We start from the raw sequence: 72089 nt of genomic DNA, 5'->3' as shown, positions 1-72089 counted from the left end.
AAGGGAGATCCGATCCGGGTCATCATATACAAGACCCAGAGCAGCAAAAAAAGTATCCACTGACTGGAGAGCCGGGGAGCCCGGGGGAAGAGAGAACGCCCAAGATTGTGGGTCCCCTTGTAGGAGCGAGATGACAATTCCCACCCTTTGTTCTTCACTCCCCGATGACCGAGGCCGCAGCCGAAAGTACAACTTGCATGCCTCTCGGAAAACAAAAAACTTGTCCCGCCCCCCAGTGAACCTGTCAGGGAGAGCTACCTTAGGTTCTGGTCCGGCTTGCTCCTGGGGACACAAAACCTTGGACCTAACGTCCGCCAGCTCCATGGACAAACTCTGCAACTGCCGAGCTAGACCGACTACTGGATCCATGGTAGCAGGAGAAAATCTAAGGGGTCGGTGAAAATGTCACGCTGTCTCTGTGTACTGGAGGTAGGGGGCCTAAGCTGACCCTGAGCTGGGGCCCTGACTAATCCCTCTACCTGGAGGTACTGTTAAAGGTACAGAGGTCCAGGCCGCCAGCGTAACCCCTACCTCCTGAGGATCCCTGCACCTAAGTAATCTAGTCCTGAGAAGGACCCCGATCACAACAAAAGGGGACAGGTAATAATATGCCAACACTCAGTACTTAGACGAACGAGACAGTACAAGGGTAAAACCAAAACCACCTTGCATACAAAAACTACGCAACTACAACAGAGGGAACACCAACGGGAAAGGAGATAAATGATAAAGCGAGGAAGGGAAAAATCACTCCAAATACACTTATCTCTGAAACTCCAAATACCACGATCCGCTCTGTTAGTCTGCATGAAATGCTTTCACCGACACTTCCCTAACAGAGCAGCAGACATATGAAGGAATCTCACTACTGCAGAATTGATTGCAGCTGGGCGAGGCTGGACCTTGTCTAGCACAGAGAGAGAGAGAGTTAACTCCCTCACTACCGAAAAGCACAAAGCACCAAAAACTCAGCTGCGAGAAGTCAGGCTGTGCAATCGTGACGATCTTCGTGGCGACACAACCATGACACTAGGGGTCTCCCCTCCCCCTTTCCCTAGTGTTTAGGCTTCCTCTCCCTCTTCCCTTGGTGCTGCACTTAGCTTTTCCCACACCCTGCGTGACACTGCAGAGGAAATGTAGTATAATGTGAAAGCCACTTAGAGGATATGGCCATTCATGTCAGCTCTGGGTCATAGAAGAGGGTGCTGAGTGGGATGAACTCCCTATTAGGGATGAGTGGACCCATGGAAGTTTAGGTTCTGGTACCCGACCCGAACTTTAGTCCAAAGTTAAGTTCGGATACCAGAACTGTACCCAAACTTGATCCTGAACCCGAATCCCATTGAAAAGAATAGAGACCCGAACTTTGGATCTGGAAAAAATGTTTTCTCTCTGCAACTGACTTCTCCAGTAACTCCGAACATTGCAACGGACTTACAAGAGAAGTCCGTGTTTGGCGTTTAGCACCGAACGCTAACTGTCTGGTACGAACCCCAAACTTTTAAGTTTAGGTTCGCTCATCTCTACTCCCCGTGTGACGTCCGTAGACACTAATAAGGCGTATGTAAATGTGTCATTGATGGATGAAACAGTAAACTGAATATTTCAGAGTCAACTATTGTCTTATGATGGACAAGTGAAGAGAGCTGCTGTTAAGGAAATCTTATGAGAAAAAAATACCCTGTGATTCAGCTGTAAATGAACTTTATTGGATGCTTTTATTCCACTTCACCTTTATTTCCATACCAACTCCCCTTAATGTGCTATGTTTCAAGTCCACAATGCTTTACACCTTACATTAACAATCATGGGAGGAAAAGCAGAGGTGTGAGACTAATAGGATCAATTTGGAAATATTTCACAATTACTTTTTATTTACAGCCAAGGTGTTAATCACCAAATAATCACCACTAATTTGTATAGTTAAAGGAAAATGTGTTATTTTCTCAACATTCTCATTATATGAAGCTTTTCAATTTCTCCTGTTTTCCCTTTCATTTTATTACTGACAAACCAAACTTCATAGTATGTGTACTTTTAGAGGCATGGTATGCCACAATCACGGAGCCTGGGAACTGTGGAGGAGGGTAGAAGAGAGAATCTGTAGTTACCACCCCTGCTTACTTTTCTACTGACACTGCAAGGAGCGTAAGCACAAGAGAAGATTATTGTCGATTATTATTTTGTCATGGGGTCTTTTATTTTCTTCATATAGCCAGACAGACAAAGGTTAGGCGGCTTATAACAGTTAACAACTTTCAGGCACTTGCAATCTAAATATATTTTTCAGTTAATTCCAAGCGTTAAAAAAAATAAATATTAAAAAAATAATTGTATAAGCTAATATCTAAATGGTTATTCTCATCTTGTACACAAATATCCAGAGGATGAAAGGGGCACTATCGCATGATGGTTACCCATGTCCATCTCTCTTAAAGAAGCCCTCCTCCTCCCATCAAAATTTTTATCTTCTCACTATATTGCAATCATCATATTATATAGCACTGTGTACTTACAATTGCTCATTTTTTCTTTCTACTCAATTAATTCTTCTGTTTTCTATTAGATCTATAACATGATGTGACTAAAAACTGATTAGCTGAATCCTTCTGAGCTCTATGTAGAAAAATGAAGTGTCTTTTCCCTACACAAGTCACCCCCCTCTTCAACTCCTGATCCAGCCACTCCCTCCCCCTTGCCAGGAACTGTTGCAGTGAATTATGACTCATGCAGGGAAAATTGACCTCCTGTTCTACATAGAGCTTAGGAGGATTCAGCTAGTCAGTTTTTAACCATGTGATGTCATAATTCTTCTGTTTTCCATTAGATCTAACTGGGCAGAAAGGCAAAATGTGCAATTGTAAGTACACAGTGCTCTATAATATGATGATTTCAATATATTAAGAGAATAAAAGTTTTGATGGGAGGATGAGGAGGAGGAGTGCTTCTTTAATGGATTTGTATGGCACTATCTTAAACATTTTAAATAATGCAAGGCAAATGTGATCTAGGGAATGGATGGATGATTACAAGGGGTCAAACCTGATTGTCTAAATAAGGGATCAAATATGCATCAAAAACTGGAGCTGAGGTCAATTACAAGGAGCACAACAGCAAGGTGTAATGTGCAAGTCTGAAACGGCAAGAGTGTAATCAGAACTACAAGTGTCAGGGTATAATAACGCAGATTAATGTTCAAGAACGTAAACTCTACCCTAATATACTGCTGATTCCACTGTGATCGTATAGCACTAGAATGGAGAACAGGATGCTGCAATGCGTATGGAGCAAGTTGTCTGTATTTGCATGTTCATCTTTAGGTCCATCGTGGTCTTCACTTGGCATTAGAGTTGAGCGTTGTTCTACTCGAACTGTTCGCCAATCTCAAATTCGAGCTGTTTTGGGCGGTGTTCGAGCCGTTCGGCGAACACGAACGATTTGAGAAAAATTCGGCTGTTCGAGGTTATGTTCGATAACTGTTCGTGCACCAAAATCATAACTGGATTTTTTCTCAGTAATGATGAAAATTAATGTTAATACGCAGTTTGAGTGTACAGCGGGGTGGGGGGAGGGGCAGGGGATGGATCTCTGCAGGAACAATGAAGATCTCCATTTTTTTTTCTCTTTCCCGCATTTACAGTGGGGAGGTGCAATCTGTCAGCCTATCAGCAGCGCACACACGGAGCGAAGTGCTTTTTTTCACACAAGCAAGGGCATGTGTCATTGGCAGTGTATGTCACATGTCCTTGCCCTATAAGACCCAGCCATTTTCCCCGTCGCCACCATTTTCTCACTGCTGCAGCTGCGTGTTAGACGGCACCGCTGTTGCTGTGTGCGCTATACCTTGTTAATTTCAAGCCAATTTTCGCACAAATCTACAGATAGCTTGGGAGTAGGGAATAGTTGTGATTGCAGTCCTTTTAAGGACTAGGTTACAGCATTTCCTATGACTTTTATCAGGCAGGTCTGTGCTCTTAAATAGATAGATTGTGGGAGTAAAGACTAATTGTAATTGGAGTCCTTTTCAGGACTAGGTTACATCAGTTCCTATCAGTTTTTGCCAGGCAGGTCTGTGCCAGTGCTGTGCAAGTTTTTTTCACAGCATTTGGCTGAATCTAGCAAAGCTAATCCTTTTTGGCCTATTGCAGAGTGTGTTAGTCAGTGGAGTAGCCTATCTGTGTTGCAAGATATACCACCTGTGTATAGAATACCAATTTTTTTACTGCACCTAGTGAAGTAAAATCTTTTGGGCATAGCATCATTCTATTAGTCCACCTATACTGACCTCCATCAGGTTGCAAATTGAATATAATTTTTTTCTGCATCTAGCTCTGAAAAAATATTTGGGCTTCTAGCAGTGTGTGGGACTTGTTCTATTAGTCCATGTATACTGACCTCCATCAGGTTGCAAATTAAAAATAATTTTTTGTCTGTATCTAGCTCTGAAAAAATATTTGGCCTTCTAGCAGTGTGTGGGACTTTCTCTATTAGTCCATCTATACTGACCTCCATCAGGCTGCAAATTAAAAATATTTTTTTGTCTGTATCTAGCTCTGAAAAAATATTTGGCCTTCTAGCAGTGTGTGGGACTTTCTCTATTAGTCCATCTATACTGACCTCCATCAGGCTGCAAATTAAAAATAATTTTTATCTGCATCTACCTCTGAAAAAATATTTGGCCTTCTAGCAGTGTGTGGGACTTTCTCTATTAGTCCATCTATACTGACCTCCATCAGGTTGCAAACTGAATATATTTTTTTTCTGCATCTACCTCTGAAAAAATATTGGGCTTCTAGCTGTGTGTGGGACTTGTTCTATTAATCCATCTATACAGACCTCCATCAGGTTGCAAACCGAATATAATTTTTTTCTGCATCTACCTCTGAAAAAATATTTGGGCTTCTAGCTGTGTGTGGGACTTGTTCTATTAGTCCATCTATACTGACCTCCATCAGGTTGCAAACTGAATATAATTTTTTTCTGCATCTAGCTCTGAAAAAATATTTGGCCTTCTAGCAGTGTGTGGGACTTGTTCTATTAGTCCATCTATACTGACCTCCATCAGGTTGCAAATTGAATATAATTTTTTTCTGCATCTAACCCAGCCAATAGTTTTGGCCTAATACCACAGTTTGGCCACTCAGCTCTGCTCGGTTCCCATCCATTGTTTTTTTGTGCAAACAACTCCAGAGTTGTGAATTAGTTAACCACCAAAATGAGTGGAAAAAGGCCTGCTGCTGGTGGAAAGGGGAATAGGCGTGTTGGGAAGGGGAAAAAAGGTTGTGTCCGTGGGGTAAGTGTTAAAGCAACAGTAACATCTGCAGAAGAAAGACCATCTTCCAGCCAAACTAAAATGTCTACTTCTTTTAGCGGACAATGTGATAAGATCCCTTTCTTACGGCCACGCCAATCGCTACAAATTCCAGATGAGGCACAAAAACAGCAGGTGCTTCAACGGATATCAAGTGCTCCTTTAAGTGGGCTCTCCTCCACATCAACTTCAACATCACAAATACTCCAGTCCTCAAAGGTGTCACCCCAATCGCACTTGCTTCCTCACAGCTCCCAAATCTCCAGCTGCCCGTCTGAGTATGAGGTAGAACAGATGGTTGAGTTTGCAGAGCTGTTTACTCATACTATAGCCTGGGAATCAGAGGTCGACTCCAGCGCTTCTGTGAATCCAGACGAGGAAATGATCTGCACTGATGCCCAGAATCTTTATGAGTCGGATCATGGACCAGACGCAGAAGGTTCTGACCATAATGTAGACCCTCATTCCCAAACTGTAACTCCTGTTGGTGGAGACAATGAGGAAGACGATGATGAGACTCAAATACCTGATTGGAGCGACAACTTTAGTTTTTTGTCAGGGCAGGAACAGGTTGGCTCTGAGGACGACGGGTGTGATAACGCACAGGGTGATGATGATGAGGTTGGAGATCCCACTTACTGTCAACCCACAGTCAGCCAAGAGATGAGGTCAGCAGAGGAGGTGGAGGAAGATGCTAGTGACGACGAGGTCAGGTTGCGCCTTCCTGGACAGAGACGTAGTACTGGAAGCACGTCAACAACTGCATCCTCAAACACAACTCTGCCTCTCACCACAAGTCGTGGTGGCTCTTCAAGTTGCATGGGTGCTAAGCCTTGCATAGCCTGGGCATTTTTTCAGATCAATAAAGATGACCCAACTCGTGTTATCTGTAACATTTGTCAGCAAAAGCTAAGTAGAGGCCAAAAAATACATAGTTTGAGTACTTCATGCATGAACAGGCACATGGACATGATGTCACGGGTGTGTCGCCACGAAGATCGTCACGATTACATAGCCTGACTTCTCGCAGCTGAGTTTTTGGTGCTTTGTGTTTTTCGGCAGTGAGGGAGTTAACTCTCTCTCTCTCTGTGCTAGACGAGGTCCTGCCTCGCCCAGCTGCAATCAATGCTGCTGTAGTGGGACTCCTTCAAATGCCTGCCGGTCTGTTAGGGAAGTGTCGGTGAAAGCATTTCATGCAGACTAACAGAGCGGATCGTGGTATTTGGAGTTTCAGAGCTAAGTGCATTTGGAGTGTTTTTTCCCTTCCTCGCTTTATCATTTATCTCCTTTCCCGTTGGTGTTCCCTCTGTTGTAGTTGTGTAGTTTTTGTATGCAAGGTGGTTTTGGTTTTACCCTTGTACTGTCTCGTTCGTCTAAGTACTGAGTGTGGGCATATTATTACCTGTCCCCTTTTGTTGTGATCAGGGGTCCTTCTCAGGACTAGATTACTTAGGTGCAGGGATCCTCAGGAGGTAGGGGTTACGCTGGCGGCCTGGACCTCTGTACCTTTAACAGTACCTCCAGGTAGAGGGATTAGTCAGGGCACCAGCTTAGGGTCAGCTTAGCCCCCTACCTCCAGTACACAGAGACAGCGTGACAAATGAAGCATAAGTTGCAGTGGGAAGCTCAGTGTGCTACAATGCGGCCTAGCCGGCCGGGCCAACCACCGTCTGCCATATCTTGTGCATCCGCGGCCTCTTCATCCTCTGTGACTGGGGGGACAGCGTTCACACCTGTTTTGGGGCGCAGACCTGCCACCTCTTTACCCGCAACAGCCAGCGTGATTGGCAGGTCATCATTTTCTTTGGAGGTGGTAACACCAGCTGGTGTTGAACGCTGTCCGACATCGATAGCACCACCTTTGGATCAAGGCAACCTAACATGTCCGCCTGCATCTTCCTCACAGACCGGCAGTTTGCCGGGGACACCCTTATCAACCCCGTCTAAGCACAATAGCCAGCCCTCGGTCCCTCAGATGTGGACAAGTAAAAGACCATTTCCTCCTAGCCATGAGAAAGCTAAGAGGTTGAATTTCACCATCTGCAAGCTCTTGGCTACAGAAATGCTGCCATTCCGCCTGGTGGACACAGAGGATTTTCGAGACCTTATGTCCGTCGCAGTGCCCCAGTACCAGATGCCCAGTCGGCACTACTTCTCAAAGAAAGGTGTGCCTGCGCTCTACCAGCATGTCGCACACAACATCACCGCTTCTTTGAGAAACTCTGTGTGTGACAGGGTGCATTTCACCACAGACACTTGGACGAGTAGGCATGGACAGGGGCGTTACATGTCGCTGACTGGGCACTGGGTAACTATGGTGACAGCAGGACAAGGGGCTGCTGTCCAAGTCTTGCCGTCCCCACGAGTTGTACGTCAATCCTCTTTATCTCAATGTTCCTCCACTGCTTCTGCCTCCTCAACCTCCTCTCGGTCTTCCACCTGCACCCAAAGCCTGTCTGGTCATGCCACAAGCTTTCTAACTGCGCAGAAGGGATCCTGCACACCTCCTTACTATGCTGGCAGTAGGGCTCAACGTCATCAGGCGGTTTTTACTTTGAAATGTCTGGGAAATGTGAGTCACACAGCTGAGGAGTTGTGGTCAGCTCTGGAGAACCAATTTCATGAATGGTTGTCTCCACTGGACCTGAAACCAGGGAAGGCCATGTGCGACAATGCTGCAAACCTGGGTGCGGCCCTTCGCCGGGGCAATGTCACACACGTGCCTTGTATGGCTCACGTGTTGAACCTGGTTGTCCAGCAATTTTTAGCCCACTATCCCAGACTAGATGGCCTTCTGCAGAGGACACGGTCGCTGTGTGCTCACTTCCGCCGTTCGCATCCCGCAGCTCAGCGACTTACATCTCTACAGAAGTCGTTGGGCCTGCCACTTCACCGGCTAAAATGCGATGTGCCTACCCGGTGGAATTCAACTCTGCACATGTTGCAGCGACTGTGGCAGCACCGACAAGCCCTGGTGCAATACGTTCTGACGTATAGCCTGGGCCAACGAGATCCAGAGGTGGGGCAAATCACGCTGGAGGAGTGGTCTCAGATCAGGGACCTATGGACCCTTCTGCACAGTTTTGAAATGGTGACGAAGATGTTTAGTGCTGACGATGCCATTATCAGCATGACTATTCCGGTGATTTACATGCTGGAGCACATGTTAAACAGAATTCGGAGTCAGGTGGTGGCACAAGAGGAGGTGGAGGACGTAGAGGAGGAGGAGTTGTATGCGGAAGGGCTAACATCTGCAAGGTCCAGACGGTCTGCAGCACCAAGGCGGCAGGCATGTGAGGGTGGGGGAGATGGTTTTACCAGGGCGCATGGTAGCAGCCAAACTAGTGAGGAAGGTGCAGGAGCCCAGGAAGAAGTGGAGGACGAACTGATGGAAGACTCATCAGATGAGGGAGACCTTGATCACATTTCTGTTGTGCGAGGTTGGGGGGAGAGGACAGAGGAAGGAAGCATGATTGTTACCTCGCCACCAACACAACAGGGACTTGGTGCTCCTGCATGCGCAACACACATGAGTGCCTTCTTGCTGCACTACCTGCAACATGACCCTCGAATTGTGAGAATTAGAAATAATCCTGACTACTGGGTTGCCACACTGTTAGATCCCCGGTACAAAAGTAAATTTGCAGAAATTATTCCTGCCATAGAAAGGGATGCACGCATGCAGGAGTATCAGCAGAGACTGTTGCAGAATCTTACATGTGCTTTTCCACAAAACACCAGTGGTGCACGTAGTGAATCTCACAGTTCCAACTTGCCAACCGTGGGACCGTCAAGTGTTCAGCACTCAAACCGTAACAGAACCACAGTATCTGCTGGTAACATCAATTTTGCGGAATCATTTCACCACTTTTTTAGCCCATCCTTTGCAAGGCCACAGGAGACAAGAAGTCTGACACATAGTCAACGCCTAGAGACGATGGTACAGGAGTATCTCCAAGTAAACATTGAAGCCATGACTGTGTCACTGGACCCTTGCTCTTTTTGGGCTTCCAATCTGGATAAATGGCTGGAGCTAGCCACTTACGCCTTGGAGATCTTGTCATGCCCCGCAGCCAGCGTTCTCTCTGAACGTGTGTTCAGCGCTGCTGGTGGTGTGCTGACAGATAAGCGCACGCGGCTCTCCACTGATAATGTAGACAGACTCACGTTCATAAAGATGAACAAATCATGGATCCGAAACGACTTTTCTACCCCTGTGTCATCCTGGGGAGAGTAAAAGCTTGATGATTGGTTAAAATCACCCTACCAACCGTTTTAAGCTTTCAAATTACTAATCATGTTTATCTGTATCTTGGCTGGAAAATAATTTGGGCTTTGTAGCAGTGTGCAGCACTGATTCTATTAGGCCATCTATAATAAGCTCCACCAGATTTAAAATTACTAATCATGTTTATCTGTATCTTGACTGGAAAATAATTTGGGCTTTGTAGCAGTGTGCAGCACTGATCCTATTAGGCCATCTATACTAAGCTCCACCAGATTTAAAATGAATAATAATTTTTAGCTGCATCTAGCCCGGCAAATAATTTTGGGGCTCCGAAATGCGCAAGACACATAAGTGCCATCTTGCTGCACTACCTGCAACATGACCCTCATATTGTCAGAATTCGAAGTAATCATGACTACTGGGTTGCCACACTCTTAGATCCCCCAAACTTTTCGATCAACCTTTTCATTTTAATAAAGACCAAAAAAATGGTCATTTTTGAAATTATAAGCATTAGCAGGTTATTAGAAACTGAAATCAAACAGTTTTCAACTCAAAACTTTATTCTAGGTGATGTTACATTTTCACATAGGACCCCTTGTTCGAAAGGAGCTTCTGAACTCTCTTGTCCATTGAATTTGTCAGGTTTTGGATGTTTTTTGCTTCACTTGTTTTGCATGAGGACAGAATACCCTCCCAGAGCTGTTGCTTAGATGTGAACTGCCTCCCGCCATCATAGACACTCCTTTTGAAGATGCTCCAGAGGTTCTGAATGGGGTAGAGGTCAGGGGAGCATGGGGGTCACACCATAAGTTTGTCCCCTTTTATGCCTATATCAGCCAGAGATGCAGATGTTTTATGTGCAGCATGAGATGGTGCATTATCATGCAAAAAAATGATCTTGCTGTGAAATACACGGTTCTTCTTCTTGAACCATGGCAGGAAGTGCAGTTTGAGAAAATCCACATACATTATGGAGTTCATCTTTAGCGCCTTCAGGGATCCTAAAGGGGCCGACAATCTCTCTCCCCATGATTCCAGCCCAAAACATTACTCCACCTCCTCCTTGTTGGCGCTGTAGCCGTGTTTGCGTGGGGTGTCCATCAACCAGCCATCCTCCACTCCATCCATCTGGACCATCGAGCGCTGCACGGCACTCATCCGTGAACAAAACAGTTTTGAAATCAGTCTTCATGTAATGTTTGGCCCACTGGAGCCGTTTCTGCTTGTGTGAAGTGGATAGAGGAGGTCGACAGGATGGCGTATGCACAGCTGCAAACCTCTGAAGGACCCTGCATCTTGTTGTTCGGGGGACGTTGGAGGCACCAGCAGCTTCAAAAACTTGTCTGCTGCTATGACAAGGCTTTTTTGCCGCTGCTCTTTTAACCTGACATAATTGCCTGTAGGAAAGAGTCCTCAATTTGCCCTTATCAGCACGCACACGTGTGTACTGTGAATCAGCTACATACTTCTTGATTGCCAAGACACTTCATCCTGATCATCGCACAATGTTGATTGTAGTCATGCCTTGACCTAAACACTCCACAATTTGTTGCTTCTCAGCAGCCGACACATCCTTTTTCTTTCCCATTTTGGCAGAAAATGTAGGCTGCTTAATAATGTGAGACAGCCTTCTTAAGTAGTCTTGCCTTTCATTGGACACACCTGCCAAACTAATTAGCACAGGTGTCTGCAATTGCTTACAGTGATATAAAGAGCCCTGACACACATCACCATCAATGAGTTTAACTGACAAACAAACAAATTCTTCCCTTATCACTCCTAAACACTTTTTGCATAATAATTTGGAACACAGTGTACATGTGCTTTTCCACAAAACACCAGTGGTTCACGTAGTGAATCTTACAGTTCTAACCTGCCAACCGTGGTCTGTATGGAGTTGTTCAATAAAGGGCCCAAAATTAAGATAACATAGATGGGAGAGGTCTCTATGAATAGGAATTCCTAAGTATTTGATACCCTGTGAGGGCCAGGCAAAGGGAAAGTTGGACTGGATGGAATCCTATATGGATTTGGGGAGGGAGACATCGAGGGCCTCAGACTTCGCTGCATTGATTTTAAAATTTGACCATGTAACAAAGTGATCTATTTCAGCCATAACAGCATGGATGGATATATGTGATTGAGTGATATATACTAGGACATCATCAGCAAATAGAGAGCACTTGTACTCGGTGCCTCCCACCTCAATCCACCTAATATTGGGGTTATGGCGAATTGATGAGAGCAGGTGCTCCGTCACTAGGATGTATAAGAGAGGGGACAGAGGACATCCCTGCCTTGTCCCATTGGTGATTGTGAAAGGTGATGAAAATGTTCTGATGCACCCCCTGGGCCTTGGGACACCCGGAGCCGGACCCTTTTGGTGGATGCTGGTGGTTGTAGTCTTCGTGGCGGCAACCCGGTTCCGTGGCTCAGGGTGGTCAAACCAGTGGCGGAACTATTTATGTGGTTTTGATATTTAAATGTCCGACTACGCCACCCGTGGATTGCGGTCAGAGTGAACCGCCGCTGCAGGGCAGACCGCTGAGGCTGGTGTTGTGGGTGCAGCAGAGCGTAGCATAACTCCCCACGGGAGGAGTATAGCCTCAGGGCAGTGTATGCGGAGGATGGGGGTGATGGTGCAGGGCAGCAGCAGTAACGACACGGAGTCAGTGATGCAGTCCAGGGCCTTTACTCACAGTTCTTATTATCCAGACCACGTCTGCAGGTAACGGCTGCCCACGTCGTACTGTGCTCACCAGTAGTGTTGAGCCACCCCCGTAGTGTTCGAGTTCGGTTCGGTTCGTCGAACACCCGTGTGTTCGCCGAACTGTTCGTCGAACTATTCGTCGAACACCTTCGAACACCGTTAAAACCAATGGCAGGCAAACAAAAACACATAGAAACACATAGAAAACACCTTCAAAGGTGTCCAAAAGCTGACAAACTGCTCAGAAGATACAACTAACACATGGAAAAGTGACAAGTACATATAGTCATGCGAAAAGAAAAGAGGTGGAGGAGTAAAAGGAGGGGGAGACACAGATATAGGCATGTCATGCCCTTCTAAAATCCAAAAAGTGAGAAGCCGACACGTTCAGTCCGCTCCTGCCCGTGCCACCTCCGTGTCGCCGGGTTTGTGCCAGAGCCGCGGTGAACCCTGACGGCCAGCCCCCCTCTCCCAATACTGGTGCCTGTCCGCTGGTGGGTCGAGCGAGCCCCCCTGTGGTGGAGGCAGCTGTAAGCTTTTTAATTTAAATTGTCTCTCTAATTTGAATGAATACACTTTAAATCCATTTACAAGGATCTATTGGAGGGCAAGTCTCATGCCAGCAGCCACGTAATTCCAGCTCCAGTAGCGTCCACTAAAGCTGCTGCAGTTAAAAAGCTTTTATAAGGATCGAGCTCGGCTGTCCACCGCAAGGCATCCTACTGCCAGTCCCAGCCCCTATGCCTTGGGGTGCCTCCTGATGCTCTTCACTGAGTATCCCGTGGTCCCGAAGCATTTCCTTTGAAAAAATGAAGTGTCCAAACTACAGGTGGTGTAGCTTGCTTAACAGCCGGGATAATCCGCTGACTAGCAGACCCTGCTACTAGGCACAAAGTATTTCCTGGGCTAGATGCAGTTAAAAATTTGTAATTAGATACTCTCGTTGGATGCTGAGAAAGCATTCCATAGAGTTTCCTGGCACGCCATATATGATTCTCTTAAAAAGCTTGGGGTAGGGGTCTAGGGGACCCTTTTATAGCCAAAATCACGGCCCTGTATCGCAATACGTCACCTAGGCTGAAGATAAATGGAACTGTAGCACCCTGAGGGCTCGGTTGCTACAGAGGTATTGCACCTCACCCAGAGGTGTGATATCTCACTCTCAGGTAAGGATGTAGTGTGGATCAGGACCCGACACCTGCATGCATTACACCACATTGCCGTGGGGCAGGGCGACCAATATGCCCCTGAGATGGGCACGACAGTCCCTGTCCCTGGCTGGAGTGGGGGGAGGGAACACTGAGGAAGGGGAACCCTGTAGTGCAGGAGCAGGGAGGAAGCAGTTCCTGGGTGCATTGAGAAGGGAGTATAAAAGGTGGGCACCATCTTAGTTCAGTGCAGAGAAGTCTGAGCAGAAGTGGCAGGGAGCAGGGGCTCTGCATGAGCTCTGCTCCGGAGGCGGGCCTAGTAACAGAGGCCCAGGCCTGGAAGAGGGAGAAGGAAGGAAGAGGAGCGGAGAAGGCTCCAGGAACGAGGAACGAAGGGATCTCAGGAGTGCGGACGGGCGAGTCGCCACCGCACGCCCGAATCCACCTGCGTGGAGGGGTCAGGCCAAAGGGGGAGACCGGTCCCCAAAACTAGTGGAGGCAGGAAACGACCCTCAGCTAGAAACAGGAGGCTGTGACATTTTATGTGGTGCAGCCCCTCGCTACACCCGCTAGGAAGGCACCACATAGGGTCAGGGAAACTGGCGCCAAGTTTACCAAGAGGAGGCCCGAGGCAGCCGGACAGAAGGGTTGGTAAGAAAGGCCAGACAAAGGACACACAAAGGGGGTCCTGTGAAGCACTCCAAAGTTATCTGGGAGTTGTCTGAGCCCCTCACCTGGTGAGCACAGTACGACATGGGCAGCCGTTACCTGCAGACGTGGTCTGGATAATAAGAACTGTGAGTAAAGGCCCTGGACTGCATCACTGACTCCGTGTCATTACTGCTGCTGCCCTGCACCATCACCCCCATCCTCCGCATACACTGCCCTGAGGCTATACTCCTCCCGTGGGGAGTTATGCTACGCTCTGCTGCACCCACAACACCAGCCTCAGCGCTCTGCCCTGGAGCGGCGGTTCACTCTGACCACAATCCACGGGTGGCGTAGTCGGACATTTAAACATCAAAACCACATAAATAGTTCCGCCACTGGTTTGACCGCCCTGAGACACGGAACCGGGTTGCCGCCACGGAGACTACAACCACCAGCATCCACCAAAAAGGGTCCGGCTCCGGGTGTCCCAAGGCCCAGGGAACGCGTCAGAACATTTTCATCACCTTTCACAATCACCAATGGGACAAGGCAGGGATGTTCTCTGTCCCCTCTCTTATACATCCTAGTGACGGAGCACCTGCTCTCATCAATTCGCCATAACCCCAATATTAGGTGGATTGAGGTGGGAGGCACCGAGTACAAGTGCTCTCTATTTGCTGATGATGTCCTAGTATATATCACTCAATCACATATATCCATCCATGCTGTTATGGCTGAAATAGATCACTTTGTTACATGGTCAAATTTTAAAATCAATGCAGAGAAGTCTGAGGCCCTCGATGTCTCCCTCCCCAAATCCATATAGGATTCCATCCAGTCCAACTTTCCCTTTGCCTGGCCCTCACAGGGTATCAAATACTTAGGAATTCCTATTCATAGAGACCTCTCCCATCTATGTTATCTTAATTTTGGGCCCTTTATTGAACAACTCCATACAGACCACGGTTGGCAAGTTAGAACTGTAAGATTCACTACGTGAACCACTGGTGTTTTGTGGAAAAGCACATGTACACTGTGTTCCAAATTATTATGCAAAAAGTGTTTAGGAGTGATAAGGGAAGAATTTGTTTGTTTGTCAGTTAAACTCATTGATGGTGATGTGTGTCAGGGCTCTTTATATCACTGTAAGCAATTGCAGACACCTGTGCTAATTAGTTTGGCAGGTGTGTCCAATGAAAGGCAAGACTACTTAAGAAGGCTGTCTCACATTATTAAGCAGCCTACATTTTCTGCCAAAATGGGAAAGAAAAAGGATGTGTCGGCTGCTGAGAAGCAACAAATTGTGGAGTGTTTAGGTCAAGGCATGACTACAATCAACATTGTGCGATGATCAGGATGAAGTGTCTTGGCAATCAAGAAGTATGTAGCTGATTCACAGTACACACGTGTGCGTGCTGATAAGGGCAAATTGAGGACTCTTTCCTACAGGCAATTACATCAGGTTGAAAGAGCAGCGGCAAAAAAGCCTTGTCATAGCAGCAGACAAGTTTTTGAAGCTGCTTGTGCCTCCAACGTCCCCCGAACAACAAGATGCAGGGTCCTTCAGAGGTTTGCAGCTGTGCATACGCCATCCTGTCGACCTCCTCTATCCACTTCACACAAGCAGAAACGGCTCCAGTGGGCCAAACATTACATGAAGACTGATTTCAAAACTGTTTTGTTCATGGATGAGTGCCGTGCAGCGCTCGATGGTCCAGATGGATGGAGTGGAGGATGGCTGGTTGATGGACACCCCACGCAAACACGGCTACAGCGCCAACAAGGAGGAGGTGGAGTAATGTTTTGGGCTGGAATCATGGGGAGAGAGATTGTCGGCCCCTTTAGGATCCCTGAAGGCGCTAAAGATGAACTCCATAATGTATGTGGATTTTCTCAAACAGCACTTCCTGCCATGGTTCAAGAAGAAGAACCGTGTATTTCACAGCAAGATCATTTTTCTGCATGATAATGCACCATCTCATGCTGCACATAAAACATCTGCATCTCTGGCTGATATGGGCATAAAAGGGGACAAACTTATGGTGTGACCCCCATGCTCCCCTGACCTCTACCCCATTCAGAACCTTTGGAGCATCATTAAAAGGAGTGTCTATGATGGCGGGAGGCAGTTCACATCTAAGCAACAGCTCTGGGAGGGTATTCTGTCCTCATGCAAAACAATTGAAGCAGAAACCATCCAAAACCTGACAAATTCAATGGACGAGAGAGTTCAGAAGCTCCTTTCGAACAAGGGGTCCTATGTGAAAATGTAACATCACCTAGAATAAAGTTTTGAGTTGAAAACTGTTTGATTTCAGTTTCTAACAACCTGCTAATGCTTATAATTTCAAAAATGACCATTTTTTTGGTCTTTATTAAAATGAAAAGGTTGATCGAAAAAGTTTGGGGGATCTAAGAGTGTGGCAACCCAGTAGTCATGATTACTTCGAATTCTGACAATATGAGGGTCATGCTGCAGGTAGTGCAGCAAGAAGGCACTTATGTGTCTTGCGCATCTCGGAGCCCCAAAATTATTTTCCGGGCTAGATGCAGCTAAAAATTATTATTAATTTTAAATCTGGTGAAGCTTTAGTATAGATGGCCTAATAGGATCAGTGCTGCACACTGCTACAAAGCCCAAATTATTTTCCAGTCAAGATACAGATAAACATGATTAGTAATTTTAAATCTGGTGGAGCTTATTATAGATGGCCTAATAGAATCAGTGCTGCACACTGCTACAAAGCCCAAATTATTTTCCAGCCAAGATACAGATAAAAATGATTAGTAATTTGAAAGCTTAAAACGGTTGGTAGGGTGATTTTAACCAATCATCAAGCTTTTACTCTCCCCAGGATGACACAGGGGTAGAAAAGTCGTTTCGGATCCATGATTTGTTCATCTTTATGAACGTGAGTCTGTCTACATTATCAGTGGAGAGCCGCGTGCGCTTATCTGTCAGCACACCACCAGCAGCGCTGAACACACGTTCAGACAGAACGCTGGCTGCGGGGCATGACAAGATCTCCAAGGCGTAAGTGGCTAGCTCCGGCCATTTATCCAGATTGGAAGCCCAAAAAGAGCAAGGGTCCAGTGACACAGTCATGGCTTCAATGTTTACTTGGAGATACTCCTGTACCATCGTCTCTAGGCGTTGACTATGTGTCAGACTTCTTGTCTCCTGTGGCCTTGCAAAGGATGGGCTAAAAAAGTGGTGAAATGATTCCGCAAAATTGATGTTACCAGCAGATACTGTGGTTCTGTTACGGTTTGAGTGCTGAACACTTGACGGTCCCACGGTTGGCAAGTTGGAACTGTGAGATTCACTACGTGCACCACTGGTATTTTGTGGAAAAGCACATGTAAGATTCTGCAACAGTCTCTGCTGATACTCCTGCATGTGTGCATCCCTTTCTATGGCAGGAATAATTTCTGCAAATTTACTTTTGTACCGGGGATCTAACAGTGTGGCAACCCAGTAGTCAGGATTATTTCTAATTCTCACAATTCGAGGGTCATGTTGCAGGTAGTGCAGCAAGAAGGCACTCATGTGTGTTGCGCATCCAGGAGCACCAAGTCCCTGTTGTGTTGGTGGCGAGGTAACAATCATGCTTCCTTCCTCTGTCCTCTCCCCCCAACCTCGCACAACAGAAATGTGATCAAGGTCTCCCTCATCTGATGAGTCTTCCATCAGTTCGTCCTCCACTTCTTCCTGGGCTCCTGCACCTTCCTCACTAGTTTGGCTGCTACCATGCGCCCTGGTAAAACCATCTCCCCCACCCTCACATGCCTGCCGCCTTGGTGCTGCCGACCGTCTGGACCTTGCAGATGTTAGCCCTTCCGCATACAACTCCTCCTCCTCTACTTCCTCCACCTCCTCTTGTGCCACCACCTGACTCCGAATTCTGTTTAACATGTGCTCCAGCATGTAAATCACCGGAATAGTCATGCTGATAATGGCATCGTCAGCACTAAACATCTTCGTCGCCATTTCAAAACTGTGCAGAAGGGTGCATAGGTCCCTGATCTGAGACCACTTCTCCAGCGTGATTTGCCCCACCTCTGGATCTCGTTGGCCCAGGCTATACGTCAGAACGTATTGCACCAGGGCTTGTCGGTGCTGCCACAGTCGCTGCAACATGTGCAGAGTTGAATTCCACCGGGTAGGCACATCGCATTTTAGCCGGTGAAGTGGCAGGCCCAACGACTTCTGTAGAGATGTAAGTCGCTGAGCTGCGGGATGCGAACGGCGGAAGTGAGCACACAGCGACCGTGCCCTCTGCAGAAGGCCATCTAGTCTGGGATAGTGGGCTAAAAATTGCTGGACAACCAGGTTCAACACGTGAGCCATACAAGGCACGTGTGTGATATTGCCCCGGCGAAGGGCCGCACCCAGGTTTGCAGCATTGTCGCACACGGCCTTCCCTGGTTTCAGGTCCAGTGGAGACAACCATTCATGAAATTGGTTCTCCAGAGCTGACCACAACTCCTCAGCTGTGTGACTCACATTTCCCAGACATTTCAATGTAAAAACCGCCTGATGACGTTGAGCCCTACTGCCAGCATAGTAAGGAGGTGTGCAGGATCCCTTCTGCGCAGTTAGAAAGCTTGTGGCATGACCAGACAGGCTTTGGGTGCAGGTGGAAGACCGAGAGGAGGTTGAGGAGGCAGAAGCAGTGGAGGAACTTTGAGATAAAGAGGATTGACGCACAACTCGTGGGGGCGGCAAGACTTGGACAGCAGCCCCTTGTCCTGCTGTCACCATAGTTACCCAGTGCCCAGTCAGCGACATGTAACGCCCCTGTCCATGCCTACTCGTCCAAGTGTCTGTGGTGAAATGCACCCTGTCACACACAGAGTTTCTCAAAGAAGCGGTGATGTTGTGTGCGACATGCTGGTGGAGCGCAGGCACACCATTCTTTGAGAAGTAGTGCCGACTGGGCATCTGGTACTGGGGCACTGCGATGGACATAAGGTCTCGAAAATCCTCTGTGTCCACCAGGCGGAAAGGCAGCATTTCTGTAGCCAAGAGCTTGCAGATGGTGATGTGGCACCCCAGGGGTCTGGTCTCCACAGTAATAGCAATGTTATGTCTGAGAGCAGGTGGGAGGTCTCTTGGTCAGGAATCCTATGCATGCCACACCTCCTGCCCAGTCCTGGGAGGGGAAGAACTTCCCCTATATAAAGCTGGGGCTGAGGCAGGGTTAGGGAGAAGAAGAGTTCAGAAGAAGAGAAGAAGCTATAGGAAAGAGAGATCAGGAGCTCTGTGGGAGCAGTGCAAAAAGCAATCAGGGGCTGGCAGCTGAAGAGCTCGCCCTGATTGAAGAGTTACCACCAGACCCGGAGTCCGAGGCTGTGGGGATTAACCCAGACCCAGCAGCAGAAACCGCCCGGCAGGGGATTTCAGGTCCTCTGGCCAAGAAACCCGAAGGCACGGTCACACGCGTGGGACTAGCACCGCCGTCGTGGAGCGGAAGCCACTAGAAGGCCCCGAGTCACCGGCCATACGGGTGAGCACCACACGGTACACTCAGGGACGTGGGCTACCTTTACCCACCTCTAGCAAGGAAGCCAGAAGAGTACAATTAGTTGGGGAGGCCTACAACTCCGCCTGGCCAAGGGGAATCCCATCTGCTCAAGGACTGACCAGGCCCCGACCGCTAGCCAGTACTCCGGGAGAGTCTATCTTTGTCACCAGTAAAGACCCTGAACTACACCGCATCGTCTCTGAGTGGTTCCTGCTACCCCCATCATCCACGTCGGCTGCCCTGAGGCCATACCCCTCCCGTTGGGGGTTATACCATCTACGCTGCACTATCCTACCACCGGCCTCAGCGGTCTGCCCTGCAGCGGCAGCTCCATAGCTGCATTCAACGGGTGGCATAGTCGTCCTACATCTACTGCTAATATACCACCACTTAGTCTGACTCCCTGGGCACGGACCGGGTCGCCGCCACGAGACTACTACCCCCAACAGGCCCGGCTCCGGGTAGTCCCCGCGTGCGCAACGCTACACCAAGTAGGCCCAGGGGTGCGTCAACTTTTGGCGTAGTCGGCAGGATTACGTGCCCGCAACCACCGGGTACTGCGTGCCTGAAAAAGACTGTTCAAACTTACCAGTGGTGAAGATTCCCGCCATCCGTGGAGGTTTCCCGCCATCCGGCGCCATCTTCTACCTTCTTCCCGCCATCCGCGAAGTTTTCCCGCCATCTGGCGCCATCTTCTGCCTTCTTCCCGCCTTCCGTGGAGTTTTCCCGCCGTTGGACGCCATCTTGAAGACGCCGCGCGGGAAGAAGAGGGGCGTGGACTCCGAAAGCGCGCGAGAACTGAAGCCCCGCCTCACGTCCAGACGTCGCGTAAGGTCCTGGAAGGAGCCCAGCAGACGCTGACATCACAGGAAAGCGACGGAAGGTCCTGAACCCTGATGATCCACTGCGGAGCCGCGGCCTACGGAAGAGGATCATCGCAAGGTAGGCCACGGTCCACTAGGGGGGAGGAAGATGTCGGATACGGAGGAGAGCTTCACTGCCTCAACCCCCGCCAGCGCTGCTGCAGTCATGCCTTTTACCATGCCCTATATCCCAGGAGCAGCCTGGCTACCCCAATACTCAGGGGAGTCACATACCCTGAATGACTTTAGAGAAAAGCTGGATAGCCTCTTCCAGGTGTACCCCCTCACAGAAGAGCAAAAAGTGAGCATCCTGGTGGCCCAACTAACCGGGGCAGCCCAAAGGGAGGTAAAGTCCTGGCCACCTGGGAGGAGGACTGTCGCGGGGATACTAACCCGGCTGAGGGACACCTTTGATACCCGCACCTCAGCCGAGATTAAGCTTAAATTCTATGGGTGCAAGCAGCGAGCACATGAGAGTATAAGGGACTATGCACTAAACCTACAAGAGGCCCTGAGAGCCATTAAGCAGACCGACCCCGACAGCGTGGGAAACGAGGACAGGCTGTTGACCAAACAATTTATAGAGGGACTATATTGCAATGTCCACCGAACCCAGTTGCGGGCCATAGCCTTACAGGATCCTCATCTGGACTTTGCACAGTTCAAGGACAGAGCCATCCGGGTGCTCCGAGAACCGGCACCGGGTGGCGTTGTAACCCACAGGCGCCCAGCTATCACTTACCACCAGGAGGCGGCGCCCTTGTCGGCAGGGCCTGTGGGGGCTGATGCGCAGGCTTTGAACAATGACCCGGCTCCAGACCTGCACCATCAGGTCCAAGAGCTAGCTAAAAGCGTTGCTGCGCTAACCCGAACTGTGCAGTCTTTACAGGTTTCCACTCCAGGGAAGATCCAGCTGGCATCCGGACCGGAGGACATCCCGTGGCGTCGACCAAGGAGGACCCCACCGGCCAGAGGAAGACCCAGCGACCGATACAACGAGGACGGACAACCCATCTGCCGCCGCTGCAATCAACCCGGACATATGGCAAGGTACTGTCCTTTAAACTGGCACAACCTGGGGTAGAGGGCCAACCCCCAGGAAAAAGATCACCAGGCCCATCGAGCTGTCGCGACAAATATGTGGGAGGACGTCCAGTCTTGCCTGTGGTACTGGATGGCATTCCTATGAGTGCCCTACTGGACACCGGGTCACAGGTCACCACCATCCCGTACGTGCTCTTCAAGCAGTACTGGAATGACTCGGATATAACCCGCTACCCTGACGACGACTTGAGTATCATTGCCAGCAATGGTCAACCCGTGCCGCAGATCGGATTTAAAGAAATGACCATTAAAATCGGTAGAGTCGAACTGGCAGCACAGGGACTGATCATTGTGGACATTGACAAGCGCGAGAGTCACCCAAAGATAACTCTAGGAACTAATGTGATTGAAAATTGTCTTGCAGAGGTGATTTTCATTTTACAGCAGGTTGCCAAGAACGCCAGCTCCGGCCAGCAGCGAGTGCTCCAGAAAGAGATCCGGGCACTGATGCGACGGCAACAGGTGGAACTCTCCGGTGGTGAGATTGGTAGCGTAAGAATGTGTGACCCTTTCCCTATTGCCATGCCCCCGAAAAGTGAAATGATGATTTGGTGCCGAGCAGCTATTGGTCTGAGAGTTAGAGATTACCAGGCCATGGTAGAACCAGTCTACTCAGACAGTAGGCCCACCATTTTGACAGCACGGGGGGTAGTTGATGTACGCCATGGGAGGGTACCCGTTCGCATAATAAATATTGGGAAAAGGGAAGTATACCTGCCCCGGTATGCTACGCTAGCCAAATTATATACTATCAACCAAAATTCTATACAGTCTGTGGAACCCTTGCCTCCATCTCACCCGGAGGAAGGTAACGGCTCTACGAAAATAATGGAGGATTGGTGTCAGCAACTACATTTGGGTACTGACTCCACTCCCTCCCACCAGAAAAAGGGAGTCTACCGGGTGGTTCAAGAGTACGAGAGAGTGTTTAGTAAACACCCGTTAGACTTCGGGCGAGTCAAGGGGGTAGAACACCACATCCCCACGGGAGACCATCCTCCCATAAAAGAGAGGTATCGGCCCGTACCCCCTGCACACTACCAACACGCCAAGGGGATGCTTAGAGACATGAAGGAGGCTGGGGTAATCAGGGATAGCTGTAGCCCCTGGGCAGCTCCACTAGTCTTGGTCAAAAAGAAAGACAACACCATGAGAATGTGTGTAGATTACCGGAAAATTAACCGTATCACACACAAAGATGCGTACCCCTTACCAAGAATAGAGGAGTCTTTGGCTGCTTTAAAATCTGCTAACTTCTTCTCCACCTTGGATCTCACTAGCGGGTACTGGCAGGTTCCTGTAGCAGAGGCGGATCGGGAGAAGACCGCATTCACCACCCCGATGGGACTTAGCGAGTTTACCTGCATGCCGTTTGGACTCTGCAACGCACCAGGAACCTTCCAGCGATTGATGGAGTGCTGTCTGGGACACCGGAACTTTGAGACGGTCCTGTTATACCTGGACGATGTCATCGTCTACTCCAAGACCTACGAGGACCACCTGAAGCACCTGGCGGAAGTGTTTGAAGCTCTGGCGAGTTACGGCCTAAAGGTGAAACCTTCCAAGTGTCACCTCCTGAAGCCAAAGGTGCAGTACCTGGGACACGTGGTGAGTGCTGACGGAGTGGCTCCCGACCCTGATAAGATCACCGCAATTAAGGAATGGCCAAGCCCCTCCAGCGTAAAGGAAGTGAGGCAGTTCCTCGGGTTGGTAGGCTACTACCGAAGGTTCATTCCCGGTTTCACCAAAAAGGCAGCTCCTATGCAGGACCTCCTGATAGGCCAGTCCAGGAAGGCCAAGAACCAGAAGCCACCCTTCAGATGGGAGAAGCTGGAAGAAGAGTCCTTCTGCCAGCTGAAGATGGCCCTCACGGGGGATGAAATCCTGGCGTACCCTGATTATAGCCAGCCCTTTATCCTCTACACCGACGCCAGTAACATCGGGCTAGGAGCCGTACTGTCCCAGATCCAGCAGGGGAAGGAACGGGTAATTGCTTACGCCAGCCGAAAACTGCGACCCACCGAAAGAAACCCTGAGAATTACAGCTCATTTAAGCTAGAGTTCCTGGCAGTGGTGTGGGCAGTCACCGAACGCTTTAAGCATTACCTTGCTGCTTCCCGGTTCACCGTGTACACGGATAACAACCCGTTGACAAACCTGGACACTGCAAGACTCGGTGCCCTAGAGCAGAGATGGATGGCCCGCTTGTCCAACTATGAGTTTACAATCAAATACCGGGCAGGACGCTCCAATACCAACGCAGACGCCCTGTCCAGGATGCCGAACCTACCGGACGTAGGGGAAGATTCAGAGGAACTGGAAGAAGTTGAACTCCCCGCGTTCCACCGTCATGGGACTATCCAGTATTCCCACCGTGTAAGAAGTAAGCAAACCGCTACGTTCAATCCCTTACCTCATTACAACTGGGTGGAGACGCAAGACAGTGACCATGCCGTCCGTCTGGTAAAGGAGATGCTGACTCGGTCAGATGCACGCCTTGACCCAGACGCTCCGGAGGAAGCCAAGCAACTGTGGGCTGAGAAGAGTCGACTGTTCCTTTATAAGGGAAAGTTGTGCCGCAGAATGGTTAACTCCCGGACGCATGAACTAATCTGGCAAGTAGTGGTGCCAAGAAGAGACGCAGCTATGGTGATGGAGGCATACCACGACGGCGCTGGGCATTTCGGATGGAAGAAGCTGGAGTTCCTGCTGCGCGGGCGGTTCCATTGGGTAGGCATGAGAGGAACCATCGAGAGGTGGTGCAGAGACTGTGGCCCATGCAACTTAAGAAGGAGGGAACGTGCCAGCTAGAAGACTCCCCTGCGGTCCATCATCACCAGACAGCCGTTGGAACTGGTAGCCTTGGATCATGTAAAGCTGACCCCAAGCAGAAGTGGCTACGTCTACGCGTTAACCATCGTGGATCACTACTCCCGGTTCTTGGTTGTCGTCCCCGTCAAGGACTTAACGGCTCACACAGCAGCTAGAGCCTTCCAGCAGCACTTCTGCCGTCCGCATGGATACCCGGAGCAGGTGCTGACGGACCAGGGGCCTGCCTTTGAAGCGGAAGTCTTCCAGGAGTTCTGCACCCTGTATGGCTGCCGGAAGATTAGAACAACACCCTATCACCCGCAAACTAATGGACTTTGTGAGAAAATGAACCAGGTGGTGATTGATCTTCTGAAAACATTGCCCCTGGAAGAACGTAGTCTGTGGCCTGAAAAGCTGCCCGACCTGGTGGACCTATACAACCACATCCCTGTAGGTTCCACCAACTGTACCCCGGCTTACCTAATGAGGGCAAGACCTGGTAAGCTTCCTGTTGATCTGGAGATGGGAGTCCTGACACCCGAGGACACTTCACCAGAAGCAGACTGGGACACAGAGAGGCAGCAGCAGTACCGGAAAGTACAGGAGAGCGTGGAGCGAAGTCTCTGTCAAGCTAGGGAAAGACAAGAGAAAACTTACAACCAGTATGCTCCCGCTGTTCCCCTGGTGCCCGGAGAGCAGGTCTTGAAGAGGAAAAGACGGCTCCACAAGTTGGACGACCAGTGGGAGAAGGACCCGTACACCGTACTGCCCTCAAGCCACGACAACCCAAAGATCTGTACAATCAGTAAAGACGGAGGGGAAACCACAGCCATTGTATCCCGGGATCACCTGAAGAAGTGTCCCGAACAGCTACGGAACCCTGAAGAGGAACAAGAAGACCCTCGACCCGTAGAGGAAAGGGAAGATATGGTTAGTACTGTGCTCGGAGACTTCCCTCGGTCTTGGACTCAAGTCAATGGTGCTGTTGTGGTACCCGTCCTCACGTTCCTCCAACCAGCATCCCAAGGACCTACGGAGACACAGGTGGAGCTGGAAGAACAGCCGGTCCAGGAGGCAGAAGACCCCACACAAGCAGACCAGGAGAATCAACCCTCTGCTTATAGTGAGCCTGCCATACCCCTAGTGAGCCAAAGAGTCCGTAGACGGCTGCCCAGTTTACCCTTGACAGCTCCTATACCCTGTAGCTCAGGACCAGTCAGCCAGCTCCGTAGGTCCACTAGGGTCACTAGAGGCCAGCTGCCCATACGGTGGAGGATCTAAATGTTCAAGTTATTTTATTAATGTTTACCTGTTATTGTTGCTTGTGTATAATTATGTGTTTCTAGTTATTTATAGGAGTCCTTGGTGGATTTACCGGGAATCCTTTGTGTATATAGTTGGAGCGTAACCCAGGACGGACTGAAAGACTGTTAAGGACTCGGGGCAGGACAGACCCCTACCTGGTTACGTCTCCCTGTGTTGGTGAAATGGACACCCTTGTTTTCCTCAAAAGTTACACCCGGTTGCGGACACGCCGTGACCATCCTAATGTTTTTCTTTATTGCGTTGTTTCTGTTTGTAATTTGTTATGTTACAAAAATATGTTTAATCCCGGAGTACTAACTTTCACTAGGGGGGAATGTGGCACCCCAGGGGTCTGGTCTCCACAGTAATAGCAATGTTATGTCTGAAAGCAGGTGGGAGGTCTCTTGGTCAGGAATCCTATGCATGCCACACCTCCTGCCCAGTCCTGGGAGGGGAAGAACTTCCCCTATATAAAGCTGGGGCTGAGGCAAGGTTAGGGAGAAGAAGGGTTGAGAAGAAGAGAAGCAGCTATAGGAAAGAGAGATCAGGAACTCTGTGGGAACAGTGCAAAAAGGAATCAGGGGCTGGCAGCTGAAGAGCTCGCCCTGATTGAAGAGTTACCACCGGACCCGGAGTCCGAGGCTGTGGGGATTAACCCAGACCCAGCAGCAGAAACCGCCCGGCAGGGGATTTCAGGTCCTCTGGCCAAGAAACCCGAAGGCACGGTCACACGCGTGGGACCAGCACCGCCGTCGTGGAGCGGAAGCCACTAGAAGGCCCCGAGTCACCGGCCATACGGGTGAGCACCACACGGTACACTCAGGGACGTGGACTACCTTTACCCGCCTCTAGCAAGGAAGCCAGAAGAGTACAATTAGTTGGGGAGGCCTACAACTCCGCCTGGCCAAGGGGAATCCCATCTGCTCAAGGACTGACCAGGCCCCGACCGCTAGCCAGTACTCCGGGAGGGTCTATCTTTGTCACCAGTAAAGACCCTGAACTACACCGCATCGTCTCTGAGTGGTTCCTGCTACCCCCATCATCCACGTCGGCTGCCCTGAGGCCATACTCCTCCCGTTGGGGGTTATACCATCTACGCTGCACTATCCTACCACCGGCCTCAGCGGTCTGCCCTGCAGCGGCAGCTACATAGCTGCATTCAACGGGTGGCGTAGTCGTCCTACATCTACTGCTAATATACCGCCACTTAGTCTGACTCCCTGGGCACGGACCGGGTCGCCGCCACGAGACTACTACCCCCAACAGGCCCGGCTCCGGGTAGTCCCCGCGTGCGCAACGCTACACCAAGTAGGCCCAGGGGTGCGTCAGTGAAATTCAACCTCTTAGCTTTCTCATGGCTAGGAGGAAATGGTCTTTTACTTGTCCACATCTGAGGGACCGAGGGCTGGCTATTGTGCTTAGACGGGGTTGATAAGGGTGTCCCCGGCAAACTGCCGGTCTGTGAGGAAGATGCAGGCGGACATGTTAGGTTGCCTTGATCCAAAGGTGGTGCTATCGATGTCGGACAGCGCTCAACACCAGCTGGTGTTACCACCTCCAAAGAAAATGATGACCTGCCAATCACGCTGGCTGTTGCGGGTAAAGAGGTGGCAGGTCTGCGCCCCAAAACAGGTGTGACTGCTGTCCCCCCAGTCACAGAGGATGAAGAGGCCGCGGATGCACAAGATATGGCAGACGGTGGTTGGCCCGGCCGGCTAGGCCGCATTGTAGCACACTGAGCTTCCCACTGCAACTTATGCTTCATGTCCATGTGCCGGTTCATGCATGAAGTACTCAAACTATGTATTTTTTGGCCTCTACTTAGCTTTTGCTGACAAATGTTACAGATAACACGAGTTGGGTCATCTTTATCGATCTGAAAAAATGCCCAGGCTATGCAAGGCTTAGCACCCATGTGACCTGAAGAGCCACCACGACTTGTGGTGAGAGGCAGAGTTGTGTTTGAGGATGCAGTTGTTGACCTGCTTCCAGTACTACGTCTCTGTCCAGGAAGGCGCAACCTGACCTCGTCGTCACTAGCATCTTCCTCCACCTCCTCTGCTGACCTCATCTCTTGGCTGACTGTGGGTTGACAGTAAGTGGGATCTCCAACCTCATCATCATCACCCTGTGCGTTATCACACCCGTCGTCCTCAGAGCCAACCTGTTCCTGCCCTGACAAAAAACTAAAGTTGTCGCTCCAATCAGGTATTTGAGTCTTATCATCGTCTTCCTCATTGTCTCCACCAACAGGAGTTACAGTTTGGGAATGAGGGTCTACATTATGGTCAGAACCTTCTGCGTCTGGTCCTGGATCCGACTCATAAAGATTCTGGGCATCAGTGCAGATCATTTCCTCGTCTGGATTCACAGAAGCGCTGGAGTCGACCTCTGATTCCCAGGCTATAGTATGAGTAAACAGCTCTGCAGACTCAACCATCTGTTCTACCTCATACTCAGACGGGCAGCTGGAGATTTGGGAGCTGTGAGGAAGCAAGTGCGATTGGGGTGACACCTTTGAGGACTGGAGTATTTGTGATGTTGAAGTTGATGTGGAGGAGAGCCCACTTAAAGGAGCACTTGATATCCATTGAAGCACCTGCTGTTTTTGTGCCTCATCTGGAATTTGTAGCGATTGGCGTGGCCGTAAGAAAGGGATCTTATCACATTGTCCGCTAAAAGAAGTAGACATTTTAGTTTGGCTGGAAGATGGTCTTTCTTCTGCAGATGTTACTGTTGCTTTAACACCTACCCCACGGACACAACCTTTTTTCCCCTTCCCAACACGCCTATTCCCCTTTCCACCAGCAGCAGGCCTTTTTCCACTCATTTTGGTGGTTAACTAATTAACAACTCTGGAATTGTTTGCACAAAAAAACAATGGATGGGAACCGAGCAGAGCTGAGTGGCCAAACTGTGGTATTAGGCCAAAACTATTGGCTGGGTTAGATGCAGAAAAAAATTATATTCAATTTGCAACCTGATGGAGGTCAGTATAGATGGACTAATAGAGAAAGTCCCACACACTGCTAGAAGGCCAAATATTTTTTCAGAGCTAGATGCAGATAAAAATTATTTTTAATTTGCAACCTGATGGAGGTCAGTATAGATGGACTAATAGAGAAAGTCCCACACACTGCTAGAAGGCCAAATATTTTTTCAGAGGTAGATGCAGAAAAAAATATATTCAGTTTGCAACCTGATGGAGGTCTGTATAGATGGATTAATAGAACAAGTCCCACACACAGCTAGAAGCCCAATATTTTTTCAGAGGTAGATGCAGAAAAAAATATATTCAGTTTGCAACCTGATGGAGGTCAGTATAGATGGACTAATACAACAGGTCCCACACACAGCTAGAAGCCCAATATTTTTTCAGAGGTAGATGCAGAAAAAAATATATTCAGTTTGCAACCTGATGGAGGTCTGTATAGATGGATTAATAGAACAAGTCCCACACACAGCTAGAAGCCCAATATTTTTTCAGAGGTAGATGCAGAAAAAAATATATTCAGTTTGCAACCTGATGGAGGTCAGTATAGATGGACTAATACAACAGGTCCCACACACAGCTAGAAGCCCAATATTTTTTCAGAGGTAGATGCAGAAAAAAATATATTCAGTTTGCAACCTGATGGAGGTCTGTATAGATGGATTAATAGAACAAGTCCCACACACAGCTAGAAGCCCAATATTTTTCCAGAGGTAGATGCAGAAAAAAATATATTCAGTTTGCAACCTGATGGAGGTCAGTATAGATGGACTAATACAACAAGTCCCACACACAGCTAGAAGCCCAATATTTTTTCAGAGGTAGATGCAGAAAAAAATATATTCAGTTTGCAACCTGATGGAGGTCTGTATAGATGGACTAATACAACAAGTCCCACACACAGCTAGAAGCCCAATATTTTTTCAGAGGTAGATGCAGAAAAAATATATTCAGTTTGCAACCTGATGGAGGTCAGTATAGATGGACTAATACAACAAGTCCCACACACAGCTAGAAGCCCAATATTTTTTCAGAGGTAGATGCAGAAAAAAATATATTCAGTTTGCAACCTGATGGAGGTCTGTATAGATGGATTAATAGAACAAGTCCCACACACAGCTAGAAGCCCAATATTTTTTCAGAGGTAGATGAAGAAAAAAATATATGCAGTTTGCAACCTGATGGAGGTCAGTATAGATGGACTAATACAACAAGTCCCACACACAGCTAGAAGCCCAATATTTTTTCAGAGCTAGATGCAGAAAAAAATTATATTCAATTTGCAACCTGATGGAGGTCAGTATAGATGGACTAATAGAATGATGCTATGCCCAAAAGATTTTACTTCACTAGGTGCAGTAAAAAAATTGGTATTCTATACACAGGTGGTATATCTTGCAACACAGATAGGCTACTCCACTGACTAACACACTCTGCAATAGGCCAAAAAGGATTAGCTTTGCTAGATTCAGCCAAATGCTGTGAAAAAAACTTGCACAGCACTGGCACAGACCTGCCTGGCAAAAACTGATAGGAACTGATGTAACCTAGTCCTGAAAATGACTCCAATTACAATTAGTCTTTACTCCCACAAACTATCTATTTAAGAGCACAGACCTGCCTGATAAAAGTCGTAGGAAATGCTGTAACCTAGTCCTTAAAAGGACTGCAATCACAACTATTCCCTACTCCCAAGCTATCTGTAGATTTGTGCGAAAATTGGCTTGAAATTAACAAGGTATAGCGCACACAGCAACAGCGGTGCCGTCTAACACGCAGCTGCAGCAGTGAGAAAATGGTGGCGACGGGGAAAATGGCTTGGTCTTATAGGGCAAGGACATGTGACATACACTGCCAATGACACATGCCCTTGCTTGTGTGAAAAAAAGCACTTCGCTCCGTGTGTGCGCTGCTGATAGGCTGACAGATTGCACCTCCCCACTGTAAATGCGGGAAAGAGAAAAAAAAAATGGAGATCTTCATTGTTCCTGCAGAGATCCATCCCCTGCCCCTCCCCCCACCCCGCTGTACACTCAAACTGCGTATTAACATTAATTTTCATCATTACTGAGAAAAAATCCAGTTATGATTTTGGTGCACGAACAATTATCGAACATAACCTCGAACAGCCGAATTTTTCTCAAATTGTTCGTGTTCGCCGAACGGCTCGAACACCGCCCAAAACAGCTCGAATTTGAGATTGGCGAACAGTTCGAGTAGAACAACGCTCATCTCTACTCACCAGGTGAGGGGCTCAGACAACTCCCAGATAACTTTGGAGCGCTTCACAGGACCCCCTTTGTGTGTCCTTTGTCTGGCCTTTCTTACCAACCCTTCTGTCCGGCTGCCTCGGGCCTCCTCTTGGTAAACTTGGCGCCAGTTTCCCTGACCCTATGTGCTGCCCTCCTAGCGGGTGTAGCGAGGGGCTGCGCCAAATAAAATGTCACAGCCTCCGGTTTCTAGCTGAGGGTCGTTTCCTGCCTCCACTAGTTTTGGGGACCGGTCTCCCCCTTTGGCCTGACCCCTCCACGCAGGTGGATTTGGGCGTGCGGTCGCGACTCGCCCGTCCACAACCCTGGGATCCCTTCGTTCCTCGTTCCTGGAGCCTTCTCCGCTCCTCTTCCTTCCTTCTCCCTCTTCCAGGCCTGGGCCTCTGTTACTAGGCCCGCCTCCGGAGCAGAGCTCATGCAGAGCCCCTGCTCCCTGCCACTTCTGCTCAGACTTCTCTGCACTGAACTAAGATGGTGCCCACCTTTTATACTCCCTTCTCAATGCACCCAGGAACTGCTTCCTCCCTGCTCCTGCACTACAGGGTTCCCCTTCCTCAGTGTTCCCTCCCCCCACTCCAGCCAGGGACAGGGACTGTCGTGCCCATCTCAGGGGCATATTGGTCGCCCTGCCCCACGGCAATGTGGTGTAATGCATGCAGGTGGCGGGTCCTGATCCACACTCCATCCTTACCTGAGAGTGAGATATCACACCTCTGGGTGAGGTGCAATACCTCTGTAGCAACCGAGCCCTCAGGGTGCTACAGTTCCATTTATCTTCAGCCTAGGTGACGTATTGCGATACAGGGCTGTGATTTTGGCTATAAAAGGGTCCCCTAGACCCCTACCCCAAGCTTTTTAAGAGAATCATATATGGCGTGCCAGGAGACTCTATGGAATGCTTTCTCAGCATCCAACGAGAGTATCTAATTACAAATTTTTAACTGCATCTAGCCCAGGAAATACTTTGTGCCTAGTAGCAGTGTCTGCTAGTCAGCGGATTATCCCGGCTGTTAAGCAAGCTACACCACCTGTAGTTTGGACACTTAATTTTTTCAAAGGAAATGCTTCGGGACCACGGGACACTCAGTGAAGAGCATCAGGAGGCACCCCAAGGCATAGGGGCTGGGACTGGCAGTAGGATGCCTTCCGGTGGACAGCCGAGCTCGATCCTTATAAAAGCTTTTTAACTGCAGCAGCTTTAGTGGACGCTACTGGAGCTGGAATTACGCGGCTGCTGGCATGAGACTTGCCCTCCAATAGATCCTTGTAAATGGATTTAAAGTGTATTCATTCAAATTAGAGAGACAATTTAAATTAAAAAGCTTAGAGCTGCCTCCACCACAGGGGGGCTCGCTCGACCCACCAGCGGACAGGCACCAGTATTGGGAGAGGGGGGCTGGCCGTCAGGGTTCACCGCGGCTCTGGCACAAACCCGGCGACACGGAGGTGGCACGGGCAGGAGCGGACTGAACGTGTCGGCTTCTCACTTTTTGGATTTTAGAAGGGCATGACATGCCTATATCTGTGTCTCCCCCTCCTTTTACTCCTCCACCTCTTTTCTTTTCGCATGACTATATGTACTTGTCACTTTTCCATGTGTTAGTTGTGTCTTCTGAGCAGTTTGTCAGCTTTTGGACACCTTTAAAGGTGTTTTCTATGTGTTTCTATGTGTTTTTGTTTGCCTGCCATTGGTTTTAGCGGTGTTCGAAGGTGTTCGACGAACAGTTCGACGAACAGTTCGGCGAACACACGGGTGTTCGACGAACCGAACCGAACTCGAACACTACGGGGGTGGCTCAACACTACTTGGCATCAATAATGTCTTCATGTGAGGCACAATATTTCAGATTAAAATCCTAATCCTGATCTCAGTAGTAATGATTGCATTTGGGCGACATCATTTATAGCATAAAACCTAATAAAGCATTCATGGAAGTTCAAAGAGGACTTTGCTCTAAATTTCCATCGAACCTTTTTTGTAAGAAATATTATTTTTAACTTCAGCTCCACATCGGGCAGGAATAGCTGTGTTTTCTCTGGCAGTGGTAGAAAGCGGGAACTGAAAAATGATAACAGGAGTGCCATGAAATTATGCTGATATAATTGAAAAAACAAGTACAGAGCAACCTCATACGGTAATGCGCCCGCAATCATATCCTGCAAAGGCAGAAGATTTTAGCTGAGGTCTCGAAAGTTAAAAATAATTTCTAAAAGTGAAACAATAACAGCCTTATATGGAAGAGGAGAGAAACTCCTAACCATGACTCAAAGACTATGGCACTAGACCGTATAAATCTGCAATGCCATGCTTGCTATTTTACGGTTGTCATCCCAATCCATGTTAAAACTTGTATGTAAATATATAGAGAGTTACCATCACCCCATTCAGACACTAGAGCAGTACTGGATGGCCTAAGTACAGAAATCTAGCCCCAGCTGTTACAATAGGAATGGCATACATTATTAAATAGTTCTCTTGGATCTGATGAGGCTAGTGTCTTTACTAGGGATAAGCGGACCTGTGAATGTTCGGGTTCGTGAGGTTCGACCGAACTTTAGTCCAAAGTTTAATGATCATGCATGTGTATGAGGTATCATTAGGATCTCTTGACTGGCCCACCCAGAGCCCTGACCTAAACCCAATTGAGCATCTCTGGAGAGACCTGAAAATGGCTGTCCACCAGCGTTCACCATCCAACCTGACGGAACTGGAGAGGATCTGCAAGGAAGAATGGCAGAGGATCCCCAAATCCCGGTGTGAAAAACTTGTTGCATCATTCCCAAGAAGACTCATGGCTGTACTAGCTCAAAAGGGGGCTTCTACTCAATACTGAGCAAAGGGTCTGAATACGTATGACCATGTGATATTTCAGTTTTTCTTTTTTAATAAATTTGCAAAAATTTCAACATTTCTGTTTTTTTTCAGTCAAGATAGGGTGCAGAGTGTACTTTAATGAGAAAAAAAATGAACTTTTTACAATTTGCCAAATGGCTGCAATGGAACAAAGAGTGAAAAATGTAAAGGGGACTGAATACTTTCCGTACCCACTGTACCTTTCTATAGAGATGAAAAATTATGTGGTTTTCATCATCCATTGGACCGATATTAAGTTGGAGGGGTTAGAATGGCAATGTGAGTGAATGCGTTATTCTCATCCCTTCACTACGACACCAAAAATATATCTCCTATATTGGATTGATGCAAACCCCAATATTCATCATTGACCACTGGCTCCAAAAAGTCTACAACCGTGCTTTGATCAGAGGAAGATTATGCATTGGAAATGTACTTCTCCGCTTCTGAACAAGCAAATCCCAAGCTTAGTGTCTGGCTCTCAGGCCACGGCCCCACTATCAGTATTCGGTCAGTATTTTTTCTCAGGAGTGGGAGCCAAAACCAGGAATGGGTGATAAATGCAGAATTCGTGCACTTGTTTCTATTATACCTTTTCTCTGATTGTTCCTCACCTGGTTTTGGCTCCCAGTCCTGAGAAAAAATACTGACCAAATATTGATAGTGGGACCGTGGCCTAAGGGCAAATCTCCTGTTGCAATTACCAGGTCACTGCAATAGGTCCTTACTTCAATGAGTATTGAAGTGTCAGCTTCCTCTCACTTCCCTAGGTATAATTAATCCCATATGTTCAATGTAAAGTAAATGGAGATTGAAGTGTCAGTTCTTTTGCACTTCCCCAGTTATAATTAATGCTATATGTTATGTTCAATGTGAAGGTGATTTGTCCCTTCTGGAGATGTCTTTATGGATTTTATTTTTTCTCTATGACAATTGGAAACAAAATGATATCAAAACACCCCAAGAAGAACTAAAATTACTGTTGGAAACCATTAAGAACCTGCTCTAATCTTTTCTGGGAACTCATTCCTAACATTGTTAGATTTAAGGAGTCTTACAAAAGTCAACCAGACCGAGGATACTAACAACTCTCAAGGGTACAATAACCCTTTTTTGCATTTTATGCTTCGACAGACTGTAGAGAATAGCAGATTACTATTTCAAGTTTCGTTTTTTTGAGGTCAAGAGTAGAATATTGTGCACAACAAGAAATGCATGGAGAAGAGGTTGAGCGTGCGCACCTCTACTCCATTCAAGACTGTTCCCAATTTCCAGATCCCTGTTCTCTTCATTGCTGTAGTCCCAGAGGTCAGACCCTCAGTAAGTTAGCCCCTAATGTATGAACGGGGGAACAACCCTTTAAGAAATTAATCAGCATTCAAACATGTTGGAGTTGTGGATTTTGTGCCCCAATCATGGAAAATTAGTAGGAAGAAAAGGATTAAAAACTGGCAGCAGTGAAAACATAGTTTGCCGTTGCATTTACACTGGTTGAAATCACTGACCGTGACAGCAGACGTGCCTGACTCATTACAGTAATCATAGATAAGTTATTATAATGCCCATATTGTTCTAATTGTTCCTCACTGATCCCGGCCAGAAAAGAAACGGTTTATAAAGCCAGTCAGCTACTAGGCATTTCCTCATTCTCTTCCGAGTTAATCATTGTCTTCGCGGTCACATCTTGCTTTTATTATGAATCACACATGTATTTTGCATTAACCCCTTTTAAAACGTCAGCAGCAGATCTGAAATGATTGATGGTTATGGTATGAATATAAGGAGGGGTTCGCATTTAAGCCTAATCAGAGTTGATTTGGGGAAGTCAAGCCATGTACATTGTGTTTTGCAGATAACAGAAAAGCCAGACTCACTTTCAAGGTTTGTTTTGAGAAGTGAAAGTTGTTGGTTTTGGCAGACTGTTCTATTACAGTTTCTTACCTTCCTAATGGAACTGGAAGGAAGGCAAGATCTGGAATGATGCTTCACAGACCAGTCAGCTAGTATTAGATAAGGTTCCTCTGAAAGATCTGTCAGGGTTTAAAGGGACATAAGAAATGAATGAGTATAGAAAAAGGAAAAAAAAAAGTGCAACAAGCCCGTGAAACAAGCAATCTTGAGGATATTTGCAGACACATGTATATGTCATTTGCCTATTAGCCCCATCAATTGTAGGATAAGGAAAGACAGAAGTGTCTCATGTACACAAGAGAACAGTCAGGTGAAACCACCAGCTCACCGCCGACGTAAGGAAAGAAGGATCAGTTAAGTTAAATTCTGATGTTTGATACTTTTGGTCTTAGGGAAGATAAGTGGTGTCTGCCACCATTTTACTCCCCTTTCACCATGTAAAACACATGTCACGGAGATGAGCATGTATGTGGATGTATATTTAGCCAACAGCTATTGAATGTGTGTCATGGGGATACTGCAACAGAGAGGGGCCAGGAGGTTGCGACATCTAGTCACCCCAACTCCTGCACTGGTTAGTCCAGTTTCACCGTCATACTAAACAGTGCAGGTTTTCTTTGCTCTGGCATTGCTAGGGTTTAGTTCAGTTGATCTCCTGAGCTCTTCATTCTGGATTGCCTCAGCTGTTCTGTGTTGGACACTCCCCTCTGGTATTGCTTGCCACTGGCATTTAAAAAATGCCAGTGATAGTTCATTTTGTCTGGTTAGGAGTTGGAGGCATTGTTTGGGATTTGGAGTTAGCAGTTGGAGAGTTGTTCTGGAGATTTCTGTGTGGAGTTTGTGTGTTAATCATCATCCTCTCCTATTTGGTTTCACCTACCCTACCCTCCCCTGCATACCACTATGTTGTTTTGTGAGTGTATTTTGTATGATTGTAGTTTTCATTTATCCCTCTCTGTCTTCCCTTGTCTGTCTAGTTAGTAAAATCTTATACACTTCAGCCTCACACCTTCCTGAGTGGGGGAGGGAACAGATAAGGGTAAGACAGGAGCATAGCAAGGTACGTGACCACCGGCGTCGCCACCTTCTGAGGAAATGCGGGGGACAGGGATAAACTAGGGCACCCTCTCGCTTGAGGGATAGGGAAGGAGCCCCTTTCCCGGGGCTATCCTGCAATAGTACAGTGACAACGTGTATGGCCAGCTTAAAGGGTATGACCACAAAAAAGTCATCCCATTTGGACAATCCATTCCTAGACTGAAGCTGCCCAGGTGATTAACTGCTTCTCTAACACCCCAAACCTAAGTGATCAGTCACAATAAAATGTATATTCATCTCACAAATGGTTGTGCTAAGTCTGCCAAGAAGGAATTTGCTCCTTGCAGTGACTCTGCTTGGTTTCTTAGAAAGAAGTCTCATCTAGGGGACCTTCCTCAATGTTTCTTCATAAGACCTCCGCCAATTTAAACAGTTCTAAAATACGCACAGAAAATATTGATATAAATGCGCTTTTGACCACCCTGACTTGGGACTCTTTAGCAATGGGTCTGTCACGCAAGGTGTGGGAAAGACTTAATGCAACACAAAGGGAAGAGGGAAAGGGAGCCCAGACTCTAGGGAAAGGGGGAAAGTGGAAACCTCCTAGGTTGATCTAGCGTCACCCTGTCTCTCCTAACGTCCCTGTATTGGCTCTTCACCAGTCGCCGCACGCGTGCCTCACCCTGTCTTTCCGTGGCATATGGCTAAGGCTAGGGAAGGGAGGAGATGAGCTCTAGTCGATCTCCACTAAACAATATAAACAACAAGGGTGGACAAACAGGGGGAAATAGCTTAGCTTTAGACGAATCCAGACAAATGCACAAACGTCCTCAAGCTCCAGAGAGGATGAGGTACTGCTCTTGCTAAAGCCTTCACAAGTACTAATGAATATCACCGGCACCTCCCTCTGAAACACAGCAGGTATTTATACACTCAGGCAGGGTGTTAATTAGCCAGAGGGAGGTAGCCACTGGGTCCTAGAGACAGCCTATAAGAAGACAGCTAAGAAGGTGTCTGTAATGCCAAACATAAAGATTTCCTGGCACCAACTGCAGGGTGACCCGTGACAGGGTCCTATAGCAGCTGTATGATCCACTGTTATAGGACCCATTTCAGTTTCTAAATAGAGGGGCATAAGCCCCTGTTATTACCTCTCTATTCAGATACTTAAAGGTTTAAATGGTTTCAACTTGTTTGTCTTTTTCTTTAAGTTAAAAGTCAACATTTAGGCTAATGCTGATATTTAGGACATAGCGAATTTTTTTTTGCAGCCAGAAATTAAACTAATCTCAGTATTTCCAGCATTCATCAGTTTTTGTCACTTAGGGCATAGTCAGACATCCGTATAAATCAGACGAAAATCGGAACGCAATGCTGAGACTGAGCGCGGCTCTCCCTACCCGAGCCGCCGGCCAATCTGTGCATTGTGTTCCGATCTCGGTCCAATTTATATGGTTGTCTGCCTGCGCTATCAAGGAAATAACTGCAAGGAAATGTACTGAACACATAATGAAAGTAATGTTGTGTGAATAATCAGTATTTACCTATCGAAACTATTGGCTTAAGTCTAGAGTAAGAAAGCCAAAATGTATTAAATGCCAATATAGACTCATTGGTGCCTTTTACTCTACATACAATTACGTATTATAGAAAGATAAGAACCAAATGACTAATAGTCGTGATAATTTGTAATTACAAATGAACTTTGCCTTTGAATGATGTTTAACATTTACACTGCACATAAAAACATAACACTTCTACTTATCTTGTCCTTATTTGAGCCTCGTATTATTTTTTTTTATCCTTTTCAATGAAAATTCCTGAATTACAAGTCAGAGGGAAAACGCCAGGGAGACTTTTTAAGTATTTTGCCAGTCTTTTTGCTCCAAAGATCACTAGTGGTTCCTTTAGTGTTGAAAAAACATCCAAAAAAAGGCAGTAAAAAAAAGATATTGAAAATAAGCTGGAAAAACATAAAAAAATGCAGATGGTCAAAAAGAACAAAAAGCACTCAGTAAACAACCAAAAGATGCTAAAACAAGACACTTTAGGAAAGAAAACGCTATCATTTCCTCTTGAAAAACTCGGCATATTTGCCAGCCTGAAAAACACGAGTGTACATACCCTACATAACGATTTATGTGTAAAAACAAAAACACAAGAATCCTATTGCTCTGTTCACATATAACAGAAATCATAATATTGGGTTAATGTAGCACCCTGAGGATTCGGCTGCTACAGGGGTATTGCACCTCAACCCAGAGGTGTGATATTCCACTCCCGGGTAAGGATGGAGTGTGGAACTGAGCTCAGTTAGCTGCATACACTACACACATCCCATTTCCGAGGGACAGACCGATGGTACTCCCACTAGGAAAATGTGCAGGTACGACCGTGTCTGTCCCTGGCTGGAGTGGGAGGGGGGTGGAACATCCCAGTAGTGTAGGGGCAGATAGGGGGAGCAGTCTGGGTAATGCTAGGAGCTCATTGGGTGCTGGTCACCTGAGCTCACACATAGAGGGAGTATATAAGGTGGGAACCATCTTAGATCAGGGTCAGTCTTCTGTAGAGGGTTAGTGAGTCCTGAGAGAGGTCCAGGAGCGCCTGCAGAGAGAAGAGAGAGGAGAAGAGAAGGACCCAGAGGGGGAGAAGAAGGAACCCCAAGAACCCAGAAACAGACCAGAAGGGTGAAGGGTTGGCACGCAAGGGAACCGGATCCCAAATTAGTGGAGGAGAGAAACAACCCTCAGCTAAGAACCGGAGGCTGCGACATTACATGTGGAGCAGCCCCTCACTAAGTCCACTAAGAAGGCACACCAGGCATAGGGTCAGGGAACCCCGGAGAGGTGCACCCACCAAGAGGCCCGAGGGAGCCGGATATAAGTGGACCCCTGGTGAGAAAGGACAGTCAGAAAGGGAGCTCAGGACCACGCTCCAGAATTGCCTGGGGGTTGGCCGAGTCCAGGACCTGGTGGACGCAGCACGGCTCGGGCGGTCACTCAAGGCCAGAGTGACCAACAGAACAGCAGTAAGTAAAAACCCTGAACTGCACAGCCCGACTCTGAGTCTTCTTACCATCCACACTGCACCACCACTACCACCATCCTCTACACCTGACCCCCTGAGGCTATACCCCTCCCGTTGGGGGTTATACTACCCGAAGCTGCACACATACCACCAGCCTCAGCGGACCCTGCTGCAGCGGCGGCCGTATTGACCGCAAATCAACGGGTGGCGTAGTCGACACTAAGAACTAATAACATCTGTAAAGACTGCCACACACTGAGCTTGACACCCTGGGCACGGACCGGGTCACCGCCACTCGGAGACTACAACCCCCATCTGATCCGGCTCCGGGTATCCCCCAAACAACACTGGCCCAGGGGGCGCGTCAACTTTGGCGTAGTCGGCAGGATAACGTGCCCGCAACAACCGGGTACTGCGTGCCTGAAGAAAAGTTCACCGTTACCTCCAAAAGAAGTCTCCCGCCGGTTCCGGAGGGTCCCCGCCAACGGACCCCATCACAGGTCGTTTCCCGCCGGTTGTCCGCCATTAGCAGCTTTTTCCTGCCATCCATGGAGTTTCCCGCCACTGGGAGACGATTCCCGCCATTTCCAAAGATTTCCCGCCTTGGAAGAGCGGACGCCATTATGGGCGTGCCAGAGGGTGGCAAAAGGCCACCTCCCATCGTGGGCCAGGTCGAAGAATGGCGCCAAAAGCGGAAACCGCGCCCACCAACAGAGACTGTGATGCTGGAAGTGTCCATCAGCGTGAGAGAACTGCCCCTGGAACTGACAATCACTAAGTTGCCCCGGGACCACCCTCAATGTGGGCGGAGACAGAACAAAAGAACGAAGATGGGTGCAGCCTGGAGGAGTCTGGAGAGAGCGCACCCGGAGACAAGAAGTCTGGAGAGGAGTCCAGAGAAAGCGTACCCGGAGATGGAGGGAGAGACAGGCAGCACCGACCCAGTGGTCAGGAGCCTGCTGCAAGCAACAACCCCACTAGGCTTAGTGGAGATCCTAGCACAGCTCCCCCGTGACCGGGAGTGTGCACAGACCGCGCTGGAGGGCCTCGCACGGAGGATGGCCCAGGTGCAGCAAGACACGCTGACGGAATGGAGCCGTGAGATGGCCCAGCAGACCGGAACCCGTCAGCGGAGCACGCCACCCGAGACGAGGAGACAGACCGCCTCTGAGGATGGCGCAGGAGGAATGAAGGCTGGAGACGGCGCCGAGAAGGGAGCTGAACGGACGGAGGCAGGTAAAGGGGACGTCTCTACCCCGAGCCGAGAAACCGAGTACCTGTCCCAGCTCCCCGTCGCAGAGCCCGAAATTCCCCCTGCCGTGCCCGTCGCTGCATCGTCACCATGCCAGACTAGGCCTCAAGCAGAAGCCGCGGCCGCGACCCCTGTGACGTCACACGCCTCGACCCTGAGCGCGGCGAAGCAGGAAATACCATCGGCCTGGTCGCAAGGCCTAGTACCTCCGGGCGCCGCAATTCCACCAGCGCCCCCTACCTCCGCGGAGCCACCGGCCTGGTCGCAAGGCCGAGTGCCCCCGGGCGCCGCAGTACCAACAGCGCCCTCTACCTCTGCCGAGCCACAGGCCTGGTCGCAAGGCCAGGAACACCCGGGCGCCGCCGTCTTCACGGTGCCCTTTACCTTTAGGGTGCCCCAGGCCTGGTCGCAAGGCCTGGTCAATCCGGGCGCCGCTTCCACCACCGCGCCCTCAACATCTAGAGTGCCGCACCTGGGCGAAGATCTATTTGCCCAGCACACGTGCCCGGATGGGCAGCCCTTTATATGGCCACCGGAGTACTATCAGCTGGAACTCCAAAAAGCAAGGCCCCTGTGCGAGCCCCTGATTCCGGCTCCGAAGCCCGTTAAAAGGACCCCGCTCCCGCTGGAAGAAGCGCAGTTCGAGTGGGACCCCACCGGAGGAGACCTCATGGGGTTCACTCAAGAAACGCGGGCAGCCGCAGCAGAGCGAGTAGAGTGCTGCCGCCAGCAGTTGGCAGCCTTCGAGCAAGGGCGGAAGGAGAGGCGGATCCGTGAGCAGCGGCTGCAGGAACAGAGCGCAGGGCAGAAGAGCCGGACCAGGAGGAACCCCCGTGCAGCTCATGGTCCCCGTACCATCGGGACTGTGATTAAATTCAACCTGCAGCATGGGTGGGGCTTCATAAAAGACCATCATACCCCCGGCGACGTCTTTGTAACCCGCAGAGACGTAGAAAGCCATCTGCCGGAGGGACACAGAGGTCGTGACCTGTATGTAGGGGATGAGGTCACATTCACCCGGCACAAGTGTGCCAAAGGACCCTACGCCCTCCATGTGCATCGCCTGACGGAGGAGGAGCTGCGGTGTGAGGAGGAGCAAGAGGACCCGGACGGGTCTGAAGATGAAGAAGGAGCAGGAGGACGCCGTCATTAAAGTACGGTAAAGAGACTGTAAATAGTTACCCGTCGGGGTACAGTGAACTGTTACTGCTGCTAGTTAAAATATAGTCCCCGTTGGGACCAGCAAATTGAACTGAAACCCGTGTGTCCCTATTCCCACTGACCGAGGACTGAGAGCGGTCATTCCTTTCCTAATACCTGGCCGAGGACTGAGAGCGGCCATATTCCCGTTGTACATAGTTGCGCTTTTTAAGGCGCCCCCTACTGGTTTTATAGGAAACTGTTGTTTTTCTTCCACAAGAGACTGTCGCACTTTACCCGGTCACAAGTAGCACCGTGGCCGGAGGAACAAGACAAGAATGTTATTTATGAAAAGTTTTATATATATATAATGTTTTATATGTTTATGATGTTTATGAAAAAAAAAAATTTGTATGTTTGTGAATGTTTTGTTTTCTTACAGCCCGAGGACGTGCTGTGATTTACCAGGGGGGAATGTAGCACCCTGAGGATTCGGCTGCTACAGGGGTATTGCACCTCAACCCAGAGGTGTGATATTCCACTCCCGGGTAAGGATGGAGTGTGGAACTGAGCTCAGTTAGCTGCATACACTACACACATCCCATTTCCGAGGGACAGACCGATGGTACTCCCACTAGGAAAATGTGCAGGTACGACAGTGTCTGTCCCTGGCTGGAGTGGGAGGGGGGTGGAACATCCCAGTAGTGTAGGGGCAGATAGGGGGAGCAGTCTGGGTAATGCTAGGAGCTCATTGGGTGCTGGTCACCTGAGCTCACACATAGAGGGAGTATATAAGGTGGGAACCATCTTAGATCAGGGTCAGTCTTCTGTAGAGGGTTAGTGAGTCCTGAGAGAGGTCCAGGAGCGCCTGCAGAGAGAAGAGAGAGGAGAAGAGAAGGACCCAGAGGGGGAGAAGAAGGAACCCCAAGAACCCAGAAACAGACCAGAAGGGTGAAGGGTTGGCACGCAAGGGAACCGGATCCCAAATTAGTGGAGGAGAGAAACAACCCTCAGCTAAGAACCGGAGGCTGCGACATTACATGTGGAGCAGCCCCTCACTAAGTCCACTAAGAAGGCACACCAGGCATAGGGTCAGGGAACCCCGGAGAGGTGCACCCACCAAGAGGCCCGAGGGAGCCGGATATAAGTGGACCCCTGGTGAGAAAGGCCAGTAGAAAGGACAGTCAGAAAGGGAGCTCAGGACCACGCTCCAGAATTGCCTGGGGGTTGGCCGAGTCCAGGACCTGGTGGACGCAGCACGGCTCGGGCGGTCACTCAAGGCCAGAGTGACCAACAGAACAGCAGTAAGTAAAAACCCTGAACTGCACAGCCCGACTCTGAGTCTTCTTACCATTCACACTGCACCACCACTACCACCATCCTCTACACCTGACCCCCTGAGGCTATACCCCTCCCGTTGGGGGTTATACTACCCGAAGCTGCACACATACCACCAGCCTCAGCGGACCCTGCTGCAGCGGCGGCCGTATTGACCGCAAATCAACGGGTGGCGTAGTCGACACTAAGAACTAATAACATCTGTAAAGACTGCCACACACTGAGCTTGACACCCTGGGCACGGACCGGGTCACCGCCACTCGGAGACTACAACCCCCATCTGATCCGGCTCCGGGTATCCCCCAAACAACACTGGCCCAGGGGGCGCGTCATTAATATTTAACAAGTATGGCTTATGTTAACTGATAGACCACACTGACTAATAACCACATCTGTTAGGGGATTTTCTGGGTTTCTGTCGAGTGAGCCTATTCTGGACAATGAAAACCCCAATGGAGACTCATTGGCCCTGATTCATCATTGCCTTTATGCCTGTTCTCTGTGTGTTTTGAGCCTTTTTTGTTGGAACCCAATTCATTACTCTATTTACTCCTTTCTTGAAGTCTATTTTGTCTGTGCTCACCTGTTTTTGTTTTGTTTTACGCTCTTTGGGCCGAGTTTAGCAATTTCTCATGTTTTTGCCTGATTTTTTGATTGCGACTCTTTAAAATTGAATTAATTCGTTCATCTCTAATTGCAACTGCAACTGTTAGGGGGCACGATATATAAAGCTACAAGTGAGCTCTCAACTTCTGAAGTTGATGTGTTTGAACCAGGAAAAATGAAAAGTAGTAAAGAGAAAAATTTTGATGAGTAGACAACTGGGTCAGAGGGACTTTATAATGGTACCCACCAAATGTAATCCAAGGAAGGACAGATGGTGTAACACGAGTATGGTGGAACCACTGTGCTGTGGACCGAGGAGAGGCTGGAGCGGTGTGACTAGGTGAACACCTGACTCTTTGCTAGAGCCCCTGATGGTGGGGTTAGACTTGGCTCTGGATGGACGCCATGTGCTACTCCAGGACAGACCTCAGGCACACGGCAGCTGACCCCCAAAGGGGCAGGTAGTTGGAATGGCCAGAAATGGATAGACTAGGCTACAGTCAGGCACGGCAGGTATGCTGGAAGACGAGGCAGGTGTAGACAGGTTCAGCTGGTATACAGACTGGTACGGCAGGTGCAGGCTGGTACGGCTGGTATACAGACAGGCACGGCAGGTGCAGGCAGGTACAACTGGAAGGCATAAGCAGGGAAAGGTAGGAACGAGCAAGAACAAGAGGGTCCTGGTAGGTACTGGCAGGTACTAGCGGGAGCTAGCAAGTACTGGCATGTACTAACAGACAGGAGACCTGAGAACTAGCAAACGTGCAGACTAACTGACTATACATGTTGCTCAAGCATCTCCTAACAGGTGGAGGTGCCTTAAATAATAAGTGTCTCCCAGCCATTGGCTGGGGACAATTTAGGATGGCGTGCGCTGTCCCTATAAGAGACGGGAAGCGCACGCGCTAGCGCCCTAAGTACAGAGCCCGGGGATCTGCCATGCGAGCAGCGGTGAACTGTCGACAGAGACATGGACATCATCAGGCTCATGGATGCCTCCGGGGAGTAAAGGCTAGCCAGCATGGTCTGATGCTACAGAAAATGTTAGTGTAGCATAAATGACTGAAAATGTTACTGTCGTCTATGTTAGAAGAGCTGTCAGAACACAAATAGCATCAGAGATTGCTGTGTATGGGGCTGCATGGCTCACACCTGTTAAAATGCCCAAGCAGATTCCTGACTACTATGGGCACAGTGAGCATTAGAACTGAACTATGGAGTGATAAAAGAAGGTTTTTTTTACATCATGTAAAAAGGTTTATTTGCATCACTTACCTCGGAAAAAGATTGCACCAGCATGTACTATGAAAAAAAGACAAGCTGGTATAGGCGGAGGGACTCTCTGGGCAACGAGCAAACCCTAACATTGCACAGACAGTGCACCCTTTATGGTCTTTTTCAGCAGGATAATATGTCCTGCTACGATGTAAGATTGTTCAGGAATGGGTTGAGGAACAAGACAGAGAGATCAAATTTATAACTTGGCCTCCAAATTTCAATCTGAGTGATCATCTGTGGGATTTGCTGGAAAAATAAGTCTGATTCATGGAGGCCACACCTCACAATTTAGAGGACTTAAAGGGGTTGTCTAGTGAAAACAAGTTATTAGCTATATTGGGATAGGTGATAGCTTGCTGATCTGTAGGTGTTCTACCAGCAGGGATCAGCACTGATCAGTAAAACATGAAATATTTATGCCCAATGGGGAAATCTTATCCCCATTACAAAATGGCGCCAAGTCTGATGCCCTAACACTGCTCCATTCATTCTTTATTGGGCTGCCGGAAAAAGCCAAGTACAGCACTTAGCAACATTATAACGAATGAATTCAGCGTATGTCCAGCATAAGCATTGTCACTCCATTCTGATAGAGATCAAAGTACCCGTTCTGCCAATCATTGCGGGCAGGGTCAGCGTCAGCACCCGGCGCACCCGGGCAAGTACCCGGGCCCTGGACCATCAGAGGGGCGCACTTGCAACCGGGGCCCGGGTGCCGCACCCCCAGGATCTCTGCAGGACCGCCAGCGCTGCTGCTTGATTGCCGGCACTTCCCCAGACATGGCCGCGCGCAGTGTGCTGTGCGGCTTTGTCTGATAGTAATGAAACGGCAGGGGCAACACTGTCTGGGGAAGTGCTGGCAATCAAGCAGGAGCGCCTGCGGTCCTGCGGAGATCCTGGGGGAGCGGCGCTCGGGCTCCGACGGCGAGTGGGCCCCCCTGATGGTCCAGGGCCATGTCTCTGCTGGCCAAAGACATGCCGGTGGCCCTGCACAGCAGAACGGGATACAGGCCGGGGGCAGGTAAGGCTTGTTGCCAGCTTCCCCAATCCAGATATCTATAATATAACACTAGATGCATCCTGTGTCTGAAGCCTCTATAGACTGCGCAGTCTGGCTCCAGACCGAAGACCGCACCGAGCTGTTACAGGTAAGAGGAGTGTATGGCGCCGGAGATCGTGGTATGCATAGACACTGAACGCATACCACGATCTCTGGAGCCATAAGTACATACTTACCTGACCGGGAGGAGCGTTGCCTCTGTTCTAGCTGGAAGCTGGGGCAGGAGTGCGGCGTCGGAATCGGCGCATTCGCATAGCACCCAGTCCGACGCTATTTTACTGAAGAAGTATTTGTAGTGTGTCTTCAACAAAATGGCGCCGGACGGCGCGGTATGGGCACGCACGTACTCCGACGTCACACTCCTCCCCCGACCTCCGGGAGAATGGGACGCAGTGCTGTAGCACAGGGAAGAAAGGTGAGTATAAGTGTTTATTTTTTTGTGTGTGTGCAGCATGATAGCGATGAAGGGTACCATACATACCAGGATAGGGATGAGGAGACCATACATACCAGGATAGGGGGATGAGGGGTACCATACATACCAGTATAGGTATGAGGGGGTACCATGCATACCAGGAGAGGGATGAGGGGAGCTATACATACTAGGATAGGGATGAGGGGGCCATACATACCAGGATTGGGGCTGAGGGGCGCCATGCATATCCGGATGGGGGATGAGGGGTGCCATGCATGCTAGGATGAGGGATGGGGTGCCATTCATACCAAGATGGAAATGAGGGGGCCATACATACCAGGATTGGGGGTGAGGGGTGCCATTCATATCAGGATAGGGATGAGGTGGCCATACATACCAGGATGAGGGGCGCCATACATACCAGGAATGGGATGATAGGTGCCATGCGTACCAGGAATGAGATGAGGGGTGCCATGCGTACCAGGATGGGGATCAGGGGCGCCATGCGTACCAGGATGGGGATCAGGGGCGCCATGCGTACCAGGATGGGGATCAGGGGCGCCATGCGTACCAGGATGGGGATCAGGGGCGCCATGCGTACCAGGATGGGGATCAGGGATGCCATGCGTGCCAGGATGGGGATCAGGGGTGCCATGCATACCAGGATTGGGGATCATGGGCGCCATGCATACCGGGATGGGAGCTGCGTATAATAAGAAGGGGGGGCATATATACCAGGATGGGGATATTAACAGAATTGGGGGACATCTATAATATAACGGGAGATGTGTCCTTCTGTCCGAAGCCTCCATAGACTGTGCAGTCTGGCTCCAGACAGAAGAACACATCCAGCCGTTACAGGTAAGAGGAGTGTATAGCACCGTCAGTGTCTATGCATACCGCGAACTCATACCACGTTCTCCGGCACCATAAGTACATATGTAGCGCCCCGAGGGTTCGGCCGCTACAGGGGTATTGCACCTCAAACCAGAGGTGTGATATTCCACTCCCGGGTAAGGATGGAGTGTGGACCAGGACTCGGTAGGCTGCATGCATCAAACACACCCCATTTCCGGGGGACAGCTCAATGGTGCTCCCATTAGACAGTAATGCAGGCACGACAGAATCTGTCCCTGGCTGGAGTGGGGAGGGGGGAGGAAAACCCAGTGATGTAGGAGCAGGAGGGGACGGTTTCTGGGCATAGGCAGGAGTCCATTGGTTGCAAGTCACCTGGGCTCATACACAGAGAGGGAGGTATATAAGGTGGGCACCATCTTTGATCAGTGTTCAGTCTGAGAGAGGAAGTGACAGAGCAGGGCCTCTGTGGAGCTCTGCTCCGGAGGCGGGCCTAGCCTGTGAGGCCCAGCCAGCACTGGAAGAGAGGAGAAGTTCAGTGAGAGAAAGAGTTCAGCCAGAGAGGGCTGACAGGGAGCTGTGGCTCAGTCTGGGCCCAGCTCCACGAGGCAGGCCTGGAGTGGAGGCCAGAGCCAGAGGAGAGGGACAGAAACAGCAAAGAACAGGAACAGAAAGGAAAGGAAGAAAGGAACAGAACACCAAGAGAGGCCTAGAGACACGAAGGCAGAAGGAACCCCAAAGGCCCAGGAGATTGCGGGTGACGGGTTGGCAGAACAGGGTACCGGATCCCAAGTTGGTGGAGGTGATTAATCCTCAGCCAAGGACCGGCGGTCGTGATCATATCTTGGTGCGACCCCTCGCTACACCTACTAGAAAGGCATACCACATAGGGTCAGGGAGGTGAGCACGAAGCCCTCCCAAGAGAAGGCCCGCGGGAGCTGGACAGACGTAGTGTCACTGGTGGGGCACGGCCAGAGAAAGGAGTAGAAGGGAGTCCTGTGACACACTCTGGAATTGCCTGGGGGTTGACCGAACCCCCCTGTCTGGTGGACGCAGCACGGCTTGGGCAGTCATTGCCCGCGGAATGACTTGGGACATAAAGAACTGTGAGTAAAGAACTTAAACAGCAACCCCACTTCTCTGTGCTTCATCGCCGCACCAGCACTACTAGTACTGGGACGCCCGTGCACCATCACTCCCATCATCCACTCTTACTGCCCTGGGGCTGCACTCTTCCCGTGGGGAGTCACACTACCTCAGCTGCATACCCTATCAGCCCCAGCAGTCTACCTTGCAGCGGCGGTCCACACTGACCGCAATCCACGGGTGGCGTAGTCGGGCAATTAACTTAAAACCCCCCACAAAATACCGCCATTGGCCTGTCCACGCTGAGCCATGGGACCGGGTCACCGCCACGGATACTACAACCCCCAGAAGCCCTGTTCCGGGTGCACCTCGGCCCAGGGGGCGAGTCACATACCTGACCGGGAAGAGTGCTGACGTGGCGCATCTGTTCAGGCCGGAAGCCGAGGGAGAAGTGCGGCGTTGGAATCGGCACATGCGCACAGCGTGCTGTCTGGCGCCATTTTAGTGAAGACACATTTGCAGTGTGTCTTCATGAAAATGGCGCCGGACAACATGTTATGGGCACGCGCGTACTCCGGCACCATACTCCTCCCCTGGTCTCTGGATGGGGGAGCAGGATGGGGGTGCAGGATGGGGGTGCAGGATGGTGGCAGCACAAAAGAGAATGGGGCACAGCACAAAAGTGGAAGGGGCAGCATATACCAATAGAAATGCTTGCCACCTGGGCATAGAACGGGTTCAATAGCTAGTTAAATATGTTTCTAATGCACCTGTGTGTGTTTATGCATGACTGTGCATATATATTTATGTCTATTTTATTTGAGTTTTTAAGAATTTATTTTCAAATATGTACATATGTCTGTGTAGCAGACTCGGCTGCTACAGGGGTATTGCACCTCGAACCAGAGGTGTGGTATTCCACTCCCGGGTAAGGATGGAGCGTGGAACTGGGCTCAGTAGGCTGCATACACTACACTCACCCCATTTCCGGGGGACAGACCAACGGTACTCCCACCAGATAGATGTGCAGGTACGACAGCTTCTGTCCCCGGCTGGAGTGGGGGGGGGGGAGGAACATCCCAGTGGTGTAGGAGCAGAGAGGGGAGGGACTCTGGGCATAGGTAGGAGCCCATTGGGTGCTAGTCACCTGGGCTCGGGTGTCAGAGGGGAGTATATAAGGGGGGCACCATCTTGGATCAGTGTTCGGTCAGTTAAGAGAGGAGCTCAGCCAGAGAGGGCTGACAGGGAGCTGTGGCTCAGTCCGGGCCCAGCTCCAGAGTCAGGCCTGGAGTGGAGGCCTGAAGCAGAGAGACAGAGGAAGGAGAAAGAACAGAAACGCCAGGAGAGGCCCAGAGACGCAAGAGAAGAGGGAACCCTGAGATCCCACGAGCTAACGGGTGAAGGGTTGGCAGAACAGGGTACCGGATCCCAAACTGGTGGAGGCCAAATATCCTCAGCCAGGAACCGGAGGTCGTGGACAAGTTTTGGCGCGACCCCTCGCCATATCCACCAGGAAGGCAAACCACGTATAGGGTCAGGGAAGCCGGGAAAGGTTTCACCACCAGAAGGCCCGAGGGAGCCGGACAGAGGTGGATCCCTGGTGGGGACGGCCAGTAGGAAGGAGGAGAGGGGAGCTCAGGACCACGCTCTGGAACTGCCTGGGAGTTGGCCGAGTCCCGCACCTGGTGGACGCAGCACGGCTCGGGTCGTCATCACCTGCAGGACTGACGTTAATAACAACTGTGAGTAAAGCATTGAAAGCTGCAATCAGTCTCTGTGTTCCATCGCACCACCAGCACCATAGGTACCGGGACGCTCTCACTATCACTCCCTTCTCCTGTACCAGCTGCCCTGAGGCCATACCTCTCCCGTTGGGGGTTATACCACCATAGCTGCACATATATACCACCGGCCTCAGCGGACTGTTTTGCAGTGGCGGCCCTGTGACCGCAAATCAACGGGTGGCGTAGTCGAACTCTATAACAATATAACATCTTATGCCGAGCACCGCCACTTAGTTTGACTCCCTGGGCATGGACCGGGTCACCGCCACGAGACTACTACCCCCATCGGATCCGGCTCCGGGTATCCCCCGCGCGCACGCGCGCCGCACTACAGCACTGGCCCAGGGGCGCGTCAACTTTGGCGTAGTCGGCAGGATTTCGTGCCCGCAACCACCGGGTACTGCGTGCCTGAAATAGAGACTTTTATACTTACCTGTGGTGAAGTTTCCCGCCGTCCGGAGTCGTTTCCCGCCATCCGACGCCATCTTCTGCCTTCTTCCCGCCATCCGTGGAGTTTTCCCGCCATCCGACGCCATCTTCTGCCTTCTTCCCGCCATCCGTGGAGTTTTCCCGCCAAAGGACGCCATCTTGAGGACGCCGCGCGGGAAGAAGAGGGGCGTGGACTCCGAAAGCGCGCGAGAACTGAAGCTCCGCCTCACGTCCGGACGTTGCGTAAGGTCCTGGAAGGAGCCCAGCAGACGCCGACGTCACAGGAGCGCGACGGAAGGTCCTCAACCCTGACGATCCACTGTGGAGCCGCGGCCTACGGAAGAGGATCATCGCAAGGTAGGCCACGGTCCACTAGGGGGGAGGAGGATATCGGATACAGAGGAGAGCTTCACTGCCACAGCCACCTTCAGCGCCCTCTTCCCCAAAAGTGCCATTCCTAGACCCAAATAGGATGCCTCCGGCCTGGTCGCAGGGCCGAGTACCCCCGGGCGCCGCGGTTCCCACCGCGCCCTCTGCCTCCACAGTGCCACCCCTGGGCGCAGATCTCTTCGCGCAACATACCAGCCCGGACGGGCTGCCCTTCGTGTGGCCACCGGAGTACGTCAACCCCCGACTCCGGAAAGAACGGCCCCTGTGCGAGCCTCTGATCCCGGCTCCGGCGCCCGCCAAAACCACTCCGCTTCCACTGGAGGATGCCCAGTTTGCATGGGACCCCACCGGTGAGAACCTAATGGGGTTTACCCAGGAGATCCGGGAGGACGCAGCCCGGCGTGAGGAGTGCTGCCGTCAACAGCTGGAGGTCTTTGGGAGAGAACGGCGAGAGAGGCGGATCCGTGAGGAACAGCTGCAGGTCCAAAGAGCGGAGCAGAAACGCCGGGCCCGACGAAACCCCCGTACGGCCCACGGTCCCCGCGCCAACGGGACCGTAATAAAGTTCCAGTTGGAGCATGGTTGGGGCTTTATCCGGGATCACCGAACCCCCGGCGACGTCTTTGTCACCCGCAGGGATGTCGAGAGCCACCTGCCGGAGGGACACCGCGGACGTGACCTTTACCCGGGTGATGAGGTCACCTTCACCCGGCATCAGTGTGCCAAAGGACCGTACGCCCTTCACGTACACCGGCTAACTGAGGAGGAGATACAGTATGAGGAAAGCCAAGAGGACCCGGACGGGTCTGAAGACTACCCTCAGGAAGGAGCACGAAGAAGACACCATTATTAGAGAGTGGTAAAGAAGGACTGTATATAGTTACCCGTCGGGGTACAAGAACTGTCGTAAAATTGGTGTTTTTGTGAACTGTTACCAGTGTGCCCTTAATCCCTTACCAGGCTGAGGACTGTGAACAGCCATTCCCCTATCCCCACTGGCCGAGGACTGAGAGCGGCCACCCTGTAAATAGTTGCGCTTCCTAAGGCGCCCCTACTGGTTTTATAGAAGAACTGCATTTCTACTTTAGAACTAGAGACTGTTGCACTTTACCTGGTCACAAGTTGCACGGTGGCCAGAGATCAAGAACGTGTTGGTCAAGAATGTTTTATATGACAAAGTTTTATATGATGCTAAAAGAGTTAATGGTATTTTATAAGTATGTGAAGAAAGTCTGATAATGTTTCCGTAATGTTTTATACCTGTAACGTTAAGAGAAAGAAGAAAAGAGTACCTCCCATAAAGGGATGAGTTGTCGGTTAACGTCTTATATGTGAGTGCACTTTAAAATTTTTGTATGTCTAATTGTTTTGCTCTATTCCAGCCCGAGGACGTGCTGTGATTTACCAGGGGGGAATGTAGCACCCCGAGGACTCGGCTGCTACAGGGGTATTGCACCTCGAACCAGAGGTGTGGTATTCCACTCCCGGGTAAGGATGGAGCGTGGAACTGGGCTCAGTAGGCTGCATACACTACACTCACCCCATTTCCGGGGGACTGTCACGGGTGTGTTGCCACGAAGATCGTCACGAGTACACAGCCTGACTTCTCGCAGCTGACTTGTTGGTGCTTTGTGTTTCTCGGCAGTGAGGGAGTTAATTCTCTCTCTCTCTCTGGGCTAGATGAGGTCCAGCCTCGCCCAGCTGCAATCAATACTTCTGTAGTGAGACTCCTTCATATACCTGCTGGTCTGTTTGGGAGGTGTCGGTGAAAGCATTTCATTCAGACTGACAGAGCGGATCGTGGTGTTTGGAGTTGCTGAGATAAGTGTATTTGGAAGTGTTTTTTCCCTTTCCTCGCTTTATCATTTATCTCCTTTCCCGTTGGTTTTCCCTCTGTTGTAGTTTAGAAGTTGTTTGTATGCAAGGTGGTTTTGGTTTTTCCCTTGTACTGTCTCGTTCGTCTAAATACTGTGTTTGGGCATATTATTTCTTGTTCCCTTTGGTTGTGATCGGGGTCCTTCTCAGGACTAGATTACTGAGGTGCAGGGATCTTCAGGAGGTAGGGGTTACGCTGGCGGCCTGGACCTCTGTACCTTTAACAGTACCTCCAGGTTGAGGGATTAGTCAGGGCCCCAGCTTAGGGTCAGCTTAGGCCCCCTACCTCCAGTATACAGAGACAGCGTGACATTTTCACCGACCCACTTAGTTTTTCTCCAGCTACTATGGATCCAGTAGCCGGTCTAGCTCGGCAATTGCTGAGTTTGTCCATGGAGCTGGCGGACGTTAGGTCCAAGGTTTGGCATCCTCAGGAGCAAGCCGGACCAGAACCTAAAGTAGCTCTCCCTGATAGGTTCACTGGGGGGCGGGACAAGTTTTTTGTTTTCCGGGAGGCATGTAAATTGTACTTTCGGCTGCGGCCTCGGTCATCGGGGAGTGAAGAACAAAGGGTGGGAATTGTCATCTCGCTCCTACAAGGGGACCCACAATCTTGGGCGTTTTCTCTTCCCCCGGGTTCCCCGGCTCTCCAGTCAGTGGATAGGTTTTTCGCTGCCCTGGGACTCGTATATGATGACCCAGATCGGATCTCCCTTGCTGAGTCTAAGTTACGTAGGATCCAGCAGGGAGATCGTCCGGTGGAGGAATTCTGTTCGGAGTTCCGTAGGTGGGCCACGGACACCCAGTGGAATGACCCGGCTCTTAGGAGCCAGTTTTGTCATGGTTTATCCGACAAATTACAGGATGTGTTGGCACAGTATGACTCTCCCGTGTCTCTGGAAGCCGCTATGGCCCTTGCTATTCGCGTGGACAGACGGCTTCGGGAGAGGTGCGGGATAACTCTACCCCCTGTGATGACTCCACCTCCTACAAGGTCCCCTCATATGGTGGTTCCCCTGGTCAGTCCAGAGGACCCTATGCAATTAGGAGGGACATCATTTCGGGGGAGGGGACCGGTGGTGCGCCATAAGGCAGGAAGGTGTTTCTTCTGCGGGAGAAAGGGACATTTTATTGGGGGGTGTCCATCCCGTCCCTTGCAGAGTGAAGAGTCGTCGGAAAACTGTTGATCCCAGGTTGTGTGGTGGACGGCAATCTGGGAGTAGGTATTTCGTCCCTAGGTTCGTCTCAGTTTCTCGTACCGGCGGAGGTGGTGGTGGGTACGAGAACTGAGAGGATATCTGTTCTTCTGGATAGTGGGGCCGGGGCTAATCTGGTTGATGCTCGGTTTGCCCGGGTTCAAGGTATGCGGTTGAGTGAGTTGGCTAAACCCATCCCCATATTCTCGATCGATGCCAGGCCTCTCGGGCAGGGAAGTTTTTTGCAAGTTATGCATGACGTAAAACTTCAAGTGGGGGCAATACATAAAGAACTGTTGTCTTGCTACGTGTTGGAGGGTCTTCCCACTCCTATTGTGTTGGGCCTTCCTTGGTTAGCTAAGCATAACCCGGTTATTAATTGGCAAACCAGGGAGATAAGCCAATGGAGTAAATTCTGTAATAAAAACTGCATGAACACGGTCATTGGTGCGGTTACTCCTTGGGTCTTACCTCCATTTCTGGCGGACTTTGAGGATGTATTCTCGGAGAAAGGGTGTCAGGAACTACCTCCTCATCGCGTGTATGACTGTTCTGTAAAACTGCTCCCTGAGGCCAAGTTACCTAAAGCTAGGTTGTATAACCTTTCTGGTCCTGAGAGGCAGGCCATGAAGGATTATATCTCAGAAAGTCTGGCTAAGGGGCATATTAGACCTTCATCTTCACCGGTGGCTGCGGGGTTCTTCTTTGTTAAGAAGAAAGATGGAGGCCTACGCCCTTGCCTGGATTTCCGTGAACTTAATCGGATTACGGTCCGAGATCCGTATCCGCTCCCACTTATTCCCGATCTCTTTAATCAGATCGTGGGCGCCAAATGGTTCTCTAAGTTGGATCTCAGGGGGGCGTACAATCTGATTAGGATGAAGGAGGGGGATGAGTGGAAGACGGCGTTTAACACTCCGGAGGGGCATTATGAGAACCTTGTCATGCCATTTGGTCTGACTAATGCCCCGGCGGTGTTCCAACACTTTGTTAATGACATTTTTCGCCGCTTGGTGGGACAGTTTGTTGTCATATATCTGGATGATATCCTAATTTACTCGCCGGATCTGGTGTCTCATCAGGAGCACGTTAGGCAGGTGTTACAGATCTTGCGGGATAATAAACTGTATGCCAAGTGGGAAAAGTGTGTGTTCGCCGTACAGGAACTCCAGTTTTTAGGCTTCCTGGTTTCAGCGTCCGGTTTTCGTATGGACCCTGGGAAAGTGCGGGCAGTTCTTGAGTGGGATCGGCCAGAGAATCTTAAGGCACTACAACGTTTCCTGGGGTTTGCTAATTATTACCGAAAGTTCATTCGTAATTTCTCGTCCATGGTTAAGCCTCTCACTGACATGACTAAAAAGGGGACGGATTTTTCTAGGTGGTCTGACAAGGCTTGTCAAGCATTCTCCTCTTTGAAAAAATGTTTTGCCTCGGCGCCCATACTCATTCAACCTGATGCGTCTCAGCCATTCATTGTAGAGGTAGACGCTTCCGAGGTAGGGGTGGGAGCAGTATTGTCACAGGGTTCGTCCCCTGGTAAGTGGCATCCGTGCGCCTTTTTCTCTAAAAAATTGTCGTCCGCTGAGAGGAATTACGATGTCGGCAATAGGGAACTCTTGGCCATTAAGTTAGCTTTTGAGGAGTGGCGCCATTTTCTGGAGGGGGCAGTTCATCCGGTCACCGTCATCACCGATCACAAGAACCTGCTATATCTGGAGTCCGCGAAACGTCTGAATCCCAGACAAGCTAGGTGGTCATTGTTTTTTACCAGGTTTAATTTTGTTGTTACATATCGTCCTGGGTCAAAAAATGTAAAGGCGGATGCCTTATCTCGTAGTTTCCCGGGGGCCGGGAATACGGACGACCCGATTCCTATCCTTCAGGAGGGGGTGGTGGTTTCGGCAGTATGCTCTGAGCTGGAGGAGGAGGTATTGGAGGCTCAGGGGGACGCCCCTGTTGGACCTCCAGGGAGATTGTTTGTTCCAGATCAGTTGCGACAAAAGGTGATCGAGGCACACCATAACTCAGTTTTTGCAGGACACCCAGGGAGTAAAGCAACTGTGGATCTCCTCTCGCGTCGGTTTTGGTGGCCTAATTTACATAAGGAGGTGGTAACTTTCGTCGCGTCCTGTGGGGTTTGTGCGCGCTCTAAGACCTCACATACCCGTCCGTCTGGGGCCCTCTTACCTTTGAAGATCCCGGAGCGTCCTTGGACTCATCTGTCTATGGACTTTATTACGGACCTCCCTCCGTCTTCGGGTAAAACGGTCATACTCGTTGTAGTGGACAGGTTCAGCAAGATGGCACATTTTATCGCTCTTCCGGCTCTCCCTAATGCTAAAACTCTTGCGCAGGTGTTCATTGGGGAGATTGTGAGGCTTCACGGGGTACCCTCCGAGGTGGTGTCTGATCGGGGGTCTCAGTTTGTGTCTAAGTTCTGGAAGGCGTTTTGTGCACGGCGGGGGATGCAGTTGTCATTCTCATCGGCTTTTCATCCTCAGACCAATGGTCAGACGGAACGTATGAACCAGAGCTTGGAGACATATCTCCGGTGTTTTGTGTCAGAGAACCAGGAGGACTGGGCTTCTTTCTTACCTCTGGCAGAGTTTGCTCTTAATAATAGGCGGAGCGAGTCCACTGGTAAGTCCCCGTTTTTTGGGGCATATGGTTTTCACCCCCAGTTTTGTACTTTCAGTGGGGGGGGCTCTTCGGGGGTTCCTGAGGAGGAACGATTTTCCTCATCACTCGCTTCAGTATGGAGAGGGGTGCTGAAGAATCTGAATACTATGGGGAACCGATACAAACGTATGGCTGATAGGAGGAGAGTGTCTGGTCCGGACCTAAGTGTGAACGATCGGGTATGGTTGTCTACCAGGAATATAAAACTTAAGGTTCCCTCCTGGAAACTGGGTCCCAGGTTCATCGGGCCGTACAGAATCAGTTCTATTATTAATCCGGTGGCATTCCGTCTTGACCTCCCCCTACGTTTAAAATTCACAACGTGTTTCACAGATCATTGCTTAAGAGGTATGTGGCGCCGGTGGTACCGTCACTTTTACCTCCCCCTCCAGTGGTTGTCAATGGTAACTTGGAGTTCCAGGTATCAAGGGTCATTGATTCACGCTTTAATCGCCGGTCCCTTCAGTACCTGGTTCATTGGAAGGGGTATGGTCCTGAGGAGAGGATGTGGGTTCCTGCGTCGGATATTAACGCAGACCGATTAGTTCGGGCCTTCCACACGACTCACCCGGATAAACCTGGCCCTGAGGGTCCGGAGGCCCCTCGTAGAAGGGGGGGTACTGTCACGGGTGTGTTGCCACGAAGATCGTCACGAGTACACAGCCTGACTTCTCGCAGCTGACTTGTTGGTGCTTTGTGTTTCTCGGCAGTGAGGGAGTTAATTCTCTCTCTCTCTCTGGGCTAGATGAGGTCCAGCCTCGCCCAGCTGCAATCAATACTTCTGTAGTGAGACTCCTTCATATACCTGCTGGTCTGTTTGGGAGGTGTCGGTGAAAGCATTTCATTCAGACTGACAGAGCGGATCGTGGTGTTTGGAGTTGCTGAGATAAGTGTATTTGGAAGTGTTTTTTCCCTTTCCTCGCTTTATCATTTATCTCCTTTCCCGTTGGTTTTCCCTCTGTTGTAGTTTAGAAGTTGTTTGTATGCAAGGTGGTTTTGGTTTTTCCCTTGTACTGTCTCGTTCGTCTAAATACTGTGTTTGGGCATATTATTTCTTGTTCCCTTTGGTTGTGATCGGGGTCCTTCTCAGGACTAGATTACTGAGGTGCAGGGATCTTCAGGAGGTAGGGGTTACGCTGGCGGCCTGGACCTCTGTACCTTTAACAGTACCTCCAGGTTGAGGGATTAGTCAGGGCCCCAGCTTAGGGTCAGCTTAGGCCCCCTACCTCCAGTATACAGAGACAGTGTGACAGGGACAGACCAACGGTACTCCCACCAGATAGATGTGCAGGTACGACAGCTTCTGTCCCCGGCTGGAGTGGGGGGGGGGAGGAACATCCCAGTGGTGTAGGAGCAGAGAGGGGAGGGACTCTGGGCATAGGTAGGAGCCCATTGGGTGCTAGTCACCTGGGCTCGGGTGTCAGAGGGGAGTATATAAGGGGGGCACCATCTTGGATCAGTGTTCGGTCAGTTAAGAGAGGAGCTCAGCCAGAGAGGGCTGACGGGGAGCTGTGGCTCAGTCCGGGCCCAGCTCCAGAGTCAGGCCTGGAGTGGAGGCCTGAAGCAGAGAGACAGAGGAAGGAGAAAGAACAGAAACGCCAGGAGAGGCCCAGAGACGCAAGAGAAGAGGGAACCCTGAGATCCCACGAGCTATCGGGTGAAGGGTTGGCAGAACAGGGTACCGGATCCCAAACTGGTGGAGGCCAAATATCCTCAGCCAGGAACCGGAGGTCGTGGACAAGTTTTGGCGCGACCCCTCGCCATATCCACCAGGAAGGCAAACCACGTATAGGGTCAGGGAAGCCGGGAAAGGTTTCACCACCAGAAGGCCCGAGGGAGCCGGACAGAGGTGGATCCCTGGTGGGGACGGCCAGTAGGAAGGAGGAGAGGGGAGCTCAGGACCACGCTCTGGAACTGCCTGGGAGTTGGCCGAGTCCCGCACCTGGTGGACGCAGCACGGCTCGGGTCGTCATCACCTGCAGGACTGACGTTAATAACAACTGTGAGTAAAGCATTGAAAGCTGCAATCAGTCTCTGTGTTCCATCGCACCACCGGCACCATAGGTACCGGGACGCTCTCACTATCACTCCCTTCTCCCGTACCAGCTGCCCTGAGGCCATACCTCTCCCGTTGGGGGTTATACCACCATAGCTGCACATATATACCACCGGCCTCAGCGGACTGTTTTGCAGCGGCGGCCTTGTGACCCCAAATCAACGGGTGGCGTAGTCGAACTCTATAACAATATAACATCTTATGCCGAGCACCGCCACTTAGTTTGACTCCCTGGGCACGGACCGGGTCACCGCCACGAGACTACTACCCCCATCGGATCCGGCTCCGGGTATCCCCCGCGCGCACGCGCGCCGCACTACAGCACTGGCCCAGGGGCGCGTCATCTGTATGTGCACATATCTGTGTATATGTTTGTGTATGTGCGTGTCTGTGTAATGTATGTGTGCATATCTGTGTACCGTGTGTGTGTGTGCACGCACATGTCACCATGTGCGTGCATGTCTGCGTACTGTGTGTGACTCGCCCCCTGGGCCGTGGGGCACTCGGGACCGGGCTTCAGGGCAATGCTGGGAGTAGTAGTGGCGACCCGGTCCCGTGGCTCAGGGTGGTCAGACCAGTGGCAGTCTATGATGTGCTGTAGCAATGTCCGACTACGCCACCCGTGGATTGCGGTCAGGGCTAACCGCCGCTGCAGTGCAGACCGCTGGGGCTGATATAAATGTGGAGCACTGAAAAGTTCAACTCCCCACGGGAGGAGTATGGCCCCAGGGCAGTATATATAATGGATGATGGAGGGGATGATTCCGACCGCGATAGCCAGTAAACGGAGGCCTCTTAAACAGTTCAGGGTCTTTATTAGAACAGGTAAAATGACCCAGAAACAGGCCCGGCTAGGAGGGGACCTGGATGTCTGAGAACAAGTGGGAAGCTGACCCTGGTCAGGGTGAGGGTGTAGGCCTACCGTGCTCTCTGTGCTCCTTCTGGCTATTTCCCTCCTTGTAGTGTAACACCCCACGTTCCCGAGCTCACCGTGTCCTCTCGCCCGTATGGCTTGCAACTTGGGTCCCTTTCTACTCCCGGCCTGGTACGGCTTTGCTGGTCCCTTCTGCTGTGGCGGAGCCTTCGGGCTTCTTAGGCCAAGGAACATACAGTCCCCTGCGGACTGGTTATCTGCTGTAGGACTTGGAATCCTCCCAGCCTCAGACACAAAAGTCTGGTAGATTAGTTTCTTTGTCTGCCAGGACAGGCTCACTTCGCCTCTTGTCCCTGGCTCGTGGCTCTCCTACTGCCACACGTCCTCTTAGGCTGCAACACAACTGTCTGTCCCTGCTCTGGGACACCTCTCAATCCAGAGACAGGTCGTCCAGTTCTCTCTAACCCTGCCCCCAGCTCCAGCTTTTATAGGGGCAGCCTGCTCCCCCTACTGGTCTGGGACAGGAGGTGCTGCATGCTAATGGTCCTTGACTAGAGGACCTCCCCCTTGCTCTCAGACACAGCTTTATTATATTTGTGGCATCCAGGCCAGGGTGACACATGTGCATGTCTGCGTACTGTGTGTGCATGCATGTCTGCATACTGTGTGCATATGTGCGTGCATATCTGCGTACTGTGGGTGCGTGTCTGCTTACCGTGTGCGTGTCTGCGTACCATGTGCGTGTCTGCATATGTGAAGGATGAGGGGGCAGGCTGGGTCTTGTGTTGTATACCTATATTTCTCCACCGTATCTGTGCATCATGAATCAAGGTAAGCATTAAAGGGGCCCACTGAGACTCTTTATGTCTCCTCATACTGGTGTGCTAGACCTGGCATGTCACTCTCCACAAGGAGAAATCTTACCCCTTAGATCCCAGTCTTAGCCTCTCACCCAGCCTTTGTACTGACGAGGGGCAATACCCCGAAACACCATGTCTGCAAATTGAGATTCTGATTTGGCTTTTATCCTCAGTCATATTCCAAGGCTCGTTAAAGGGTCGATAATGACTTGTAGGATTGATACATCCTACTTCCAATAGGTGGCACTAGAGGTCAAGTCCTCTTCCTCTCTGAAGAGACAATTTGCATATCTAATGTCCCAGAAGAGCATGCAAGGTGTTTAAGTCTCCTCATACTGGCATGCCAGACCTGACATGTCACTTACCCCTTAGATCGCTGGGAAATATTAGGCATATGGTTTTAATGCTATGGCCATTTGTTGTATACAATAGTTTACTAATTACTATGAATTTTGCTATTCTTTCTCCATTGCTATTTTTTTTACCAAGGCTTAAATCATAACTATCTTTATATTTTACTTTTATCTAATAAGTAAATAGGTCTACAGAATGCTCTCCCTAGTGGCCACTGCTGGCAGGAAGAATTTTCACCTCTTTAGATTTAATGATTTAAAGCTTCAAATGTCATTCACCGGAGGAGTTTTATTATAGAATTTACTATATGACTTATGCCCTGAATAGACCTATGAAGAAGGGAAGGTTCAGTGAATGGCTGTGTACTTATGATAAGTCCGGTGTATAAGAGTAAATGAATGTCATGAACACTCCCACAGAATACGCACACCTAGTTTGCGTGTCGTCACCTTCTATAAATTGAGCATGAGTAACATTTTCTGAATTCCACAAAAGTAGATTATCACAATTCAATACATGTGTATGCCCTGCCGGAATAAGTAACTTACTAAGCGCATTGTTCACAAGTTAAATGGCTTTGCTTTATTATTTGTGGGTGAAATATAGAAGTGATGCTAAAGGTGGCAAAAGCCGATGTCTTGCGTAATGCGCCAATGTTGTATGAGCACACAACAGCGATATCACTTGATATTGATCTGTAGATCACATATAATGATCAGATATAATAAAAGTCCGTTCATGCAAATGCAATGCACTGTACGTAAAGTAAAGCCCCCTCCCAAACAGCTTAGACTAAAGTTGGCCAAACCCGCTGATATCAATAGTTTTAGACGACGCGCTAATGCATACGGGGACGATGGTCAACTAATTTTCAGGGAAGATGGCTATTGGTCATATTCAATTTTGGATTATAATGGCTTTGTTTTCCTGAAGATAAGCTGATGGCAGAGAAGGCTGTTGGTGGCTTTCTCATACTCAACACAGGAACTCTTGGCAGAACAATGGAAGATCCAGCCAAGATGGCTGTCAGCTGAACTATCGGCCAAAGCATTGCTCAGCTGACAGCCATCTATTGTGTATGGAGGCTTTTAGGATGCTCATGCACCCTTTAGAGTGATCATTCCCAACTGCCCCATACACATGTATATTTGTTTTTATTTGTGGAAAGTGAGGCGGCATAACATCTGCAGAAACAAAAGAATCGAGTAAAGTAATTCACCATGCCTGATCGTTTCCTTCCCTGACGTCAATAGCCGGGGCAGTCTGGGCAGGCAGTTACCTGTTTAGTATGGGAATCTTTTTCCTTACACCACTCTCTAGGATAGTATTTGTAGGTGCCATGAAAGTATTAAATATTTTATGCAGGAATAGAGATTTAGAGACTGTCTCTTCAGGCTTGGACCGATGCAACCAATCAGTAGACACTGATTGGCATCAGTGGTCACGTAACGTTCTCTACAGGAAGAGAAAGCGGGCAGATAAGTGGCTGGTGACTTATAGGTGATTATATGTTGTTGTTTTTTCCGGACCACCATAGGTCTATTTTTTTAAATAAATAAAAAAGTAGTGTATATCCATTTAGCTGTATAGAAATGCAAACATTTTTTGTTTTAACAGTTCAGTAGACAGCTGACTACGCAAATATAAATGTGGACATTTGACCCCACTATCTCAGTCTCAGCCTTCTTCTAATTAAGCCATACACATTTGATTAAAATGGACAGATCCTGTTGTTTTAGCTGAAAACTACACACGCAATCTAGACTTATGACATGATTTTGCCTTGCGGTATGATCGCCGGGCAGTCATAATGACTTTTCTGTGATTTGAAGACGGCAACTCCACTAAATTTGACATAGAAGAAAAAGGAAGAAAAAACGACTATAGAAGCCCAGATATATCAAATAGTTTGAAACACAGTAAATCTTTATTAACGATTAGATGATAAAATATTACAAAAAATAACCATATAAAAACAAGGGGCCCACACGCAGGATGATAAAAATCATGTGTCTTTAAGGAGTCAAGTAATCATATGAAGATATAATGCTAGTGAAAATACACTAGTACACTATACATAGTATTGCATGGGTAATATCTTGTGTCAAAATCTTAAAGTTTGTTCTAGTATAAGGATCATAGACATATATAGTTGGCTTGTGTAAAGTGCTAGTGTGTAATCAAAGGTATAGATGCAGGCAATACTAACTGCTCAATATAATTATAGTAGAAGGCACCCTCTCCTGAATGGCGTCCACCCTGATGCGCGTTTCGACTGTTGCCTTCGAAGTCATTCAGTGGGTTCGAACATCTAGTGGGTGCGGCCTCACTCAATACAAATGTATGGAGCGAGGCTGTACCCACTAGACGGGCTTTGGTCAGGAGTACGCATAACGTATACATCAGCCGTTCCCAGCTCAGAAACCAGCAAATCCTTGTAGCGCACAGTGCGTGGGGGAAATCACAAGTCTGCAGTCATATAGAATAATTGCAGATTTATCAATTTAGACTGCACAACCCCTTTAAGGTACATACAGATATAAAGGGAAAGAGTGATATCACATCAACGTTCACACAAAGATGCATAGTGGCATGGAATTCACTTTACCAATCAAAAACCTGATGCGCATTTTGTATCAAGCTTCCAGTATGCAAATGAGGCATGTGGGTAATAAGAGAAGAGGGTCAGTGGTCCCCTTAAAATTAGGGGAAATGCCCTATAATGTAGGCAGTGTCGAAGAGTGCATTGTCATTTTTGGTTCCAAGTTGGGCCACGTAGGCAGGGCTGCCACCAGGCATTTCGGGGCCCCATACTGGCAAAATTTTCGGGCCCCCTTGAGACTCCACCTAGGCTCCGCCTCCATCCCTCAAACCTTCTACAGTCCAACTGCCCACTCTTGGAAAAACTTCACTTCTGCACCCCGTCCTCACCAATCACACATTACCAGTTCCCAGTGAACACAAGATCACATACATAGCCAGCAGCTTTTGTTTTGGTCAAAAGATTTTTAAAGTCGCAACCACAATAAGGTAAACTCTTCTGGCAGAGTCCTACTCTACTCTAACCTATTAAAATTTTCTTAAAATATCCAATACTCTTTTTAGATATATTTTTATTTATTTTTCTTTAACGGAATGTGTCATACACATTTTTTTAAAATGAACAATAATACCACATACAAGGAATACCGCCACACCATGACAAGACCAAATATTACCACAACACAGAGGCCAAATAATACCACACAGAAGGGACAAAAACCGCCACACCATAACCAGACCAGACCACATTTTACCACCACATTGTCACAGAATACTACAATACAGATCATTAATAAAAGAACACAATACTAATATTACCATAAGTGAAATTACATACAGGATCTCTGCACATGGTATACAGTGTATAATGTAAGTGTACAGGTAATCTAGTTATCACCAGTCACATTATACACAGGAGCTCTGTATATAGTGTACAGGTAATACAGTGATCACCAGTGACATTATACACAGGAGCTCTGTATATAGTGTACAGATAATACAGTGATCACCTCTCACGGGTGTGCCAGAGGTGACAGACAGTCACCCTGCAGTGGTTTGCAGGAGATCTCCACGTTTGGCAATGCAGACAGCTGCCTAGATAGGAGGCTGTGTTTATGACCCAGCGACTACCTCCCTTTAGTCTGGGTGTATATATACCTGGTGTGTCTAGGTGGCCATTGCTGGTTTATACTCATTTCTACTTGGAACTTGGCTGAAGCAGCATCACGTCCTCTCTGGAGTCCTGAGGCCGTGTGCCCTGTTGGAGTTCTTCTAAAGCTGAGTTGTTGTTCCCCTGTGTTGTCTTCCCCTTTTGTCTTTACAGTGCTAGCGGAGGTTGACTAGAGCTCATCTCCTTCCAGCGCCAGCTATACCCTTACGCCAGGGATAGTAGGGCAAGGCACGTGATCGGCGACAGCTGTGGAGGCTGCATAGGGACGTCAGGGGGAGACAGGGTGACGCTAGTCCAGATTAGGAGGTCACCTCTTCCCCCTTTCCCTAGTGTCTAGGCTCCCTTTCCCTTTCCCCTCTGTGTTGCACTCACACCTGGCGTGACTCTCTGTGTTGCACTCACACCTGGCGTGACATCACCAGTGACATTATACACAGGAGCCCTGTACATAGTATATAGTGTATAGTGTCAGTGTACATGTAATACACTGACTCACTGGTGACGTCTCTAGGTGAAGTCCTTCATCTTCGCTTTTCTCCTTCATCCACAACAGACCGCCATCACTTCTTCCAGCCAGGACTTGTCTCTGCATAAAATAACACAGTTATCTAGAGCACATTCCCCAACTTTTACATTACACAGCTGAATACAGATGTGCACTCACCATTGGTATATAATTAGTTATTATGCAACCCACCATTCCAAATATAAATTGTAATCCACCTCTGTGCCCCCACTAACTATAAATAGCCACTTTCCCCACCTAATAAATATGTAAATAAATTAGAACCTGTACTCTTTCCCCCAATTTATTACCAGTCACACTCCTGCATCCGCAACGCCCCCGACTCTGTACGTCCTGCTCCCCCGATTCATTATATTTACATGCACCCTCTGCCCCAATTCATTATGTCATGTCCATCCCCATCCCCTATTCATCATCAGTTACTCTCCCCCACCCCCCATTCACCATTTGCTCTCCCCCCACTCCCAATTCATCATGTGCTCTCCCCACTCCCATCTCCCAATTAAAAATGAGCTTATCCTCCCCCCACTCCCAATTCCCCATGTGCAGCTCATTCTCCCCCTCACTCCCAATTCCCCCTGTGCAGCTCATCCCCCCCCCCCACTCCCATGCAGAATCCTGGCGCTCAATGCGTACGCACCGTCACATGACCAGAAGTCAGGAGAAGCATGAAGGAGCTGCCTAAACTGTCTCCACGATCCCGGATCAAGGAACAGCCGCACGTTCAATAGGGGACACCCAGTTCGTTTTAACAGTTTACTTGACAGTTTACTTGACAGTTGCAGTACATAAGATTGCATCACGTAGTGTCAGGCGCAGCACCCTCCGTCACTTGCTTCTTCCACACAGAACATCTCACTCCTGTTCTCACGTTCAGCATGGGTTACCCCTACGCTTGATCCTCCTGTCAGCCCCAGGGTTTCCCAATCTGGCTCCTCAGTATGCCCGAGATCCGCAATGTTTCCCTCACAAGGTTACACGCCCATCTTCCACTGTACGGAAGAGGTGTTGGTACTCTCCATAGCCCCCGACTTGAGCCTTAGGCTAAGGACATTGCAGGAATGTCCGTAGGGAGTTTTGTGCGACCTCATACCACCAGAATGTCTTTGCCCACGCCGTGCTTCAGCCCACTGCACCTTGAACTCACCCTAGCAACTGTCACCAATGAACTCCTTCACTAACTTAAACCAGGAAGTGGTTGCCTTTTACTGGCCCTAACCCCACCCACTTTGGGCTGGACCAATCATTTTAACTGTCTCTATACTCTGTTTGCCCCAGCGGTCTGTTGCTGGGCAAACTTAACTTTTCACCTACTTAACTACAGTCATTATCCCCTAACAGTATGCACTTAGCATATTACACTTAAAATGACTCTCACTGTCTAATCTGTCCTATTTGTCTCTACTCTGGGTCCTAAATCCTAACCTATATCTTATCCTATGCTTACCCTGCACTACATATAAAGCATTGCTTATACATTATACATTAACTCTTTAACTTACCTGTACATTATCATAACACAATACATGGCAATTCTGAACATATCACATCTTACAGTATACATTACTATTCACGCCAGGCATTCCCTGTACATTCCCTGTACATTACTTAAAACCCCATGACACAGTTCACATTGCACAATAAAACACAGCGAAACCATATGACGCGCCCCTGGGCCTGTGTCGCGCTGCGTTGCGCACGCGGGAGCTTACCCGGAGCCGGATCTCTTGAGGGTTGTAGTCTCGTGGCGGTGATCCGGTCCGTGCCCAGGGAGTCAGACTAAGTGGCGCTGTATTAGCGGTAGATGTTGGACGACTACGCCACCCGTTAAGTACAGCTAAGGAGCTGCTGCTGCAGGGCAGACCGCTGAGGCCGGTGGTAGGATTGTGCAGCGTGATAGTATAACCCCCAACGGGAGGGGTATGGCCTCAGGGCAGCCGACGTGGATGATGGGGGTAGCAGGAACCACTCGGAGACGGTACGGTGTAGTTCAGGGTCTTTACTGGTGACAACGATAGACCCTCCCGGAGTACTGGCTAGCGATTGGGGCCTGGTCAGTCCTTGAGCAGATGGGATCTCCGCTGGCCAGGCGGAGTTGTAGGCCTCCTAAACTAACGATACTCTTCTGGCTACCTTGCTAGAGGTATAAGTAGCCCACGTCCCTGAGTGTACCGTGTGGTGCTCACCCGTATGGCCGGTGACTCGGGGCCTTCTAGTGGCTTCCGCTCCACGACGGCGGTGCTGGTCCCACGCGTGTGACCGTGCCTTCGGGTTTCTGGGCCAGAGGACCTGCAATCCCCTGCCGGTCGGTTTCTGCTGCTGGATAGGAGTTAGTCCCCACAGCCTCGGACTCCGGGTCCGGTGATAACTTCTCAGTCAGGGCGAGCTCTGCAGCCGCCAGCCCCTGACTCCTTGTAGCACTGCTCCCACAGAGCTCCTGATGTTCTTTTCCTATATCTGCTTCTCTGTCTCTACTTCTTCTCTACTCACTAACCCTGCCTCAGCCCCAGGTTTATATAGGGGAAGTTCTTCCCCTCCCAGGACTGGGCAGGAGGTGTGGCATGCATAGGATTCCTGACCAAGAGACCTCCCACCTGCTCTCAGACATAACATTGCCGTTACTGTGGAAACCAGACCCCTGGGGTGCCACATTCCCCCCTAGTGAAATTTAGTACTCCGGGACTAAACATATATTTAGAAAAACATAACAAGATAATAACAATAATAATACAATAAGAAAAACACATAAAGATGGTTACGGCGTGTCCGCAACCGGGCGCAGTCTTTGAAGAAAAGCAAGGTGTCCATTTCACCAAAACAGGGAGACGTAACCAGGTAGGGGTCTGTCCTGCCCCGAGTCCTTAACAGTCTTTAGTCCGTCCTGGGTTACGCTCCAACTATACACAAAGGATTCCCGGTAAATCCACCAAGGACTCCTAAAAATAACTAGAAACACATAATTATACACAAGCAGCAAGAAAAACAGGTAACCACAAATAAAACAATTTATACACTTCAAATCCTCCAACGTGCGGGTAACTGGCCTCTAGTGGCCCTACTGGACCTACGGAGCTGACTGTCTAGCCCTGAACTACAGGGTGTAGGAGCCGTCAAGGGTAAACTGGGCAGCTGTCTACCGGCTCTTTGACTCACTAGGGGTACGGCAGGCTCACTATAAGCAGAGGGTTGATCCTCCTGTTCTGCTTGTGTGGAGTCTTCTGCCTCCTGGACCGGCTGCTCTTCCAGCTCTACCTGTTGCTCCATAGGCACTTGGGATGCTGGTTGGAGGAACGTGAGGACGGGTACCACAACTGCACCATTGACTTGAGTCCAGGACCGAGGGAAGTCTCCGAGCACAGTACTAACCATATCTTCCCTTTCCTCTACGGGTCGATGGTCTTCTTGTTCCTCTTCAGGGTTCCGTAGCTGTCCTCGGGTGTCAGGACTCCCATTTCCAGGTCAACAGGTAACTTACCAGGTCTCGCCCTCATTAGGTAAGCCGGGGTACAGTTGGTGGAACCTACCGGGATGTGGTTGTATAGGTCCACCAGATCGGGCAGCTTCTCAGGCCACAGACTGCGTTCTTCCAGGGGCAACGTTTTCAGGAGATCCATTACCACCTGGTTCATTTTCTCACAAAGTCCATTAGTTTGCGGATGATAGGGTGTCGTCCTTATCTTCCGGCAGCCATACAGATTGCAGAATTCCTGGAAGACCTCCGCTTCAAAGGCAGGTCCCTGGTCCGTCAGCACTTGGTCCGGGTACCCGTGTGGACGGCAGAAGTGCTGCTGGAAGGCTCTAGCTGCTGTTTGAGCCGTTAAGTCCTTAACGGGGACGACAACCAAGAACCGGGAGTAATGATCCACAATGGTTAACGCGTAGACGTAGCCACTTCTGCTTGGGGTCAGTTTTACATGATCCAAGGCTACCAGTTCCAACGGCTGCCGGGTGACGATGGACTGCAGGGGAGTCTTCTGGCTGGCACGGTCCTTCCTTCTTAGGTTGCACGGGCCACAGTCTCTGCACCACCTCTCGATGGTTCCCCTCATGCCTACCCAGTGGAACCGCCCACGCAGCAGGAACTCCAGCTTCTTCCATCCAAAGTGTCCAGCCCCGTCGTGGTATGCTTCCATCACCATGGCTGCGTCTCTCCGTGGCACAACTACTTGCCAGATTAGTTCATGCGTCCGGGAGTTAACCATTCTGCGGCACAACTTCCCCTTGTAAAGGAACAGTCGACTCTTCTCAGCCCACAGTTGCTTAGCTTCCTCCGGAGCGTCTGGGTCAAGGCGAGCCTCTGGCCGAGTCAGCATCTCCTTCACCAGCCGGACGGCAGGGTCACTGTCTTGCGTTTCCTCCCAGTTGTAGTGAGGCAAGGGGTTAAACGTAGCGGCTTGCTTACTCCTTACCCGATGGGAATACTGGATAGTCCCATGACGGTGGAACGCGGGGAGTTCAACTTCTTCCAGTCCCTTTGGATCTTCTCCTACGTCCGGTAGGTTTGGCATCCTGGACAGGGCGTCCGCGTTGGTATTGGAGCGTCCTGCCCGGTATTTTATTGTGAACTCGTAGTTGGACAGACGGGCCATCCATCTCTGCTCTAGGGCACCGAGTCTTGCCGTGTCCAGGTGTGTCAACGGGTTGTTATCCGTGTACATGGTGAACCGGGAAGAAGCGAGGTAGTGCTTAAAGCGTTCGGTGACTGCCCACACCACTGCCAGTAACTCTAGCTTAAATGAGCTGTAATTCTCAGGGTTTCTTTCGGTGGGTCGCAGTTTTCGGCTGGCGTAAGCGATTACTCGTTCTTTCCCCTGCTGGATCTGGGACAGCACGGCTCCTAGCCCGATGTTACTTGCGTCGGTGTAGAGGATAAAGGGCTGGCTGTAATCAGGGTACGCCAGGATTTCATCCCCCGTGAGGGCCATCTTCAGCTGGCAGAAGGACTCTTCTTCTAACTTCTCCCATCTGAAGGGTGGCTTCTGGTTCTTGGCCTTCCGGGACTGGCCTATCAGGAGGTCCTGCATAGGAGCTGCCTTTTTGGTGAAACCGGGGATGAATCTGCGGTAATAGCCTACCAACCCGAGGAACTGCCGCACTTCCTTTACACTGGAGGGACTTGGCCATTCCTTAATTGCGGTGATCTTATCAGGGTCGGGAGCCACTCCGTCAGCGCTCACCACGTGTCCCAGGTACTGCACCTTTGGTTTCAGGAGGTGACACTTGGAGGGTTTCACCTTTAGGCCGTAGCTTGCCAGAGCTTCGAACACTTCCGCCAGGTGTTTCAGGTGGTCCTCATACGTCTTGGAATATACGATGACATCGTCCAGGTACAACAGGACCGTCTCGAAGTTTCTGTGGCCCAGACAGCACTCCATTAATCGTTGGAAGGTTCCTGGTGCATTGCAGAGTCCGAACGGCATGCAGGTAAACTCGCTAAGTCCCATCGGGGTGGTGAATGTGGTCTTCTCCCGGTCCGCCTCTGCTACAGGAACCTGCCAGTACCCACTAGTGAGATCCAAGGTAGAGAAGAAGTTAGCAGATCTTAAAGCAGCCAAAGACTCCTCTATCCTTGGTAAGGGGTACGCATCCTTGTGTGTGATACGGTTGATTTTCCGGTAATCTACACACATCCTCATGGTGTTGTCTTTCTTTTTGACTAAGACTAGTGGAGCTGCCCAGGGGCTACAGCTATCCCTGATCACCCCAGCCTCCTTCATGTCTCTAAGCATCCCCTTGGCGTGTTGGTAGTGTGCAGGGGGTACGGGTCGATACCTCTCTTTTATGGGAGGATGGTTTCCCGTGGGGATGTGGTGTTCTACCCCCTTGACTCGCCCGAAGTCTAACGGGTGTTTACTAAACACTCTCTCGTACTCTTGAACCACCCGATAGACTCCCTGTTTCTGGTGTGAGGGAGTGGAATCAGTACCCAAATGTAGTTGCTGACACCAGTCCTCCATTGCTTTCTGAGAGCCGTTACCTTCCTCCGGGGAAGATGGAGGCAAGGGTTCTACGGACTGTATGGAATCTTGATTGATGGTATACAATTTGGCTAGCGTGGCATACCGGGGCAGGTACACTTCCCTCTTCCCGATATTTATTATGCGAACGGGCACCCTCCCATGGCGTACATTGACCACCCCCCGTGCTGTCAAAATGGTGGGCCTACTGTCTGAGTAAACTGGTTCTACCATTGCCTGGTAATCTCTACCTCTCAGACCAATAGCTGCCCGGCACCAAATCATCATTTCACTTTTCGGTTGCATGGCAATAGGGAAAGGGTCACACATTCGCACGCTACCAATCTCACCACCGGAGAGTTCTAGCTGTTGCCGTCGCATCAGTGCCCGGATCTCTTTCTGGAGCACTCGCTGCTGGCCGGAGCTGGCGTTCTTGGCAAACTGCTGTAAAAGGAAAATCACCTCTGCAAGACAATTTTCAATTACATTAGTTCCTAGAGTTATCTTTGGGTGACTCTCGTGTTTGTCAATGTCTACAATGATCAGTCCCTGTGCTGCCAGTTCGACTCTACCGATTTTAATGGTCACCTCTTTAAATCCAATCTGTGGCACG

Source organism: Phyllobates terribilis, unplaced genomic scaffold (genome assembly GCF_046119375.1).
Source record: "Phyllobates terribilis strain yellow unplaced genomic scaffold, ASM4611937v1 Scaffold_7__3_contigs__length_470593459, whole genome shotgun sequence".
NCBI lineage: Eukaryota > Metazoa > Chordata > Amphibia > Anura > Dendrobatidae > Phyllobates > Phyllobates terribilis.
The sequence above is the reverse complement of the archived record's forward strand: the minus strand, read 5'-3'. Positions refer to the sequence as shown.